Source organism: Peromyscus leucopus, chromosome 8b, assembly GCF_004664715.2.
Source record: "Peromyscus leucopus breed LL Stock chromosome 8b, UCI_PerLeu_2.1, whole genome shotgun sequence".
NCBI lineage: Eukaryota > Metazoa > Chordata > Mammalia > Rodentia > Cricetidae > Peromyscus > Peromyscus leucopus.
In genome coordinates this window covers 95,541,625-95,609,759 of record NC_051086.1, presented here as the reverse complement: position 1 = coordinate 95,609,759, position 68,135 = coordinate 95,541,625, and the positions used below count along the sequence as shown (strand labels likewise).

Here is a 68,135-nt window from a genome sequence, read left to right as displayed (position 1 = left end):
ACACAGTCTTAACCATGCCAGCAGACGTCCCCAGGCATCCTTCAGTCTTGTCCTGGAAAAGAACCCACTGGGCTCTAATCCTGCCATTAATTAGTTTGCTGAGTGATATCTGGCAGACTGTCCCTCCATTTCTCCTGTTCCTGTCCCCACTGTACCACACCATGAACAGGTGTCTGAAGTAAGAGCATGGATGAGAGAACCACCTGGAATCCCATCTGGTCGGAGCCAGAGGTGCCTTCCTCTGGACCTTTTCCTTGGTCAGTGGAGGAGGAGGGAGACACTGTGACTTCAGTATCTCGTACCCTTCAGTAAGGCCACACCCTTCTCCTCTACCTCTGTGCAGGGGGTTCCCAGAATCCCCTCTCATACCCTGCCTACTTCCCAGATTTCTCCACATCCGCCCGCACATCTCAGCCCTGTACAGTAGCAGGGAAACTCTCAGAGAGAGAGCCCAGCGCTCCTGATGAGCAATAATTTGTTTTATGACAGAAAAGGAAATTGTCTTCAGTTTCACAAGAGCAAAACGAATTCGTTTGAAGTAGTTTGCCCTGAGGCAAGCAGGAGAGGGTTTCTCTCTGGAGATTGCTTTCCTTCTCCTTCTCTCCCCCCCTCCCCTTCTAATTACTGAAGCTTCCAAGCGGCTGGCATGAATTGATGCCAGGCTGTCAGATGCCAACTGCCTTGGGATCTGGCCTTTTGGGTGTGGATGAGGGGATGGAGCCACGGGAACAAGGTGGGGTGGCTCTCGGTTCAGCCTCTGCTGTGCCTGAAGCCCAACCTGGCACCACCAGGGAGGGAGAGGGAGGCATCATGCCAGGGCCCAGAAGAGCAGCTGGCTCCAGAGCCTTGGGGGACCCAAATGTTTGGATACCCTGAAGGGGCCTGCTGAAGTCTGAGCTTTCCTATGTGGACTGTCCATACCAAATGGTTGGTCCTTCTTCTCCACCCTCTGAGGCAGCAGCCTGGGAGCCTCTGGGCAAGAGACTGGGTCATGGCCACTGACTGGTGTCAAGAGTCAAGGATGGAACTCGGGTGAAACTCAAGTGGCTGTTTAGCAGGCATGAAGTGGTGGGGTGGATCCCCAACTGGACATGATGATGCACGCTTAGAATCCCAGCAATTGGGAAGTGGAGGATGAAGGATCAGGAGTTCAAGGCTAGCCTTAGCCTATTTTAAATTTTAAATTCAAGGCAGTCTGGGCTACTAAGTGAGATCCTGTCTCAGGTTTAAGAAAAAGAAAAAAGAAGAAGAAGAGGAGGAGGAGGAGGAGGAGGAGGAGGAGGAGCCAGGCTCGAGGGCATGTGCACTCAGCATAACAGTAATCCTAGTATTCAGGAGGCAGAGACAGGTGGATTTCTGAGCTCTACATAATAAGATCCAGGACAGCCAGAGCACATAAAGAAACTCTCTCAAAACATCAAAAGAAGGAGGAAGAGAGGAAAGAAGGAAGGAGGGAAGGAGGGAGGGAGGGAGGGAGGGAGGGAGGGAAGGAAGGAAGGAAGGAAGGAAGGAAGGAAGGAAGGAAGGAAGGAAGGAAGGAAGGAAGGAAGGAAGGAAGGAACTCAAAGATGCATTTGAAGGGCTGGGGTTATAGCTCAGTGCTCAGTGGTAGATACTTGCCTAGCATGTGCAAGGCCCTGGGTTCAATCCTTAGTACTGAAAAAAATCATTTGGAGGTAGGCAGGATGGAAAGGACCCATTCATAGAATAAATATCTGTGCACTAATTAAGAAGTCCAGAGTTGCTGAGCATGGTGGCGCACACCTTTGATCCCAGCACTTGGGAGGCAGATCTCTGAGTTCAAGGCCAGCCCAGTCTAGAGACCAAGTTCTAGGACAGCCAGAGCTACACTGAGAAACCCTGTCTCGAAAAAATAAATAAATAAGTACATAAATAAAAGCAGAAGTGCATGAATGCGTAAATAAATAAACAAACAAACAAACAAATGAAGTCCAGGGCTGTCTGGGCATGATAGCACATGCTTTAACCCAGCACTCGAGAGGCAGAGGCTGACAGATCTATGAGTTCAAGGTCAGCCTGTTCTACATAAAGAGGTTCAGGCCTGCCAGGGTTGAATAAAAATAAAAAGAAAGGAGCTGGAGAGATGACTCAGCAGTTAAAAGCACTGGCTGTTCTTCCAGAGGACCGGGGTTCAATTCCCAGCACCCACATGGAAGCTTACAACTGTCTGTAACTCCAGTTCCAGGGGATCTGATACCTTCACACCAATGCACATAAAATAAAGTTAAATGAATGATATTTAAAAAAATAAAAAGGAAAGGAAAAAGAAGTCCAAGGACTGGAGAGATGACTTGGTGGTTAAGAGCACTGGCTGCTCTTCCAAAAGACCTGGATTCCATTCCCAGCACCCACATGGTGGCTTCTAACCCTCTGTAACTCTGGTCCTAAGGAATCGGATGTCCTCTCCTAGCATCCTTGGTCATTGTGCAGACCAACATGCCAGTAAAACACTGGTACACATAAAATAAAATTTAAAAAAAATACAGAAGTCCAGCGCTGGGCACATAGCTCAGTGGCAATGCATTCATCCTCGGGTACATTATGTACCAAGCCTGAGTCTCTCTCTCTCTCTCTCTCTCTCTCTCTCTCTCTCTCTCTCTCTCTCTCTCTCTCTATCTATCTATCTATCTATCTGTTTCACACACCACACCACACCATGGTGGTGCACACATCTATAATCTCAACACTCAGAAGTCTAGATGCTGAGTTCCAGGGCGGCCTGGGGTGTTTAGATAGAACATGTCTCAAAAATTAATTAATTAAATTTTAAAAAAAGTTCAATGGCTCAGAAAGTCGAGAGCACTGTCTTCTACCCTCTCTTCCTTCTTTCCTTCCTCGCATCCATCCTTTAGTCATCCACTCAATATCTTAGAGAGCACAGCCCCTGCTCAGAGCCTGTGAGCAGAGCCATGAGCACATGATGCTGTCTGCTCACAGATCCTCTCCTGGAGAACACAGTGCTGGCCGCAGGGACGGGGCTGTGCCCAGCGCATGCCTGCAACAGAGAAAGCATTTAATAAGATTTGTGGCATGAGTGACTAAATGCCCTTTTGAATCAGAGATGACACCACAACCCTTGGGCTGATGGGAGAAAAGAACCACTTGTTTAACCCTTTCCTGGCGTGTCCCCTATCTTCTCTCTACCCTCAGTGGCTCTCAGCCAGAGTCTGGCTAGAGGGTGTAAAGGACAGGTGAATGTGGCAGCGTGGGCAGGTACCAGGCTCTAAGACTGCCAACCTGGCACCACCACTTGGCGAAGGGCACCTTCTTAAAACAACAAAGCCATGTCTCTAATTCAGTACTTCCTGTCTGTCTTGATAACATCACTTGTCGTGGGAGCCCACAGGTAGGTCCAGGGGTTGAGCAGACCTCTGGAACTTCGGGGACTGAGTAGCCAGGTAAGGGTGCTCTCCACAATAAGTTTCTAGCTGTGCCCAAAGGCACTGGGCAGAGGTAAGGTCTAATGCTCCAGGGAACAAGATGAGAGACCTGAGTTCCTTTGACATTGCCCCACAGGGAATCCCTAGATGGTTTCTAGTTGTCCCAGGTCCTTAGATCCTTCTCTGTGTGACTCTCAGGTTTCCTGAGACTGAAGAATAGGCCTGACACTGACTAGGAACCATCAACCTCATTTCCCAGTATGGCTGGGAAGTTCTTTGATAAGTCTAACTTCAGTATGCTTTACCAGCTTGTGAGAAGTCGCTTGGACTTTTGGGGTACTTTATTACCCAATTCTCATCTAGCTCCAATTCCTGACTCAATTCTGTATGTTAAGCCTCTTCTTATACTTTTAAGATACTGGGGACCCATCAAATCAGCTCTACAACAGTGTGAATATGTCCATCACGGTAGACATTAAGATGGCTGCCCCGTGGGTGGTAGGACCCGGGCAGACTCCAGACAGGCCCCCACCCCGGCCAGAGGGGCAGCCTGTGCCACCCCCAGAGCTCCAGGTAATAACCTAGGGGCCACGCCAGGCTCGCCAGCACCTGAGCCACCGGCAGCAGATAATGACGGGGGAGCTGGGCAGGCAGAGCCAACCCCTCAATCAGGAAGCAAATTAAAAAGGGGAGGAATCTCCCAGACAGACCACAACAATGAGGCCGGCCCCCTTTGCAGGCCATTGCCCGCTCTCCCCTCCCTGGCCCATTCTGCCTGCCATCTCTTGATACCCAACTCCTCTTTAATTGATCTTGCATAGGATCCAGCTCAGGGGGCTCTGAGTGGACCCTGGTTGCAAGTTAGCGGCTCTGCCTTGCTGTTGAGGATGGCGGCCTCTGATGAAGCCTTGTGTGCCAGACTGGCTTGGGAGAGGGCACCACATAGGATGAAAGATTATGGGTGGCCGAAGCGTAAAGATTCATAGAGAGACCGCCAATCTCTGGTTTGGCTGTCTCTTATACTCTATAAAGGAAGCCATTAAATCCAAAGCAACTCATAGCCATTACTTACGGACCCAATATCAGCCATTGAGACACCAAGGGAGAGCCAATGGCTAGCAGAAAAAAAAAAAAAAAAAAAACTCCAGTCCCTCAAGCTCACTTCTGTCCGATCAGCCATCAGACAGCTCGGAGACTAAGAGAAGACTTCACAGAAGGAGGGGGATGGACATGAGTTGAGTTTCAAAGGCTCTACATAGGTTCATCCAACAGAGATCTGGAGGAAAAATGGGGAAGAGCATTTCACACAAGGGGCAATGTAGAGAATGGAAGCGTGTGGTCTGTAAACGTGGAGCCTGTGTGCCCTGTGGCTGGGCACTGGACAGTCAGAGGGAATATGGCTGGAAAAACAGCCTGGAGGCAGATGGGGGAATGGTACTTAAATTCCAGGCCAGAGAGCATGGGTTTTCTCTAGTAGGTAGTGGGGGGATACTGAATGGTTTTGAGCTGCAGCATGACCTGAGCGGGCTGAGGCAACATTAGGAGAAGAGTTTTAACTTATCCAGAGGGGGGAAGTGAATTTATTTCTGCTTCTGCCTTTTTCTGTGGCTGCTGCCCAGCCAGCCTTTATCCCAGATCCCATTCCCTCCATTTTTGGTTGGAATCAGACTGACAACATGGAAACTTTCAACCTCCTTCAATTCTCAACCAACCCTTTCTGCCCCTGATCGCCTCTGGCTCCTTCCGCCTCCATCAGGTGATACTATCCCGCTAAAGGAGATAGGGGAGCTATTTGTCCACGCTCATGATAGATCTCTGGGGTTCAGACCCCCTGCCGTGTCCCCAGACTTCTGCCTTAACTGCCACCCTCTCTAACTGAGGGGCTTTTAGAAGCTCGGGTGGCAAAGAGGCCTTTCTCTTTCTCTTGGCCATGGCTTCTGCACTCCCTTCACTAAGGAAGGCCCTGGAAGCAGACCTGTGTGGTATGAAGAGATAGTTCTTGCCCCCAAGGAGCTGCAACCAGCCGGGGAGATAAGACAACAGCCCCGTGGAAACAGAGCATGAGGCAATTCAGCTAGGGAAATTCCAGGAGCAGGCCACTGATGTTTGGATAAGAGCAGATTCCTAGAGAAGCAGACTCCCGAGCCTGGAGCTTGGAGGATGGTCGACTTTCCCCAGGCCGGGACGGGTGCCAGTGGTAGACACAGCCTGAGCCACAGAGCGAGGACCACTGGGTGGGTGTATGGGAGAGCACCAGGGGATCCAGCCAGCTGGGGCCGTGGGTTTTTCGAGGAAGCGAAGACTACAGAGGTTTTAAGGTCAAACCTTAGAGTCCGTGGAGTCACAGCAGAGCAGAGCACTGGCTGGGTTTGTTCGCAGGAAGGGAGTGGCATCTTAGGATGATGAATCTGTTTTTGGTCTGCAGGACAGCTTAGGTGGTAGGCAAGGAGGTTATGGAAAACCCATAGGAGGGGTTAGGGAGGTAGCCCGGTGGCTGAGTGCCTGATCAGACCTGATGTTCTGTCCTCAGCATGGCGGGGACAGACAGACAGGCAGGCAGGCAGGCAGGCAGGCAGAGATGACATAGGCAACCAAGAACCCCATCAGGCAACTAAAGTTCCTCTGGCAGCAAGTTGGCACGTTCCTAGAATTTTCCCAGGACAGTGCCCAGTTCTTCTTCATTTGTTCATTTAATAAATAATTAAGAAATACAAAATGCCAGGCACTGGTTGGCTTTCTTCACCTCTAGCCGTCTGAGACCAGGTGAGAAGACAAAGGCTTTCCCCCACACACACCTGGGGGACTTCAGCACACACCCCACTACCCCCCCCCCCCAGCTAATCCAGCAGCTCCTCCTTAGGAGCTGACCTGTGGAGGAAGCTCAGAGACAAGCGGGCAGTAGGGAGTTTTGGGGGCAGGAGGCAGTCAGAGGGCGGGCGGGCAAGCAGAAGGGACAGCAGGATGCAGGAAGACCCTGTAGACTGTAGGTCATGGGGCCTGGAGAGCAAGGAGAGAGGGGGGTGTTACAGATAGGCCTCTGGGCTGATGGCAGGGGGGTGAAGGGAGGGAGGGGGAGAGGAGCGATAAATTAGAGATCTGGAGAAGGAAGCAGAGTCTTAGCAGGTGGGGTGGAGGGAGGGGGACAGGAGGCAAGCTCAGAGGAAATGGGCCCAGGCTCTGGAGACAAGAGTCTGGGTGTCTGAGCTGCCTAGGAGCCACCTGGAAGGTGTAGGCAGCGGCAACATCAAACTTGAGTTGGAGGGTTGGCTCGGCTCGGGGAGCGAGCTGGGGCTGGGGCTGGGGCTGGGGCTGGCTCCAGTGGGAACTGAAAGCCAGCTCCAGGGACCCGACTAGACCCTTAACCATGCTGGTCTTCTAGCTGCTTCTCGTTCTTCCCTTAAGACCAGGATGGGACTGAGGGTAAGGGCTGACTCCGGGGTATTATCAATGCCTCACTCTACCGCTCTGAGCCCCCTGGAGCCTATCCTACCTCCTCCCATTGGTGGTGGGAAGACACATTATTAGGAGGGGAGGATGGAAGTGGGAAGGGAGAGGTCCCCTGGCAATCAGGGTCCCCTCCCCACCAGGCAGGCTGGCTTCACACCTCTGCTTCTGGTCCACTGGCCCTGGGGGAAGATAAACAGGCCCTGCAGGTCCACATCCAGAGCTGCGGCCTTGTCCTCTCTCAAATTCCCCCAGCCCCAGATTCTCCAGTCTTCTGGACTGGACCTGCTACCTAAGCATATGGAACCGATTGAAAGAATTTGTATGCTCACCTTATAATTTATGCAAATCAACTCTGTAATTAACTATAATTTGGAGGCATCCTTTGGTATTTCAGACATTTATCCATGAGGAAATGCCCTGGTGATAATACTCCTGTATTAACATTATTTACTCCACCTGTGTGGTCTCCTGAGCGCCGTCCCCCCCTCACTGGGATTTTCTGGGCTGGAAGGTGGGGAGGGACAGGGAAGCCCCTCCTTGGAGCCAGCTTGGGTCTTGCCGCACAGTCCCCTCTGTGCTGGCCCTGTCCTTTTCATTTTGTAAAAGACTGAAGGTGTGGCTTTGCCTCCTGAGTCCCCCCATCACTTTCTTCTCTCCTGCTTGATGGGTGGCTTTCTGCCACCTCGGTTTTCTCATCTCTGAAATGGGGAGAGGAAGAACCTGTTGGGGCCTTTACTCGATAATTACTGAAAAGCTAATGGAAAGACTGGGAATCCCCAGTCTGGAGACTGCTGGGAGGAGATGGAGGAGGAGTTAGGGTGAGGGTTCCCTGGCTCACCTGTGGGAGGGAGGTAGCAAGCTAGCTTTGGGATACTGGGGGTTCTGGGGTGGGTGCACTGAAGCACCTGTCTTCAATGTTGAGGAGTGTGTGTGTGTGTGTGTGTGTGTGTGTGTGTGTGTGTGTGTGTACCCTGCATGCCTATCCCCCGTGGTTGGGAATGGGACATGTCCTATGGTAATGCTCCCCTGTGTGGGTCAGAACGACCAGCTTCAGAGACCTTCAGGAGGACAGCCTTAGGTATCGCCCCCATTCGGCTTCCTGTCTCCCTGCTCCAGGCCATACTCCAGTCAGCCAGTGGGGCATTCTAAATTAGGCTCCTCTAAACATCTGCATTCACCTCTGGGCCCTTGCTCCCTTTCCAGCCTCAGTCTCTTTGTTTTCCTGTGGATCAGGGCCCACTGTCTGTAAAAGTCCATGGAGGGCGTCAGTCTTACTTAGGGGACCCTTTGTCTATCCCAAGCCACCCAGTCAGTCTATGGGGCCTCTGTCCCCATGTGAGAATGAGAGGTTCCAGGCTCAAACAGTTCTCCATTGGCTCCTCCTAGGGTCTCCAAGTTGGGATTTGAACAAAACACTGCAGGGTGGGGGTGGGGGTAGGAGAACAGGCTCCTAGAGGTAAGCAAGACTTGTTGGAGTAACCAGGACTCTCTGGCTAGGAGCTTTTCGGGAAAGCCTGGCTTGGAGCCGTGTGTGTGTGTGTGTGTGTGTGTGTGTGTGTGTGTGTGTGTGTGTGTGTGTTTCGGGTCTTAAGAAAATGGAACTCCTTTTCTTTCCCACCAAGTCCAAGTCAATGGAAGAAAAACCTCAAAAGCCAGGGAGGCAGGGGGAGGGGGGAAGGGGGGGAGAGGCTGGAATTCCGAGAGGCCCAGCACCACCAGTGTCCTCCCCAGCTCATGTCCTGTGCTCATTCCCTCCATCCCACAGGAACCACGGGGCTCCTCTCCCACTGCCCACCCTGGACCCTGGAGGAGGAAGTCCTGTGCAGCACTCTGCCCCCACCCCCCCAGCTGCCTCTTCAAGCTGCAGCCCTCCGTTCCTGGCAGCCCCGACAGACTCAGATCTCACTCACTACCGCTCCCCCCATGAGAATCAGGCCACTGCTTCCTGGATTATCCTAAAAGCTTCTGAGGCCGGGAGGACTTGGCAGCATCTGCCAGTGCTCCCACCTCCCTCCTGGCTCTGACTGTCGCCTCCTTTATAAAGCCTGGCTCTCCTGTCACCCCACCTGCCCCTCACTGCTGCTGCCAGCTCTGGGCTCCATGGACTGGTAAGAAAGGCTGTTCCCTATCTAGCATAGGGGACCTCTGCGAAGAAGACCAGGTCTCCACTCTAAAGAGACCATAGAGTCGGGTCTGGAAAGCTTGATGCTTCCTCAGCTGAAGAAAGGGGGTAAAAGGGAGATCTGTAGGGGGAGGGTGGACCCAAGAGGATACCTGGGAGGTTTTCAGAATGGGTTGGGCTGAGATCTGGGCAAAGATGTGGGGCAGGGATTCAAGACTGGGGACTCCAATTTGAAAGAAAGTTATAAGTATATGTGAATAGGCATGCAGGGTACACACACACACACACACACACACACACACACACACACACACACAGTGTTCTAAGAGGTGCTCATCCTTTAGACTAAAAACAGAAGATAGAGGCTAGTGATATTTGGATTTAGCCAAGAATCAGTACTCAGCACACTCCCTGACCCTACTAGACTCCCGATGTCTGTTAAATAAGTGAGGGGTACATAAAACAATTTGACCCATATCTAGACTGTGCCTGGTTTTCAAAGAAGAATCTGGGAGAGTTGACAGAGACAGGAGGAAAGTGCTGGTGTCCCAGGTCACCAGCTTGGGGAGACATGTGTGGAGCTGGGAGTGAGGGACTAGGAACCCAGGAGGTAGGTAGGGTCTAGCCTGCTCTGCCTCTGACTTTGAGCTACAAGTCTCCCTGTTGAGGGCTTCAATTTTCCTGTCAGTACTCGGATCAGACCATTTTTACTGTTTGAACAATTTTGTTGTTGTCTTTTGAGATAAGGTTTCATGTAGCGCAGGCTGGCCTTAAACTTACTCTATAGCTAAGGACGACCTTGGATTCCTGAGCCCCTGCCTCCACTTCCCCGGAGTTGGGATTCCAGGTGTTCATCACCACATCCAGTTTTCTTAGGCTCTGGGGACTGAAGCCAGGGCCTCATTCATGCTAAGTAAGTGCTCTGCCACCTGAGCCCCATCTCCAGCCCCGCATGGGGTAATCTCTACAGGCAATATGGGAGTCTGGGAAGGAACACCTGTGTGGAATGTGATTTGTTCAGTAATTCAAGGTAGATCAATCCACCCTATCATACACGAGATGTCAGTGGCTTGGACCCAGGGATCTGCTAAGGATGCTGTTCCCTTCACCTTAGGGACCTAGGGAGCAACTCCCAGAGCCATCACATCCGTCATAGTGAAGCCAGACAGAAGAGCAGGTAGAATGTGGGTTTTGGAGCCTTACCTATCTGGACTCAGTTTCCTCTTTTATCTGTTAATATCGCTCTAATCTTGGGCAGGTCACTTAGCTTCTTTGATCCCTAACTTCCTCATCTGTACAATGGGAATGATAATAATAATTACTTCGTTGCATGCTCATGAGAATTAGAGGTATTTGTGGGAAGTGAGTACCTGGACTACACATAGTAGGTGCTCAATAAAGAAATGCTGCTTCTGATGAACATCCCGACCAAGGAGGCTGCGTGGCACAAAAAGTATCACTTACTATAAAAGAAGTTTGAGATAAGGGCTGGCAGAGACTTGGGAACATCTGTCTAAGACTGAGAGAATGAAAGGAAGGAATAGAATCGGACCACATTCTGAGCACACCTTGGTTTGTGTGAAGGGCAGTTCGATACGGAGTCAGGATGAGTGCACGGGCTGTGGTGACCTTGGCAATCGAGTCAGTATTGGATCACAGCTCTCATTTGGTAGGAAAACATCGAGCAAGTAGGAAATGGAACTAGTTGGAAGCAGAGGAATGAGGTCCAGGTTGTCTGAAAGAAAGAGAGCTAGGCAGGACAGAGAGGTGGAATGGCGGAGCGGTCCAGGGGTGACTTCCCCACAGCTGAAGTTCAGGCTGAGAAGCCCCGCGGGCAGATGCAGGGTCTCTGCTCCAGGATGGGGCGGTGTAAAGGGGAAACCGAGGTGGGGTTTCTGCCGTTCTTTTCCTAGTTGCTTTCCAAGAAAAGATGAACAGCGCTGGGAAAATAAGGCAGACAGACACCTGTAAATAGACGTGGGGATTCAGGCTGACCTCAGCTTAGCTCATGCCTGCCCGGCTGGAAGAACAGTAGAGCGGTGGTTCTCAGCCTTCCTAATGCTTCCATCCTTTAATACAGCTCCTCATGGTGTGGTGACCCCCAACCATAAAATTATTTCGTTGCTACTTCGTAACTGTAATTTTGCCACTGGTATGAGCCATACTGTAAATATCTGATAATCGGGATATCTGATGTGCAACCCCCAAAGGGGTCGAGACCCACAGCTGTGGGGACTGGAATATCAGGGTCTGATCAGCATTGCGCCAGGAAGTCTTGCTCCATATTCACCCAAGTCAGGCTCTGAACCCCCCACATTATGAACCCCTAACTGGGCTCTAGAGGTAACTAAGGACTGAGAATAAAAACCCCCGCTAGTCAGGATTTGGAGGTTGGTTGAGTGGACCAACCGTGTTGATAAGAAGTGTGAATCTGGACACAAAGAGCCAAAGGAATTCTTAAGAATTTTTGTTATGTAATCCTAAGGGCAGGGAAGAGGGAAGAACAGTAGGTCCCAGATGATCACCAGTCTCTCCCTAATATGTCTTCCGCTTCCAAACGCCCATCCTTCAGCCTGCCAGGTGGGCTGAGGAACTGAGGCATAGAACAACCTAATCCTTGAGGGCCTGTGTAAAAGACGTAGCGCTGGGGCCAGAATTTAGGTTTGTGAACTTCGAGTCCAAAGATCTTTCTGAATGTGCTTGAATCTGCACGTGTTTCTGGGAACAAATTTATTGTAAAAATGTTTAAGGGTTTATTCTGTTTCTAGCAGGGGCTTCGAGGAATTTGCTCTTTTAGGTACGATTTATTTAAAGCCTCAGGAAACCCTCAGAGCTTGTACCCACGTTGTCCAGGTGAAGGACTCCAGTTTTAGAAAATACAAAGGTATTCAAATAGGTAAAGCGCTGACCGCTGGGGACACGCATTGCCGGTGAGAAGGCGGATGGATTCAGTTAAGCTGGATGCTTCAGTGTGTCTCAAAAGGGAACAGAGGGCAGATAAACTAATCGGAGTGAAATGAGGACTGAAAACCGGGCACTAGTTAACACCCGTGATCCTAGAATTTGGGAGGTTGAGGCAGGAAGATCGGTGCATAGCCAGGGCCAGCGAGAGCAATCGAGTGATTTCCCAGTCAGCCTGGGCTACAGAGTGAGAGCCAGCTTCAAAAAGCGAAGAAAGAAAAAGAAAGAGTCCGTAGTGGCGAGATTAAATCAGTTAAATTACAGAAGTCTCGGAAATGGATTGTAAAGAGTGCGGAAGGAAAGCCAGCCGCGATAAGGAAAGAAACAACTTCTGAAAATCGCTCAGAAATTCCGTGTCAAAAAGGGTCACCTAGGGAGGTCAACCTGCGGGATTGAGAGGCAGCGGGAAAGACACGGGAGCTACTTCTATTCAGGCCACCAGGGCAGAGAGTTGGGGGGACTCTGGAACCCACCTGAGTTCGAGGTAGGGATTTCAGAATTTCCACCAATTCGGATCTTGAGAATTTTGTTTAGGCGAGGCGCCGTGGATGCCCTGAAAATGTGGCTTTGCGTACGTGCGTTTCTTTCCTCCAAGGAATCCAAGACCTTTCTCTAAACTTAGATACTCGGCTGAGACTCGGAAAGAGCCCGTGGTAAAAAGACACGCTCAGTCCGTTGCTGAACTGTTCCTTCCCAGGGCCATTCAGGTGCCTGCCCAACCCTCGGATCCAAATGCGCGGCAGCAACCCCGCGTAAGGGCTGAGCAACCCGGACCGGGAGGAAGGCGGCGGGTTTACGCGGTGGACTTCGATGTCGCTAGGCTGGTCGCCTGAGGGACAGTGGAGAGGGCACACTGAAAGGATCTCGGGACCAGTGAGACCGGAGATTGGGGAAGACATTGAGGGGATGGTGATCACCCAGAAAGTCCAGTGACCAGATAGAGGGGAGGATCTCAGGAAAACGGGAGGGAAAGCACGGCGCACTGTGGAGGCAGAGGGAGGGCAGCGGCGTAGCCAAAATACACTTCTCGTGGCCTAGGCCTGGGGGTGGGCCGGGCAGAAACTTGGTCTTTAAGATTCCTTTTCTCCTCAGTTCTAGCACTGCGAGGCCAGGACGCGTGTGTCAAAAGCACTGGTAGCCACACGCGCCCTAAGGTAGGCTCGATAGCTCTGCCAGGACCCTTGGTCCTTCCTCCCATCCCGGGTCTGAACCGCGTCCCCCGCCGGACCGAACCAGCTGCGGGCTAGATTTCCGCGGGATCGCACGCGTCTTTGAACAGGGGAAAAACTCTCAACTCAGGCCCCTAACTCGGGGAGTGGTGGGGACCTGGGAGGAGCGAGGGAGAGGAAGGGAAATGGCCTGGTGAGCCATCCTTCTCGCCCGCCCCCTCCTCGCACTGGGCTGGGCCTCGCCTCCAGCCGAGCCAGCAAGAGCCAGCAAGGGTTAAAGGCGGCGGCAGGTGAGGTGGGCGGGGCCGCGGGTTCGGGGGGGGAAAAAGGAGCGCAGGGGAGAGGATGAAGGCACAGAGCGCGGTGAGTCACGGGCGGAGCTGGCCTCGCTTGCTCGCTTACTCGCTCACCGGCGCCCGCCCGCCCTCCACCCTCCCGCCGGCTCTCACCGCCTCCACCGCCGCCGATCGCCGGGTCTGGTCGCGGCCCCAGCTTGCCCTCGGCTCCCGTCCCACGTCGCTGAGAACCGGCCAGCGCGCAGGGCTCATGAGCGCCCGTCTGTAGCGCGCCAGCAGCCTGCGGTGCCCGGAGCCCGAGCGCAACCGCCAGGTAGGAGCCGGGGTCCGCTGGGCCAGGGGCGCGCGCGCGGCGGACATCCGAGGGGAAAGGTGCTCCGAACACATGGCAGGCAGCCTGCGTTGGCCTCATGGGGAGGGTGGTCTTAAAGGATCCGAGGGGCTGAGAGCCCAGGCGGAGGAAAAACCGGGAGGACGGGAGGGACTGGAGGGACCAAGGGAGTTTGGGAACTGGGGAAACTCGAGCAACTGGGACAACCGGAGGACTGGAACATTGAAAACGATGTTTGAACGGAAGTCCCCACCGCCTGGGCACTGGGAATCGGGAAAGGCAGACGATCCAATGGAACTTAAAGACGTCTCTACCCTCTTTCTCGAACTGGGGAGTCGGCGTGCTCGCTCTGCTTTCTGTTAGGGCAACCTTGATTGCAGGCCACTGCACTCTAGGCCTGGGCTCAAGCTCTCGGTCCAGAGAGGCCCCTCCGCAGCCTGGGTCATTTTAGCCTTCCCATCCCCCCAGACCCTGGGGCAGTTCCCAGGCGCCAAAAGCTATTAGGGTCCCAGGCCTCACTGCTCCAGCCCAACCCCTTCTGGGCTACCCCGCCCCGGCCTAAGGCTCCGTTCCTGCTGCTTCATCCTGTTCCTTTCTTGTGGTAAGGCTGCCAGAGCCTCAGTAGGCACCCGGGTCCTCCTCTTCCCTGCCTCTCCCAGACTACCAATGCTACCACCTTGGTCCCAGAGGCCCGAGATTGGTACGGTCAGCTGAGCCCTGCTAGGGGAAGGCCCTACCTAAATCATTGACCTCCTCCACGTCAGCCCACACACAGGCAGGATTCCAAGGCTCTGGGGAGAGATGGAGAGAAGACTGGGACCTTCAGGTCATAGATTTGTGGTGGAGAAAGCGGTGGAGGTTTTAAGGTTTCTTTATTTTATTTTATTTAAAAAAAACAAAAAACAAAAAACAAAAAAAAAAACAGGGTCTCATTTCTGAGCCCAGGCTACACTCAGAAGCCTTCTGTCTCAGCCTCCTGATGCTGGGATTATTTATTAGATGGTCCCCAGCATGCTTAGCAGCTTCTCTCTTCCTTCTTTTTCTTTTATCTCCCTCTCCCTCACCCCTTCCCGGGCTGGCCTGGGACTCTGCGTTCGTCTGTTTCATTTTCCTGAGTGCGTAGATTGAAGGTTTGCATCACCACACCCAGGCCAGATCTGTAGGTTTCTGCTGGGGCCTTGGGTTTCTAATGTTTTGAGAAAGAGAACTGATTCACAGAGGTACTGCACAGTGGAGGCATGTTGACTGAACGAGTCAATAAACATTTTATTCTAGTCATTGCTTCAAGTTTTGCTTTCTTAAGTAAGCGCAGGCTCAGAACAGTAGCCCTCAACACTTGGCTGGACATTAGAGTCTTCTAAGAGAGGGGCTTTTTCCAGTGCTTGCCTGCCCTTGAGTTCTGGGATGAGGGATGCCCGTCTCGTCCAAACTCTGGTGCTGCCTTCCGTAAGGGAAGAGCGGTTATATTTTTGTGACTTTCTAACAAGCTCTTCTCTGGGCGACCCCTTTCTCTGGTAATCCCTCCCAGATTCATATGGGGGGAAAGGAGTGGGTGTTGGGTGAGGGAGTGGGTTTGGTGGGCAGAGTCGATCAAGCTAGGCAGGGAGCCGGGGAGTGAGTGTATGGAGAGATTAAATGCTGTTCCACATCGCCACAGCAGGTCTGTGATTGGCTTTGCCAAAACGCTCAGGACCTGTTCTGTTCTCAAGCAGCCAGAAGCATATGCCCGTCCTCTCGGTGTCCAGAGTTAGACTTGGGCTAAGACGAATCTAGATCATCCATTTAGGTTGGCAGCAGGTCTGCAGGGGGAAATCCCAGGCACTATGTAGAGATGGTTCGGGCAGCATTGGGACCAAGCCAACTCCTGGAAGAGCTGAGTCCTAAGGGCGGGGTCACTTAGAGGAAAGGCCATTCTGTGCCCTGACCTGGACTTTCACATTTCTCCTTCCTAGCATTCCCAAGCTCTAACTGATCTGCAGTCTCCACGCAGAGGCACGCCCCTCTTTTCCTGTTAGGGGTTCGGAAGGAGCGCTTTGCTGGGAAGGGGTCTGGGTTAGGAGGGAAAGTTTGCAGGTCACCTTCCTTACATCTCATTTTTGCCTCCCCTAGGTCCCACCTGAGGTGCCCTTGACCGTCCCTGCCCTCACCCCACCCCGGATCCCGGCAATGCTAACCGCTGTCTGTGGCTCTCTGGGCAGCCAGCACACCGACGCGCCTCACGCATCACCACCGCGCCTCGACCTGCAGCCTCTCCAGACATACCAGGGTCACACGAGCCCCGAGGTCGGGGACTACCCCTCTCCGCTGCAGCCTGGAGAGCTGCAGAGCCTCCCGCTGGGCCCGGAGGTAGACTTCTCACAGGGCTATGAGTTGCCAGGGGCCTCCTCGCGGGTAACCTGCGAGGACCTGGAAAGCGACAGTCCCTTGGCTCCGGGACCCTTTTCCAAGCTCCTGCAGCCGGACATGTCACATCATTACGAATCGTGGTTCCGGCCGACTCACCCAGGCACGGAGGATGGCTCGTGGTGGGACCTACATCCCGGCACCAGCTGGATGGACCTCCCCCATACTCAAGGAGCGCTGACCTCACCTGGCCACCCGGGGGCGCTTCAGCCCGGGTTGGGAGGATACGTCGGAGACCACCAGCTCTGTGCTCCGCCGCCCCACCCGCACCCGCACCACCTCCTGCCAGCCGCGGGTGGGCAGCATCTCCTAGGGCCACCCGACGGGGCTAAGGCCTTGGAAGCGGCGGCGCCAGAGTCCCAAGGGCTGGATTCCAGTCTGGATGCGGCGGCCCGACCCAAAGGCTCCCGGCGGTCTGTGCCCCGCAGCTCAGGGCAGACCGTGTGTCGCTGCCCCAACTGCCTGGAGGCGGAGCGACTGGGGGCTCCGTGCGGGCCCGATGGGGGCAAGAAGAAGCATTTGCACAACTGCCACATCCCCGGCTGCGGGAAAGCCTACGCCAAGACGTCGCATCTGAAGGCGCACCTGCGGTGGCACAGCGGCGACCGTCCCTTCGTGTGCAACTGGCTTTTCTGTGGCAAGCGCTTCACGCGCTCCGACGAGCTGCAGCGCCACCTTCAGACCCACACCGGGACCAAGAAGTTCCCCTGTGCCGTCTGCAGCCGAGTCTTCATGCGCAGCGACCACCTGGCCAAGCACATGAAAACCCACGAGGGCGCCAAAGAGGAGGCGGCGGCGGCCCAGGGCGAGGCCAAGGCCGGTGGCGCGGTGGAGCCGCCCGGGGGCAAAGGCAAACGAGAGGCCGAAGGCAGCTCGGCGTCCTCCAACTGATCCCCGGGGATGTCGCATCCCTGCCGATCTTTTTAGGGGGGCAGCCTGAGTAAGAGGGGAAGGTGGTTATTTATTGACGGTGAGGGGACGGGGAGAGGGGCGCTAGGGATTTTTTTAGTTTCTGGGGCTAGATGGGAGGCTATTTGAAGGTTTAGGCTGCCCGGAGCTAAACGTGCCCCTCGCTTCTTTTCTTTCTCACTCTTTCACCCTCCCCCGAGTTGCTGAAGGGTTAGGATGGATCACCCCTACCGTGTGGAGGGGTTTGATTAGTAGAAATGGCACGTCCCAGGAGCTGAGGGGAAGGGAGACTGGCTCGGGGCGTTGGGGGTGGCTGTCTGGACATGTCTTTCGCTCCTGGGAACCCGGACATAAAAGCGCCTCGGAGCCGCCCTAAGGCCTAGGCCCCTTTCATCCCCCTTCGAGTGCTTCTCCCTCTAAAATTTCCGGAGAGAGAGCGGAGATGAGGTGGGGGAGCCTGGGGTGGTTCCCCTTAAGGGGCTGTCTCTCTAGCTCGGAGGGTTGTTACTATAGAATGAACTCCCTTCCAAGAACTCCTTATAATAAACCCTTCCAGATTCGTCTACGAGAGCCAGGGAGGGCACAGCTTCGCAGCCGGAGCTGTGAGCCGGAGGTCAGAGTTACATCGGGGAGAGGAATTCAGCAGAGAGGTCCTCTTACAAAACGGAAGACGTTTGGCATGGTGGGGGGGGGGGGTAAGGGATGGAAGAACGAACCCCTTCTTCCCTTTTCAATCTAATTCAACCCTTAACTCTTAGACCTTTTAAAAGAAATCAAATTCAGTCGCCTACTAGGTAGTTTTCAGAAGTCAACCACCAGCATCAGCTCCGGAGTTGACGTGGACCCCCCCACCTCCCCCCCACAGGTCCCCACCCTTTTCTTTCCCGTTAGGGATGGAAGGGAGAGGGGTCCTTCCACGGTTCGGGGTTGTCCTAGCAGAGGACAGTGGAAGACCCTGCCCCTGTCTGGACTCCCCCGCCCCTCTCTTTTTAGCTTGACCCTTCCATGTCCCCTCCACGCTGTAGAGCCCCCCCCTCACCCCCGTGGGAAATCTTCCACACGAGTGGGTCTCTACCGGAGGGATTCTAGGAAACTGTTTCTTTGTTCCCCTTCTTAGAGGCTAGAAATACATTTGGGTTTTGATCACAGGGTGGGGAGGGTAGACCTCTGCCTGGCAGACCTCTGCCTGGCAGACCGCAGGACCCTGAGGCTGGGGGCACTCTCAGGTTTGAGGTAGAGGCCTGGAGTGCCTCCGACCTCTCTCTTGCTCGTTTCTCTCCACCCAGAACCCTCTGCAGGGAATAGCTGTGTGTTAATTTTTAAGTTATAAGCAAAGGGTATTTTATTTAAGAATTAGGGCGTGAGTGTGTATATGTGTGTTGTCTGTGCCTGTCTGTCTGTCTGTATGTGTTTCTCTACTGAGCCTGGGGTCTCTTGAGACCCCATCTTGTTCACCCCGTCCAAGGTCTGGGGCCTAGACCCACAGTATCTCTTTCTCCATTGGGGATGCTGGAGCCCAGTCCAGGGACTGGGAGCTGTATGGGAAGTAGGGGCTGGGATCTGGGTAGGAATATGTGTCTGTGTAGAAAGGGCCCCTCCTCCAAAGGGACAGGGTGACTCCCTGTGGGACTTGGGGGCCTGAAGTAGTTTAAGAATAAGGTTCTTTCTGTACCCCCTCTTTTCCCCACCTCCTGCTCACCTAGCCAGAGGTCCCCTTTCTTAACCAAGAGGGCCGAGGGAAGAGCAGAGCTACCATGCCTCCAGGCTGCCTGGCTAGGTACAGAGGGGGAGAAAGAAGGGCACCGTGGGAGGGGTGTGGGGTGCTTTCTCCTCCACCCATCGAAACCAGCCACCCTTCTCCCTGTGCGACCAAGACGACTTTTTCCAGTGACCATTCTTAGGGGAACTCCTACATGGGTGTGTGTGGGGGGACGTGCGTGCTCCCCATCATAGATGCCCTGAACCCTAAGATCTGCGGGGAGGGGGGAGGGGCTTTGGATAGTTTTTTTGTCTGCCCTGCCCTTTACCAATCTAGGTGTCTCAGCTGCCTGCCCTTCTAGGCAGCCCTCCCTAGAGGAAAATGTAGGAATTTTTTTTTTCTTCAACTGCTGTGAACCCACTTGGGGGGAGGGAAGGAGGAGGCAGAAACAGCCTGTGTTTTTTTTATGCAACAATAAAGTCATCAACCAACCACATTCTTGCTTTATTTGTCGTCCAGCTCAGCCTCCTCTTTTTGACTCTGTCCCTCCACAGTGACTGGGTAGGGGGATCCTCGGGCAAGCATCACCTCTATTCAGTTGGTTGGGTCAGAGCTTGGATCTGATCCTATCTTGAAGGGGCTAAGGAGAAAAAGACTGCTCCTGAATCAATAGCCTCTGGTATTCACCTCATAAGATGTCCTCCCCCCCTGAGATCCCCTCCCCTGAGATCCCTTCCCCTGGCTGGCCACTTGGCTCTCTCTCCCCACCCCCATGGGAGCATGCATGTCAGCCGGTCCCTCTGGCTGGGAGTGAGATGGGGGGTGACTGACAGCGATTTCTTCACCCAGGATGATCCCTATCAGAGACAAGGCGATGAAAGGCAGCCATGGTATCTGATGGGCGCCTGCCCAGCTGGAAAGGCTGAGGGAAAGGTTGCTTCTACTACTCAAAGCGAGAATCCTGCCAGGGTTACGCAACCGCCGTGTGCAGAGACGCACCCTCACGGGACTCACTGGCTTCAGAGAGACCAGAAATGCCCACCCATAGTTGGCACCTAATTCGTGTTAAGTGAGTGAAAGCCTTATGGAGGTGATAGGGGGGTCAGCTTTTGTTTTGGTTTCCTGTCTCTGAAGGACACGGTTGGTCACGGTGTCCTTTCACCGTCCCAACTTTTTACTCATTTTTTTCCCTGCAAATGTATTGTTTTCTTCTCATGCGATTCTTAGCCCTAACTACAACCCCTAACATTTCTCCAGCCGAATCTGGTTCTCAGATTGGCCCATCCTATCAAATGTCTGAGAGATTTTGGGGCCTCCGTGTTTAAAAGAACATTGGAAGGGGGCATCGGGATGATTTAGGGTCTGAGGTTGGGGGGCACAGCACACCTCTTTCCATCTGTTACTGGATTTAACAGCACAGAGCCTTTGTTTACCTGTGGCTTCCTGCCTGAGGCACTCCTGCGGGGTACCTCTTTTGTCTTCCTGGTTCTGGGGGGAATTAGACCCCAGAAACCTGGTGAGTCCCTCCTCTCCATAACTGCCTCCAGGGACAGGAGGGCAGCTGTAGGGCCGGCTTGGCTTGTCTGGGCAGGGCCAGGGCCCTGCCTGCCTCCTTGCAACTCCTCCAGCTGACCTGCATTCTTAGCAGGGGCCTTTGGTGGGGCTCTGATGCATGCTTGATCCTCTGCAATGCTGCCTGGCTGGCCTGGGTCCCCCGAAGGAAGCCAGGGTCACCTATGACCCCTCAGAAGTGGCGCCCGAGCAGGATTGTAATGGAGAGGCTGAGAGGGAGGAAAATCATCCCGTCTGGACTGACCCTCTGTACGACCTCTCTGAGTCTTCTCAGCGGAGAAGTGAAGTTGAATACCTCTAGGGCAGGTGAACGAAGTCAAAAGTGGAAACGTGACAGCAAGCAGGCCCGGAACGCAGCCTCCACCTCTTCCTGCTCTTCCGGCTGCCTCCTTCTCCTTCGGCCTGTCCCGCCCCCCAGCGGACATCTGGGGAAGTGCAGAAGAGGAACCCGCTTTCCCCGTGGGGCGCCTAGAATGCTGCGGGCAGGTACAGCCTTGAGGTTTGAGGTGGCCCCATGTCCCATGGCAACCTCGTACCCCTCCTCCAAGACGCACCGAAGCAGCTTTTATATCCCCAGGAATCCTTTACTGCCTTATGGGTATTACCAGAAATGTAAATTTAAAAATTATCTTAGGAACAAAGCCAAAGAACTGTCAGACTAGACAACAAAAAGAAATGATTTCTTTTAAAAAAAAATTTTTTTTAATGTGGCTTTTAATCCTAGCATTTGGCCAGGCGGATCTCTGCGAGTTCAAGGCTAGCCTGATCTACAAAGTGAGTCCCAGGACAGCTATAAAGAGAAACCCTGTCTTAATAATAACAACAACAACAATTTAATGTGTACGATGTTTTGTCTGTGAATATGTGTATACACCACATGAATGCAGTGCCCTTTGAGACTAGAAGAAGGCGTCAGATCCCTGGAACTGACTGGAACTACAGATGATTGTGGTATCTGAAGATTTGAAAAAACCTCAGCTGCATCCTGGTTTGAATTCCAAAGATATAATCCTAGTGAGGCAGAATGGGAAGCCAGGAGCCATGAATAATTTAAGTTACTTAGCTATATTGTTTGTTTTATTTTTCTAAAGTTTTATTTTTATTTAGTAATTATGTGTATAGTGTGCACTTGACTGCAGGTACCCACTGAGGCCAGAAGAGGGCGTTGGATCCCCTGGAGACTGATGTGAACTACCTGGTCTAGGTGCTAGGAACCAACTTTGGTTTCTCTTTGCAAGAGCAGCAAGTTCTCTTAACCAATGAGCTGTCTCTCCAGCTCTTGAGAAATATTTCTAGTGCAGTGGTTGGTGGTGCACACCTTTTAATCTCAACACTCAGGAGCCAGACGCAGGTGGATCTCCCAGTTCTAGGCCAGCCTGGTCTACAGAGTGAGTTCAGGAGGGCCAGGACTACACAGAGAAACCTTGTGTGTGTGTGGTGGGAGGGGTGGGAGGCTGGAGAGATGGCTCAGAGGTTAAAAGCACTGGCTGCTCTTTCAGAGGCCCTGAGTTCGATTCCCAGCAACCACACGGTGGTACACAACCATCCATAATGAGATTTGATACCCTCTTCTGGAATAAAGGTGTACATGCAGATAGAGCACTCATATACATAAAATAAATAAATAAATCTTAAAAAAAAGACAAGAAAGACCAAAGTGGGAGAGATTTCTATATACTACCACCAAAATATTCAAAAAAAGGAAATCAGAAAACAATGCCTTTTACCCACACAAACAACAACAACAACAACAGTACAAAGGAATCAAAGAGGGGAAATCTGTACACTGAAAGACAAATTTGTTTTGACTCAGAGACTTCTGCCCAGGATGGCATTGAACTCCCTCTGTAACCAAGGATACCCATGAACTTCTGATCCTCCTGCCTCCTGGAATTGCAGGTGTTCTCCACCACACCCAGTTTATGCAATGCCTAGGACTGCATAAACTTACATGCTAAGGCAAATGCTCTATCACCTGAGCTCCATTCCCAGCCCCAGATATGAAAAATTGATTAAAGAAATTAAAGAATGCACACACACACACACACACACACACTTCTGTGTTTTTTTGTATTGCAAGAATTAAGGTTGTTGAGGTATGTAACTCCTAGAAGTAATTCCCAGAGGTCATAGGAGCATAAATGTATGAGATGTATTTTCTTCAGAGCTGCCTACAGAGATGATTCATAGAGGAAAAAGGAACTGAAAACCCAAAACATTTGAGTTCAGAATCTAGCTCCACACCACTGTACGTCCCTCTTAGTCCAAATTTCTCCTTTGCTATTTCATTTTCTTAGCATGTAGAAGGATTTGGAATAGAAATTTCTAAATTTCCTTTCAAAGTTATCTTTCTATAACCTTAAGCACATATGTGGCAGCAGAGAACTTGGGTTTCTGGAGACAGGAGGCTTTGTGTGTGTCTCCTTGTGACATGGGGGGACATGGGGGCAAGGGAGACAAGGGTTCAAACAATAAAGTGACTGCCATATGAACATGAAGGCCTGAGTTCTGTCCCCAGAAGCACAGGCACTTACGATCCCAGCCCCGAGAAGGTGGAAACAGGAGACTCCCTGGGCTTGCCGGCCAGACGGTGGAGCAGAATCAACAAGATTAAAGTTTAATGAGAGGTCCTGTCTCAAAAAATAAGATGGAGAGCCACTGAGAGAAACACCCAGTTTTGACCTCTAGTCTGCACTGGCATGCACATACATGTGCACTTGCACACGTGGATACACACAAATCATCTCCCAAAGTCACACTATAAAATATATTAAAAGACAACACCACCAAGGTGGACTGCCCCTAAGATATGACAGCCAAGACTGAAAATGAAAGGAGAGAAGGTTCAGCAGTGAAGAGTGAATACTGGCCGGGCGGTGGTGGTGCACGCCTTTAATCCCAGCACTCGGGAGGCAGAGGCAGGTGGATCTCTGTGAGTTCAAGGCCAGTCTGGTCTACAGAGAGAGTTCCAGGACAGCTAGGGCTGTTGCACAGAGAAACCATCTCAACAACAACAACAACAACAACAACAACAACAAAAAGTGAATACTGATCTTGTAGAAGACCTGAGTGTGGTTTTCACAACTCCTGCCAGGTGGCTCACAACCACCTGTAATTCCAGCTTCAAGGGATGGAACACTCTCTTCTGGCATCCTCGGGCATTTACCCTCCCGTACATGTAATACGCGCACGCGCGCGCGCGCGCGCACGCACACACACACACACACACACACACACACACACACACAATTACAAAATTTAAAATTTTAATTTATGTGTATGGATGTTTTGCCAGTGTGTGTGTGTGCACCACACATGTGCCTGTTGTCCGTGGAGGCCAGAAGGCATTAGATTCCCCAGAAGCGGAATTACAGATGGCTATGAGCCACTGTGTGGGTGCTGGGAATCAAACCCAGATCCTCTGCAAGAGCAGCCAGTGCCCTTCAGCGCTAAGCTATCTCTCTAGCCCCTGAAAATAATTTTTAAAATAAACAGTACTTAACCTAAGCTATCCCTATGCCTCCTGTGTTGTGCTGTGCAGTTTCCCTAGGATTGAGTCTTTGTAATTCTAGTCGGGATTCAGGCCACTAAAGTTCTTCCTTAATCTCCAGAACCCCCAGCAGCGTTGGCTATTTTATGAATAATCTATTTTCACACAGGCTTCTTTTCTCCTTCAGCTCCACCTCCTAAAGTGACTCTCTTCGATAAGCCTCAACTGGAAGTCCAGGACACCCAGGCAGGGTTTGGAAGGCCAGCTACTTGGTTCTGAGAAGTAGTGCTAGCTAGCGCGCACCCTGGTGGGAAACGGTGGGATTGCAGGTGTTCTGTTCCGGCCCCGCCCCCGGGGACAAAGGCCTTCCAGGTCACCTGGGAATCTGGGTCCAGAGAAAGAGATCTGGCCTGAAACAGAGGAGGTGGGGCCCAGAACCGAGTCTGAGGGTCTTGGAGGCAGAGAGGGTGAGAGGTGGAGGTACTGAGGACTTGGAAGTGGTTGGACGGAAGGGGAGCGCGAATGTGGACATGCGCAGGAGCGCGGGATTCTTGGGGCCGGCGTTAGTGCCTAGAAACTACCTTACAGCCTGAAAGGGCTGAGACTCCAAGGCGGACGCTCTGCGTTGTCTGCTGACTCTTAAGCCAAGTGCACATTTAGTGCATACCGCGCTCTGAGTGTGCGCCCAGTGCCGTTGTCCCGGAGCGTCTGGCATGGACTCTGTCTTCTCTGAGTGCACACGTGGGAGGGAGCGTCCTAGGCCCCACAGGTGGCCAGGATTATGGAGAGGTGTCACTGGAGGGACCTGATCATCCCCACCTCTTCGCAGATGGCCTCCTCGAGCCCGGATACCCCTTGTTCCTGCGACTGCTTTGTCTCTGTGCCCCCGGCCTCAGCCATCCCGGCTGTGATCTTTGCAAAGAACTCGGACCGCCCCCGAGATGAGGTGCAGGAGGTGGTGTTTATTCCAGCAGGCACTCACACCCCTGGGAGCCGGCTCCAGGTGGGTTAGGACTTAAAAGGAATAGGAAGGTTTGGACATTGTTCCCAGACCTTCGTTTTCTTGCACCTCAGATGTTGGCAGATGCTGTGAAAAGAGTAAGGACTTCAAGTCCACCTGGACCTTGAGTCTCGTTAGCCTCTGCTGACTCAGTTTACGCATGCGTGACCTGAGAACAAGCCCTTTCTTAAGGCCATTATATAAAGTGGCTAACAAAGTGCCAGAGCAACGCAGGTTCTGGATCTTTTTTTTTCCCCCGTGAATTCTTCTTTTCTCTTCTTTACCTCCAGTGCACCTACATCGAGGTGGAACAGGTGTGGAAGACACATGCTGTGATTCTGAGCCGCCCTGCCTGGCTGTGGGGGGCTGAGATGGGAGCCAATGAACATGGTGTCTGCATTGGCAATGAAGCAGTGTGGACCAAAGAGCCTGTTGGGGAGGGGGAAGCCCTCCTGGGTATGGATCTACTCAGGTACAGACCCGCTCTTCATGCCCCCCCCCTCCGCCCCTAACACTCAGGTTCATTGGCCTTGCCTCTCTCTTGGCCTTGTCCTGTGGCCTCTCTAAGAAGGCTGCTGTTCACCTTCTACCTTCTCCTTCTCCTCCTTCTCCTTCTCCTTCCTCCTCCTCCTCCTCTTTCTCCTCCTCCTCCTTTGATTTGTCAAGACAGGGTTTCTGTGTGTAGCCCTGGCTGTCCTGGAACTTTGTAGACCAGTCTGGCCTTGAACTCAAAGGATCCCTCTGCCTCTGCTTCCTAAGTGCTGGGATTAAAGTCGTGGGCCACTAAGCCTGATAAAGAGCGGCCCAGAGCGGTTTAATTTTTTTTTTCAGTACTATTTTTGTTAACTGAAATCTCCCATAGAATTCTGGTTTATAGAAACTAATAAAGGTGGGGCAGCTCTGACTGAGAAGAAATTCAGGCACTTCTTCCTTGGAAACAGTGTTCCAGACCTTTCCATGGAACTCTCAGTTCAAAGCTTGGAAACTACTGGCGTATGGCTTTTTCTTTTTTTTTTTTCTTGCTTGTTGTTTTATTTTGTGTTTTGAGACAGCTTCTCATTGTGTATCCCTGATTGGCCTAGAATTCACTATGTAGACCAGGCTGTCCTTGAACTCAGAGAAATCCACCTGTCTCTGCTTCCCAAGTGCTGGGGTTAAAGGTGTTTACCACCACATCTGGCTGGTTTTTCATTTTGCCTTGGAATGTTTCTCTGTTTTGAGATAAGGAATCTTGTAGTATGTAGCTGAGTGTGGAGTTGAACTTCTGATCCTCCTGCCTCCACCTCTGTTGGGCTCACAGGTCTGGGCCGCATACCATCATTGCTGCTGGGTTCACTGTGTAACATGGGCTTTCGTCAAACCTGTCTGGATCACTTCTGTCCTCTGACCTCTCTGCTAGGCTGGCTCTGGAACGGAGCGGCACTGCCCAGGAGGCCGTGCACGTGATCGCAGGCTTGCTGGAACGCTACGGGCAGGGGGGCAGCTGCCGGGAGGATCCTGTGCCCTTCTGCTATCACAACACCTTCCTGCTGGCTGACCGCACAGAGGCCTGGGTGCTGGAGACAGCTGGGAGGCTGTGGGCTGCTCAGCGGATCCAGGGTAGGAGTCTAGTGTGGAGCCTGCCTCCGAGAGGGAACCTAGACGTCCCCAGGTACTGCCCTCCACTTCTGGAGGCTCCCACTTTCGTTCCCCCGACAGCCTTGGGCATTGGGACACCCCAGAAAACTGGAAATGAACCCACTTAGGAACTTCCTCCTTCCCCTGGCCAGATACTCCCCTGCTTCTGCCTGCCCTTTCCTCTGGAAAGCCTTCCTGGGAGGTCATATGCCAGCGACTACCACTTTCCCATCCTGTTCATCCCTATGACATAGCTCTGATTGATTTGTCTGTCTCCTCCTCACCGGAGGCCCCTTCAGGGCAGGTTGAGTTTTTTAAAACCGTAATCTAAGCTCCTCACCCAGGCCTGGCATATGGTGGGTGCTCCGCGATAGAGGAATAAGTTCCTCTTCTTCCGCAGGGGGTGCCCGGAACATTTCTAACCAGCTGAGCATCGGCGCCGACATCTCAGCAGAGCACCCCGAGCTCCGAAGCCACGCCAAGGCCCAGGGGTGGTGGACCGGACAGGGCCCCTTTAACTTTGCAGAGGTCTTCTCCTTGGCCCAGCAGCCTGTGCGGATGGAAGCTGCCAAGGCCCGCTTCCGGGCTGGGTGTGAGCTGCTGCAGCAACAGCAAGGTCTGTGAGTGGTGGGCGAGAGGGCGGCCACGGCACCCTGGCCTGGGGTCTCTCTCACGCTCTCGTTTGCTGGGTCCCCACCACTTCCTCCTTTGCAGGAAGTATCACGGCAGAGGGGATGATGGGCATCCTCAGGAACAGGGAGAGCGGCATTTGCATGGACTCCGGGGGCTTCCGCACCACGGCCAGCATGGTGTCGGTCCTGCCCCAGGACCCCACAAAGCCCTGTGTCCACTTCCTCACTGCTACGCCAGACCCGTCCAGGTGAGGGCGAAGAGGACATACTGGCCGGGGGACATGGCCGCACCTGTCCCCCGCTACTACTTCAACCTGTCTTGTCAGGTCGGTATTCAAGCCCTTCATCTTTGAAGTCGGGGTGGCCCAGGCCCCCCAGGTGCTGTCTCCCACTTTTGGAGCCCAGGACCCTGTTCGGATCCTCCCCCGATTCCAGACTCGGGTGGATCGTCGACACTTACTCTATCGTGGACACCAGGCAGCCCTGGAGCTGATGGAGGATAAGCAGGTAGGAAATACCTTTACCTTCTTGATATTCCAGGGCCTGGGGCTAGAGGAGACTGCAGAGTCTGGGGGCGGGTGGGGCCTTCAGCTAGCCTTGGGTTTCTCCTGCCTGGAGGAGAGGGTCCACATTCCTCGCCTCTGCCTTGCCTGGCAGGATCAGAGGAAACAGATCCGGCAGAAGCAGCAGATCCTGGAGCAGGAAGGCCTGGAGGTTCTCCGAGGACTCCTTACTGGTGACCAGACCCTCCCTCCCCAGGGGCTGGGCAGCCTCTTCCAGGCCTTTGTGGAGAAGGAGCACCAGGCCTACGCTTAAGCATGTAGCACCTCTATGCCCACTGGGTGCAGGAGCTCTGGGCGGCTGCCGTGAGCTGTGGTGGTGGTGGTGGTGGTTACAGGCATCCCTTCACACTCCTCATCCAGGGCCTGGATGGCTGGTACAGCCTTTGGCTTAATAAATGTTTTATTTCCTTATTCAGTGAACTGGATCTCAGGTCTTTTGGGGAGAGCCGAGCCAGGGCAAAGGGCAGCTCCCAGCAGGCTGGTTGCTAGAGCTGTGGTGCCAAGCCATAAACCCTAATGATGGGTGCAGTGGGACCTAACTCGTGTGTCTTTGCATGAAGACCCAAGATCATGCCTCATGAGAGCTGGCTGCCATCTAGGGACAATCAGGATCCCAAGGTTTAGTCCTTAGCTTGACTGAATGGTGGCATGTCTTTGATCCAATTACTCAGAAGGCAGAGGCAAGTGGATCTCTGTGAGTCCCGGGCTAGCCTGGTCTAAATAGTGAGTTCCAGGACAGCCAGGATTACACAGCAGATCACTATCTTAAAAACAAAACAATAAGCCAAGTCAAGTGGTGGTGGCGCACACCTTTAATCCCAGCACTTGGGAGGCAGAGCCAGGCAGATCTCTGTGAGGCTAGTCTGGTCTACAGAATGAGATCCAGGGCAGGCACCAAAACTACACAGAGAAACCCTGTCTCAAAAACAAAACAAAACAAACAAAAAGAAACCAAAACAATAACATGGTGGAGCTATCTCACCATGAGACAGCATCCTTTGTGAGGTGGTCCCCACTTGTTGCTGAGGCCCAGCAAGACAGCTGGGGACTCAGAGAGATGCCAGCCCTTTGGGCCATTCCTGAAAAGTTAAGCTGCTTTGGGGGATTGTGTTTTTGACTTCTGGTTTTGATTTCTTTCCTTGACTTACCCCATGGGACACGAAAAGCATTCCAAAGCCCAAAGATATTTTATTGGGGGGTGGGGCCCCTGCCCCAAGTGAGGGGCTGTGCACTACTTCGTGTTCCTTTTGGCTGTAGTTTTTGTCATGCTGGGGGCTGCCGTCGGAGAGGTCTTGGAGGCTGTGGCTGCTGGAGCCCCCTTCCTTGCCGGGACAGAGCTTTTCTGGCTCTTGGGAACTGGTTTCTTGGTAGAAGAGGAGGTCTGGGAAGAGGAGGTCTGGGTGGAGGAGGTGGCCCGAGGGGCCGCCTCTTTCCCAGGCTGCGTGGCGACCTCAGGGCTGCAGTCCCCAGCCATGGGCACTGCAGGCAGCTGGGGCAGGTCAGTGAGGACAGGCCGGATCTCCATCCTGGACAAGTGCTCTGCCAGGACCGCCTGCTGCCTTCGCTCTTGATGCTGCTGCAGTTCCTGGTCCAGGTCCTTGAAGAATCCTGGGGGAGGAGAGGGAGAGCCCTGGGCTTGGCAGGAGGGCCTGGGACCAGGGATGTCTCTGGTAAACCTATTGGCATCCCTAGTAGAATACATATTGGGCTGGGGCTGGGAAGAGATGGGTCCCCCGCATCCTCTCATTAGATCCTGCTGATTCCAGACTGAGGTGGGTCACTGACACTCACTCTGTCAGGAGTGGCAGGTGGCCCTGAGGCTGATGGAAAGTGATCATGTAACCCCAGGGACCGAGCCAGGCTGGGAAGATGTCACCTTCCACCGTCCTGGCTGGCACTCTGGAAACATGAAGGGCCTGGAGTGGAGGAGACCACAGAGCCGGAGAGAAGGTCCCAGCAGAGCTAGCTGCCTAGGACAGTGACAGTGTCATCCCCGTCTCCTAGGGCAGTGCGAGCCGGGGCAAGCTATAAGGTGTGGACAGTAATCACTTTGCTCTGTGCAGAACGGGCCCTTCAGCTCCGGAAATTCCTCCTCATCATCCAAGGATTCCTCATCATCATCATCCTCTGAGGTCCAGCGCTCCAATATAGGCTGCTTGTCTAGGTCCAAGAGCAGCGGCAGGGCCCCTATCACCATCTTCCTGTAAGGCAGGGCAGCAGAGGTTACCCCTGAGGGCATCCCTGGTGTGGAACCTGGGAGGATACGGTGGCATAGACTTCAGTGCCCATACCTGGGTGGGTATGACTCCGAGACTAGGAGATGGGCCTGGGGTCAGCCCAAAGAGCAAAAGGCTGGCTCCTGTGAGGTGCTGGATGTGGGACTGGGACAGACTCAGTCTAGGGGGCAGAGGGCACGATGGATGAACCAATCTGGGTTGCAGGCAGAGAGTGACTTCCTCCCCTCCTCACCTGTAGCCATTTTGGTTGGTGCAGGCGTTTCCACACAGGTTGAGGATGAGAAGGCTCTGGGGGAGCTCATCTGTGCAGTAGAAAGAATGAGTGAGGGTCTCGTGCTTGCTCTGCCCTCCCTCCCGGGGGGGGGGGGGGAAGCAAGATCACAAGGAGCTTGGAGCCAAGAGGAGGGAGGACACCACATGGGACCCACTGCCTGAGCCAGGGCACGGTGTTCCTACCTAGCTTTAGCACGTCTATCAGGTTGTCAGAAAGGTCCAGAAACTGGAGGTACTGGAGGTCAAGGAGGTTTTCCACCTGCCTGATTTGGTTTCCTGCCAGAGACAGGAAGCTGCCGGGGGAAGAGGGAGGGATGAGATAAGACACAGGACTGCTGGAGGAGGGAGAGGAGGGGGAAGGAGGGGGAGGAGGGCACCAGGTCCCCAGGCTCCCCTGTGTAGGCAGCTGGCTAAGTGGGGACACAAAGCCTGTGGGGTGAGGAGAGCAGAGCTAGACTTCTCATCTGACAAAGAGCCAGGCTTCGAGAGCCCCAAGACAGTTCTAGGGGCGCAGCCAGTTTCTCACCACCCGCTCCTTACCCCTTTGCTGTTTTGGTGCCACATACCGCAGAGAGGTGATGCATGCCAAGTTCTCAATTCGCTGGATCTTATTCTGTGGGAAGAAACCAGGTGGGGAAACCAAGTTTAAGTCAGCCGGGTGGGAGTCTGTTTAAGGGACGAAGCCCTGAGACCATGTCTGTTCTCAGCTGCAGCCTCTGCACGTTGAGAATGAGCACTCAACCTGACTGTGGCTGGCTGCCGTTACCTCGGGAAGACGATTTGTTTTCTCTGGTCAGTGGTTCATGTGTGAACTTGGAGCTAGTCCAATGAGCAGAACCAAAGGGCTGCAGACTCAAAAGAAAAAACCAAGGGGCCAGTAGCAAAATGGAAATGGCCTCATTGATGGCGTGTGTGTGTGTGTGTGTGTGTGTGTGTGTGTGTGTGTGAACACACATGCCAAGGATGTGTGTGGAGGCCAGGGAACAGCCTGACCGAGAGTTCTCTCCTACTGCGTGGGTCCTAGGAGTGAACTCAGGTCACCAGGCTCGGCAGCAAGCACTTTCGCCCACGGAGGCATCTTGCCAGCCCTATGTTTTTATCTTATTATTTATTCATTTTTATTTTAGTTTTTGAGACACAGTCATACTAAGTAGCCTTGGCTGGCCTGGAAATCATAGACCAGGCTGACCTCCAACTCACTGAGATCTGCCTGCCTCTGCTTCCCCAAGTGATGGGACCAAAAGCGTGCACCACCACACTTGGATATCTCTCTCTCTCTCTCTCTCTCTCTCTCTATATATATATATATATATATATATATATATATATATATATATGATTTATTTATTATGTATACAGTGTTCTGCTTGCATGTATGCCTGCAGGCCAGAAGAAGGCACCAGATATCATTATAGATGGTTGTGAGCCACCATGTGGTTGCTGGGAATTGAACTCAGGACCTCTGGAAGAGCAGCCAGTGCTCTTAAGCGCTGAGTCATCTCTCTAGTCCCTTGGATCTATTTTTAAGACAGGGTTTTGTGTAGGGTAGGCTGCCTGGAACTTCCTCCGTAGCCCAAGCTGACCTCAATGTGATCCTTCAGCTTCAGCCTCTTGGGTACTCAAGAGACTGGCATATGCCACTGTGCCCAACTAGAATGGTGGAATGGCGACTCAAGAGCATGTTCAGGAGTTCTTGGCAGGACTGGGGTAGGAAATGAGTCTTTTTGTTTGTTTTTTTCAAGACAGGGTTTCTCTGTGTAGCCATGACTGTCTTGTCTTGTAACTTGCTTTGTAGACCAGGCTGGCCTCGAACTCAGAGATCTGCCTGCCTCTGCCTTCCAAGTGCTGGGATTAAAGGCCAGCCTGGGCTACAAAGTGAGTTCCAGAACAGGCCCAAAACTACACAGAGAAACCCTGTCTTGAAAAACAAAAAATAAACAAACAAAAAGGCATATGCCACCACGGCCGGCCAGGAATCAGTCTTTCAGTTCAGGAGGATTCCTGACTCATTTGGGAGTGTTCTGCTTACCTAAACACCAGAAATGCAAAAAAGATGAACCGTTTAGCACTTTTCAGGTTAGACAGACTAGGTTCACAACAGGGAGGGGACAGGAGGCATGGGGGCAAGATTTACCGACTGCAGGTAGAGGCTGTGAATATTCCGGAGGCACTCTAAATTCCTGATAGAAGTAATCCCTTCCCGATCTAGGCGCACAGTCTCCAGTTCATCCAGTGTACAAAAGCTGGAGAGAGTAAGCAAAATGGGTAGATAGGGCCCCCTGCATCTGTGGCCTCTTGGTGGCCAATGGGAGGGAGCGGGGAGAAGAAGACATGTCTCAAGGAAAAGAAGGGGACTGAATGGTTTTGATGAGACGTCGAGAACAGCTGCTTGACCCAGGTAGTGGTGTCTAGGTCATGAGACTGGCTAGTCTCAGACACATGGTTCTCTTGGTGGAACTGAGAAAGAGCAGAGTGGAAGCTGACAAGGGCCCTCTGGATAACTGGTGGGTGGCTGCCACGGTCCCTGGAGATTCAGGACAAGAGAAGCCTTCCTTGATCAGTTTGGATGGTGGAGGCAGGGTGGGGATAGATGCAGAAATACTCTCATTTCTTCTGGAAGAATCTTCCTCACTCCCTTTTGAGTCACCCACGGAGGGGAAATCACTTGTTCCATTCATACCTTCAGTATTTCCAAATTTACGGAGGATCCTCCAGGCAAATGACATAGGTCCTTGCCCATCATTATCAGGGAGCCAGGCAAACATCTGTGCCAAGTGGATGCCAAAGGCAGGTACAAGAAATGAAAGTGTTTACATGGGCTATGTACCAACTCCAGAGTGGAGGAATCAAGAGCAGCTTCCTAGAGGAGGTGACCAGTGGGCAGGCCATGGGCAAGGGATCGGGCAGGGCCTTTCAAGCAGAGCATGCATGTGCTAATCTAGTCTGTCTTGAACTTGAATGTGCCTGTGAATCCTTTGGGTACCGGAAGATGCAGATTCTAATTCAGTCGGTCTGAGATGGGTATCTTTTTTTCTTTCTCTTAAAGCCAGGGCTTCATGTAGTAGCCCAGGGTGGCCTCAGACTCACTATGTAGCTGCGAAGGATGGTCTTGAACTTCTGATCTTCCTGCCTCTACCTCTTGAGCGCTGAGATGACACCAAGGCCAGTTTTACGTGGTGCTCAGCACTCTGTCAGGCGAGCTACATCCCCAGCGGAAAGTCTCTGTTTCTAACAAGCTCTTGGGTGGTGTCAGGCTGCTCTCACTTTTGAGCAACAAGGGGCAAGAATGCAGTGTGAGAAATTGCACACTTTTAGAGTGTGGAAAGATTTTTGGTTCGCGCTGTTTGGATTTTGTTCTGGATGTAATGGGTTGCTGAGGAAGTTTCTACCAGGGAGTAATTAGATTTATAGTGTATAAAGATCACCTGGGCAACAAGAGTGTGGGGAGGCCAGACTGAGGACTGAACAGAGAATTTTTGAGTTTGCTACAGCATTCTCTAAGGCAGGTGAGGATGACGAGAAAAGAACCATCTTTAAGAAGTAAAAAGCATACAGAGAAACCCTGTCTCAAAAAAAAAAAAAAAAAAAAAAAAAAAAAAAAAAAAAAAAAAAAAAAAGGAAGGAAAACCAAGTGGGAAGTACTACTGATTGGAGTGTGGAGTAACTAAAGAGACAAACACGATTTACAAAATCATACAGCTCAGCAAACCGAACATCTGTGCTTTCCTTTCCCACTCACATCTTTTCTGACAGGTCTTCATCCTCAGGGAAGGTCAGGTTCCTCTTGGTGATCAGGGCTTCGGTAATGCAGACTTCGCCTTCCTCTGTACCCTGGGCAGCGTTCTTAGCTGTGAAAAGACAAGCCTCTTTTCGTTTGCCTTCATTCTTGGGAGACCTGACCTGACTGTCGTCCAACTGTTCTACACACCAACTCACCTTCCTGCTCGCCTCCTGGCATGACCTAAAACAAAAAGCGGCTGATTGAGGCAGGAGACAGACGAAGGGGAGCAGAGAAGCTTAGAGCCGGCCGGTTGGGATGACTGCGCCCAGCTTGGGGAGAAGACTGGAGGGAAGACGGAGGAGGAGGCAAGGACAGGGATGGCTGGTTCAGAGTCAGTTGCTGGGGGTGCGGTGGAAGCCGGAGTAAATCAGAGCGAAGGATCTGGAGTTACAAGTGTGTGGCGTGGCTTTACTGGTCGCAAACTGGAGACTGGAAGGGTGAGAAGAACGGTCCCTCGCAGGCACGCGTCGTTGCTAGGAGACTGGACGCCAGCTCCGCCGGACGGGCAGGCGTGGGGGCGGGCACCACAGGCCCGACTCTACGCATGCGGGTAGCGGCTCCATCCGGTGGCTCTCCTACTGGTTCCGGCCCTGGGCTTTCCTTGCTGCCCCACAATCCCTAGCTCCTTCCGCCTCCGCGCCGCGCTCGTGGGGACTTCCTGTAGCGATGGCTGCGGCGGTGGCGGGGAGGCTCCGAGGAGGTCTCCCGCCCCGGGCGGGTAAGGAGAGGCCCCGGGCCTCGCGGCGCACAGGCCGGCGCTCTCTGGCCCCCGCCCCCTCCCTTCCCTCTGACCTTTCCCGTAGCCTGGCAGCTCTCGGTGACCCTGCCGCTAGCCGGTCTCCGATTTGAGCGGGTCCAGTGCCCTGTGACATCCCCTCCATCCCCGCACACACCCAGGCAAGGACAGCAACGGCGTCACGGACGACAGTGTTTATTTCTGCTTTGGAATTTTCTAACTCCTCGCTCGGTTCTTGTCCCCGACCCTGGAGCGTCCTTGCTGGGGTTTTAATATATTGTTTCTTAAGGTCAGCGTAAACTCAGCCTCCGCGGGTCTTCTCTCGTTATAAAGCAGGTTCCTCAGTGAAATCTTTTGCTTGTACCCTGTTTATTGACACCCCCGCTCGGGCAATTCTCAGTCTAGTTTTACGTTTGCCCCGGTGCCTGTCTTCGACTGTGAAACCCCGATGGAGGGTCGCACTGTGTCCATTCATCTTCGCTAGTCGGTGGCGTTAGGCATTCAGTGAGTAGACTTGACACCGTACCGTAGTCCAGGGATTGTGGTTCTTGTTTTACACTCACTGCTGGTTTACATCTTACAGCAAACGCACCTTGGGAAGAAGGCATTATTAACCCCTCGTTACAGATAAGCACACTGAAGTTTGGACCAGTTCAGTGCTAGGGCAAAAAATAACACTAATAATATGCAGAGCAGGGCTTAAAACCCAGTTCCATCTCATTCCCAAGGCACTCTTAACAGGTCTTGTGGCTAGTAGCCATAAAACGTCTCACCCTGGTAATCCTCCATAGTCTCCAAGAGTCTTCTAGCTGATCCTTTTCCAGCCGTACCTGGAAACTACAGTGTTGGTCTTTTTGTTGGGGATGAAAGAGTCACTCTGGCTCAGGGCTTCGGAGTGTTTCTTTGGTTTTTGAGAGAACCTTTCAAGCTTTTCTTGTCGTCAGAATGTGCCATTGGGCACACAAAGGTCAGAGGACAACTTGCATGAATCTTTTCTCCACTATGGGGGGCCCCAGGGGATTGAGCCCAAGTCATCAGGCTTGGCAGTAAGTGCATTTACTGTAGTGGACGAATCATCTCCCAGACCCTCCATTTTGCTTTTTGAGTCAGGGTCTCACTGCTGATGTTGGCCTTGAGCTCCTAATCCTCCTGCCTCTATTTCCTAGGAGCTTGGATTACTGGCGTTCACCCCCGATGTCTGACAGGAAGAAAGACTTGTTTGGGAGGGTCGTGAGGGTGGTGCAATGTGTCTCTCCTCTTGCTTCAAGTCCTAGGAGCAGACCTCAGGCTCGGGGGGTGAAGCCATGCATTTTACCAGAAGGGCTTCTTAAACACAACTAGCTGGACTGTGCTCCAGAATTGCAGATTTCGAAGGTCTAGGGCAGGCATGAGAGTGTGTATTTCTAGCAAATTCCCAGATGAAGCTGATGTTGGCTTGATCCAGGGGCTTGTCCTTCAAGAACTGCGCTAAGACCGAGGATTGACATTTACAGTAGAGCTGGTCACAGTGTCGACTTTTTTTTTTTTTTTTCTTATTGCTTGCTGGGGAAGGGACCTAGGGCTTGGCACCTACACCAGTTCTGCATCTCCCAGCTGCAGTCCCAGCCCCTGATGACTGTTTTATGAGCAGAGTTTTACTGGAGCATAGTCTCATCTGTTTATGTATTATTTGTGACCTTACTGGTTTTGGTTGGTTGGTTGTTTTTTTTGTACATCTTATTTATTTATCTTGGGACTGGGTCTGACTATATATCCCAGCTGGCCTGGAACTCACAGAAAATCCACCTGCTTCTGCCCTCTAAGCCTTAGTAGTAAAGATGTGCACTGCCTTGCCCAACTTGTTTCCTCTTCCTTCCTTCCTTTCCCTTCCCTTTCTTCTTTCTTTTTTTTTTTTTTTTTTTTTTTTTTTTTTTTTTTTTTGGTTTTTTGAGACAGGGTTTTTCTGTGTAGCTTTGCACCTTTCCCGGAACTCGCTCTGTAGACCAGGCTGGCCTCGAACCCACAGAGATCTGCCTGCCTCTGCCTCCCGAGTGCTGGGATTAAAGGAGTGCACTACTGTCACCTAATTTAAAAATATATAATCTTTTAGACGGCTAGCACTGCACCTAAGAAAGACTTTGAAGGCTGGGTCTGTAGTCCACTTGGTAGACTTGCCTAGCACGCACAGAAGCCCTGCATTTAATCCGCAAGCACACTTAAACCATACACACACACACACACCACACACACACACACTGGCAAACACCTGTAATCCTGAACACAGCACTTGGGGAGTGGGCGGACCAGAAGGTGATCTTCAGTTACTCTGTGAGTTCAAGGCATCCTGGGCTATGAGAGACCCTGTCTAAAAACCAGCAAAAAGCAGCAGCAGTAACAAACCTGGAGAAATGAGAGTCGTAAGGGATTGAGCCACTGATAGCCACTAGAAGGAGAGGAGACTTGTTGTGCCGTATCTAGTTCTGTGAGCCGTGTCTGTGTGGGAGTGGGGTGTTCTTTGTCCACCGCAGACAAGCTGGGTCCTCCATGGGGCTATGTCTTACCGTGCTGCCGTCTCCTCCTCCAGCTTGGCTGCCCACCCTCCAGACTGTGCGCCACGGCTCCAAGGCTGTGACCCGCCACCGTCGCGTCATGCACTTCGAGCGGCAGAAGCTGATGGCTCTAACTGAGTATATTCCTCCTAAGCCTGCCGTCAACCCTCGATGCCTGCCACCTCCTCCCAAACCCCCCAAGGAGGTAAGGAGACTTGCTTATGTTACTTGGTGGGAGGCTGCTGAAGTTGGACTCCAAGCTATGTAGTTACTTACATCAATAGTTCACTTTCCCACTTGGAGGCGTGTGTGTGTGTGTGTGTGTGTGTGTGTGTGTGTGTGTGTGTGTGTGAATGTGGGTACACACTTGCCGCTGCTCATGTGTGGAGGTCAGAGGGCAGCTTTTTAGGAGTCCGTTCCCTCTTCCACTGTGTAGTCTGGTTTCTACCATGCTACATAAACCACACTGCCCACAAGCTTCTGGTCAGACAAGTCCTCCTGTCTCTGCCTCCACATCTTGCTGCTGGAGTGCTGTGACTGCAGACGTATCAGCCACATCAGGCTTTTTCTGTGGGTTCTGGGGACTGAACTCAGATCGCCAGGCTTACACAGCAGGCACTCCAAGCCATCTCACCCAGCCCTGCTTCTTTATCATAAAATGTGCACTGGGTTCTGCATGACGTGGGCTCTGAATCACCTGGGCTGCCGGTCTGCATTTTCTTTATTTATCTGTCTCCAAAAACATATGTGAAAACTCTACAAGGTTCGGGGGGTGGGGGGTTGGGGGGGGGGTTCACTCCTGCCTTTTTTTTTTTTTTTTTTTTTTTTTTTTTTTGAGATGGGGTAGTCTCAGGACCAAGCTCTTCTCAAACTCCTGAATTCAAGTGATCTCCTGGATGCTGAGATTACAGTGTGAGCTCACACACCTTGCTCTTTCCTGTTTTCAAAGGAGCCAAAGCATCCCTGTTTCTCTAAGGGACGATAGAAGTGTTCTGTCTTTGGAAAAGAACAGGAAGAAGCTAGGTGTGGTGCCCCAAACCTATAATCTTTGGCGTGGTATGGGCACGTAGGAGGTGGAAGCTGGAGGATTGGTTGTTCAGGGCTGTGTAGAGAGTTCAAGGCCAGTTTACACTATAGGACAAGCTGTTTTGAAAGAACAAAAAACCTGGGCAGACTGGCACATACCTGTAATTCCAGCACTCAGGAGGCCCAAGAAAGAAGATTGCTTACGAGTTCAAGGCTAGTGTGGTATATATAGTGAGTTCCAGATCGCCCGGGACTGTAATGAAACCCTGTCTTAAAAAAAAAAAAAATAGTGAGGGGCTGGAGAAATGTCTCAGCAGTTACTTGTTCTTACAGAGGTGGGATCCTCAGCACACACGTAGCAGCTTACAACTGTCCGTGATGCCAGTGCCACGGGATCCAGTGCCCTCTTCTGGCCTCCTAGGGCACTGCATGCATGATGTGCAGACATACATACAGGCAAAATACTCATATACATAAATTTTGAGAAAGAGAAAGTGAAGTCCTGGGGTGGTAAGGTAAAGGTACCCTCACTGCCCAGCCTGGGTCCTAGGAATTGGACTCATTTTGTCCAGGCTTGGCATCAAATGCCTTTACCCACTGAGTCATCTTCCAGCCTCCATCACATATCTAAAATTGGTAAAATAAACTGGGCAATGGTGGCACACTCAATTGATCGTAGCACTTGGGAAGTAGAGGCAGGTGGATCTCTGAGTTTGAGGCCAGCCTGGTCTACAGAGTGAGTTCCAAGACAGCCAGGGCTACACAGAGAAACCCTATTTAGAAAAACATAACAACAAAAAATAATAAAGTTGGTAAAATAATTCACCATTAGTACAGTGTGAGATTGGTAATTGAAGTGATTATGTGTGTGTGGTACTGGGAATTGGACGTGGTTTGTTGCATATACTAGTGTTCTGCTAAGCTCTGTCCTGAGCCTTTATTTTAACTTTTATTTTGAGACTGTCTTACTAAGTTTCAAAATTTAGCCTTAAACTCACTTTTCAGTTCAAGCCTAAACTTTTGATTCTCCTGCCTCAGCCTCCTGAGTAGCTGAGTTAATTTTACAGGCTTGTATTACCCCAGCCTGTAACTGGATAATCTTGGTTAACTGTGATAACACAGGCTGCCTGCCAAGGTGTCTGGAGAAGGGCAGGTGCTCTCAGGTGCTCTGAAGCCTGCAGTCTCCAGTGGAAGTAGAAAGCAAGCTCCCGTCTGTTACACATTCTGGCATCACTGACCACCCCAGTGCCTATTTGGGGAAAGGGAGGGGACCAGGAGACCTTCATGTCTCCTCAGCCATCCTGTCCTGCCACAGGAGTCAGGACTTATCCAGCTCCTGCGTCGGGATATAGCAGCAGTTTTTCGAGATAACAGAATGATAGCTGTCTGCCAGAACGTGGCCATGAGTGCAGAGGACAAGCTTCTCCTGCGGCACCAGTTGCGGAAACACAAGATCTTGATAAAAGTCTTCCCCAACCAGGTAGGGTTGCCCTGGCTCAGGCCTGTCTTCCTCCCATGCCTGCTGAATGGACCCGGCTCTGCTCCTCTTGAGGGCTACTTCCAACTTCTGTTCTGGTCAGCCTAGACACGCTGCCCTAGTCTGGTGCCTAAACTGTGGGTAGGGACTGAGGGACCCTAAGGGTGTACTTTCAGCTTGGTACAGCCTGTGACTAAGGTATGTGGCTTTTCCCTCCTCTCGTCCTCCATTAGCCATTCTTTCCTGCGATCCTAGGTCCTGAAGCCTTTTCTAGAAGATTCAAAATACCAAAACCTGCTACCCCTTTTTATTGGGCACAATCTGCTACTGGTCAGTGAAGAGCCCAAGGTCAAGGAAATGGTTCGGATCTTGAAGAGTGTTCCTTTCCTGCCACTGCTGGGTGAGTGGGCAGTCCTGCCAGTTAGAGCCGGGTGAAGTAGGTGGGTGGCACAGAGCCTCTGGTGGATGAGCCTGAGTCAGCATGGTTACTGGGGACTCACTGTGTCACTCAACACCTGTGCTGTATCTCTGCCACACGTCAGTCTGTACTGAGGAAAGGGAGCATAGGGCGTCTCCCAGTGAGGAGACGGGAGGGGACATCAGGCCTTCTGAGTCTTACCTGTCAGGTAGTGGGTACTGGTGAAGGTATCAGTATCTCTTGGACCAGCAATGTGGCTCAGCAGGGAAAGGTCCTGCTGCCAGAGCTGAGGATCTGAGATCAATTGCCATGACCCACGTAGTGGGAAGAGAGAACTGAGTTCCAGAAGTTGTTTGTGGTATGTGCATGCCCCCCAATAAGTAAATAAAAACATTTAAAAATAATAAAACAAGTATCTCAAATAAAGAGGGCCGAGGGCCAGTGCTGTGACCAGTGTGTTTTGGGGTTCATTCTGTGGAGGAGACTGCCTGTGCCCCCAGAAAATTCCTGTTTCCTAGGAACTTAGATTTATAGTCGTACACACCCCTTACACTCCAGGATTTTCTTTCCCTGGCATTTCATTGCAAAATACACGTAGCATGCGATCCACCGTTTGTACGTCTTTAGTTAGGTGGTGTTAGACAGGTCTGTGGTGCTGGGCAGGCGACACCTCCCTCCGTCCCCGTGATTGTGTATCTGTGTCATTTAGATGGCAGCTGCATTTCTTCACTCCAAGAGCCTGTCGTCAAAGAAGTTCAGGAGCCACTGACTTTAGGGTGTTTGAGATTAGGTGCACATCCTAGGCATGTTTTCAGGGGAAGAGAGGAGAGGGGATTGATGCCCAACGGTGGGAATGGGGTGAGGCACAAGTGTGACCCCGATTTTAGGGCCAACTGGGAGGGGAGAAGGGCACTGGGGAGCAGGTTCTTGGTTGGGATGATGCCTCTCAAGAAGAGGAACATTTGAGGGAACCCAGCTGACCCTCCGTTCTTCTAGGTGGCTGTGTTGATGACACCATTCTCAGCAGGCAGGGCTTGTGGACTATGCCAAGCTGCCCAGCCTGGACCTGCTGCAAGGGGAGCTGGTAGGAGGGCTTACTCGCCTCATGGCCCAGACCCGCTGCCTGCTTCAGCACCAGCCTTCCCAGCTGACCTCCCTGCTGGATCAGTACCTCAGACAGCAGCAGCAGGAGGAGAAGTCTGCCACGTCAGCCGCTGGCCAGTCAGCCACTGGCGAGCCGCGTCCTCCTGACCCCGCTCCAGATTCCTAGCCCACCTGTTTTACCCAGCTCTGCCCAGAATACACTCTGTCCCTGTTGTCTGGCCAAGATCTAAAAAATGTGGAGTGTGGGAGGGGCATGTGTCACTTGGCTCTCATTCACAATGACCTCCTTGGGGACAGGCCTCTTGAAGATACAGAGAAATTCTGTTTCCGAATGAGGCTGTCCGTTGTCTTCAGTTTCACTAGTCACTCTGTCTTTAGCTGTCCCAACCAGGGACCTGATAGGAACAGTCTCCTTCGGCTCTCCAGGCACCAAGCAGAGAGAATGGAGATTATCTTGCCCGGCCTTCTCGTCCACTGCCCCTTACTCTGTGTCTTCCCAGCCACCCTCTCAGTTCCTCTGCGTGCTGTGGTGGACCTTGTGAATGGCACCCGCGGTGTCGCGTGCCAAGCACTATACCAGACACAAATGCCAGCTCCTTTATTCCTGAATGGTGATTCAGGAAAGGGCAGAGTTTGAAGTCCTGCACGAGGCCTTGAACTTGATTCTCTAGCCTCAAATTTCCATAGTAGAACTTTATAAAGTTACCCACGAGTGGGTCCTGAGTGGGCTCAGAGGTAGTGGTCCACCCTAGGGTGTGCTGGGTTGTGGAAGGAATGGGAAAACTTCTTCATTATAAAAATAAAATACATTTTATGGACTCTTGTCTTGTTTTTTAAGATTTATGTATAAAATTGGGCCAGAGAGATGGCTCAGCGGTTAAGAGCACAGGCTGCTCTTCCAGAGGTCCTGAGTTCCATTCCCAGCAACCACATGGTGGCTCACAACCATCTATAATGAGATCTGATGCCCTCTTCTGGCATGAAATCGATAGAGCACTCATGTACATTTAACAACAACAAAAAAGATTTATGTGTAAAACTATGCCTGCATTTACATCTGTGTACCACGTTTGTGCCTCATACCCACAGAGGTCAGAAGAGGCCATCAGACCTCCTGGAACTAGAGTTGGTTGTGGTGGTGAGCCACCATGTGGGTGGGAAATTGAACCTGAGTCCTCCAGAAGAGCAACAAGTGCTTGCAGTCGAGTCTCAGCCCTGGACTCTTGATCTTACTGTGACTCTCTGGCTTATCTCAAGTCATCTCTAAATTCTCACTTTCCTTCCTAAAAAATCCTCTTCTCTGGTCACCTGCCCTTACAGATACCATGTCTTGCATGCCTTTCCTTAGGAAGGCTGTGGCAGGTAGCACAAAAGATCTAGGGGAACTAGAATTCATTTAATATGGCTCTGGGGGCTGTCTCAGGAGGCCTTCCCTGGTCTTAGAGATCAGCGCCTCGAACAAGGAAGATGCTTAGCCTGTGGCCTGTGTTGTCCTTGGTTGGAACACATCTTAGGTGGATGGGGTTGAATGAGGAGTGGTTCCTCAGCATTCCTTCCCAGACTTGGAGCAAGGCCACACGTCTTTAGTCCTGGACAGACACTGGTGTTGAGGATCTGCCGCAGCTGTCCTCTGGCCTGGGCCGGGACCAACTTCTTACGGTGCCCAGCTCTGCGGATGCCCAGGGATGCTCAATCATTTAAAAGGCCCTTGAGGCTCTGGATGTCAGAGCAGCTGCCCGGTGCTTCCAGATGCCTGCCTGGTCCTGCCCACAGCATCCCTCCCTCCTGGAAGGCTCTGTCTATGCCGGGGTTACGAAGGGAGCCCAGACAGCAGGTATCCCTGAGGTGTGTAAGACCTTGAATCTGACAAGGTTGGGCAGACAAGTGCCCACATCATTTCTGAGGCCGTACGAGGGTTCATAGCCACAGCCTGCTGGTGCCGCCGTGTCTCGGGCACCAAACCTGTCACTTGGTGTACATCCATCTGGATGAATTGTAGGTACTTCTCAAGAGTCAATTCTTAATTACTTCAGCCAGTGAGCACAGTGCTCCAGCAGTGGGCGAAGGTGTCGGGGGTCAGGGGAGGGACCCTAAGTTGGCTTTCCTTTCTAACAGCCCCAGGTGACTGCCCCAGAGCCACTCCCACCCCAAAGCCTCACTGGCATTTCCTGACCCCACAGCCGACCTGATAGGGCGTCGCTCGCTCTCTTCGGGTGGATAGCCTCTGTGGGGCTTCAGCTGTCCCTCTTCCCTTGAGTGCCCTGCTGACTCTGCTTCTGGCAGTCTGTCATGTCCCAGAGTATGCAGGGGTGGTGGGAGGTGGGAGGGTGTCTCTGTCCCTTCCCAGTCAACTTGATAGCTTCGCTAGTCAAAATGTGCCATCTATTTCAGGTGTAAACCGAGAGGCAGGATGAATAAGGAAATGGCCTTGAGTGCTCACCGGGGTCAAGGCCACGCTGCCCAGAATAAATCCTTTACCTCCAATGGCTTGAAGCCAGGAGTTTTCCTGTCCTCTGATCCGTGTGGAGCTATGCCCAGTGGGGACTGTGCCCCTCACTTCCAAGTCACCAAGTCATTTGGTACCACTCCGTCCGTCCGTCCTTAGTCCTCCCGGGAGCAGGGGGGCAGAGCTGAGCGGCAGCCCGGAGCTTGGCGGGAGGAGGCGACGGGGGAGGGGCAGGTGGGGAGATCCGGCTGGAGGGGAGGCTCCGACGTCTCCTTCCTTCCTGGTTCCTGCAGCAGCTGCTGCCGCTGCTCAGCTCTGTGAAGAGGTAGCCGGTGACTCGGGGACAGTGACTCAGAGGCGGATTGGTGTACGGACCAAGAAGCACTGGCGTCCATGGACCCTGGGGTAAGGGGGCCTTGCTGGCACCACCTGACATTCCTGGGAGGGTTTCCTCTCCTCTGCAGCTGGTGGGTCAGCTCCTCCAGGAAAGAGGCTGAGAATGGTGGTGGTTAGCAGACACTCACCTGGCTCGTCTCGACTCTCCTTCCTACGGGTAGACACCTCCCACCTCTGCGGGGGGCCAGCATTGAATGGCCCGAGTCCAGGGGCCCCGACAAGGCCGTAGACATACCCAAACACCAGAAGAGTTTGGAAACTTTGAATGGCTGAATGCAGGAGTTTCCCCTTGGGTCAGCCTCTTGCAGCCTGGGTCCTTCTGCTGTGACCTCCTGGCCACACTGACACTGTCACTTCCCTGTCCCTTCTGGGCCTCAACTCCTCAGGTGCTTGTTAGCGGCATAAGCTGTGAGCCGCTTCCCCAGACACAGGGCAACATCACCCCTCCAGTCCCCTCCCCCTTCTCATACACACATAGAGCCTCATGCATTATTGATCTCCTGGCAGAGCCAGGATGGCCAGAGCCAGTGCCAAAGGCGCCTGTGGGTACTGCTGCGGGACCTGGACATGTTCCTGGCCACCTCTTCTCCCACCCACAGTGTCTCAGCCAGCCAGTGTCCTGCTCCTTCTGGGTGGGAGGGAGGTGCTTCTCAGGAGCACAGAGGACATTGTTGAAATGGGTAAAAAGAAATCCAAGGTGGGTATCCTCCGGGCATGTGGAAATAGGACTGTCTCAAACCTCAGTTTCCCCATGCAGAAAATGGGAGCACAAGAAGTGGCCGCTAAGAGGCGGGTTAGTAGAAGTTGGAGGGGTGGTCTGCAGGGCAATTGTGGCAGAGGAGTTGCCAAGCCATGGAGATCCGCAAAGAGATCCCAGAGGAAAAGGCAGCTGGGCTGAGGAGTCCTTGGCCGCCCAGACTCTGGGCCCTTTCATCTCTTCTTGGACCCTCTTCTTCCCTGCCCAGCCTCAAGAAAACAACATTTCCTGGATCCCTGGGGTGTATGCCCCAGGTGGAGCCACAGGCTGCCTGCTAGCTTACCCCTCCTAGTAGTGGCCACAGTGGGGTTGAGTTGGGTGATACTGCCTAGGCTCCTGGTGGTGTCAGGGCATGCTGAGGGTGCGGGGATGGCGTGTGAGTGCAGGGTGTGTATCTTAGTGCAGGAGAGACCAAAGGTGGGAACATGACAGCAGGGGAGTACTCATGGGCCTTTCTTGTGTTTCAAGGGCTCCCACAGGACAAAGTGACACTCTTCCCTGTCCACCCTGCTCTACCCTCCTCATCAGGAAGTACCCTCTCCTCCCTCATGGACTTCCAAGAACGGGACACTCCCTCCCTGGCTGAGAGTACTCAATCGTCAAAGCCCAGTAGTACCCAGCAGGTCTGAGCAGAAAAGCAGTGACGGGTGGGCCTAGCTTGGGACCCTGGGGGATGGACTGAGGTCGTGGGCTCACCAGCTGCTGCCCTCCATCTACGCTGGATTTCAGGCCTCCGAGCTGTGGGAGGTGGTGGAGGAGCCTCGGGGCAGACTGGGAGCAGAGGACACCATGCCCGAGAGACAGGAAGGACACCTGCTCAAGAAGAGGAAGTGGCCTCTTAAGGGCTGGCACAAGGTAGGATGTCAGGGCAAGGGAGGAGCTCCATGTGGGAGACTGCGAGACAGCCCTGGCATTCATGTGTGGTGAAGGAGAAGAAAAAACGTGTGTTTGTCTGCTCTCTCCCTACCCCATGCTCTTGGCTGCCCGGTCCTGTCCCTCCCATACAGAGGTACTTTGTGCTCGAGGATGGGATCCTCCACTATGCCACGACTCGACAAGATGTAAGTCAGGTTCCGGGTTTGGGGTGTGGAGGAGCCTGCCCCAGAATGTTCTGAGCAGGTGGGGGGAGTCTTGAGTTAACCAGAGCAGGGTCGACTCTCACTCAGTTCCACTTTCAGGAACCTCTTGGCTTTTTGCAGCCTTAGGCTCCACATCTGCAGATTCAACACACACACACACACACACACACACACACACACACACACACACACTTTGAAAGTATACCTGTACTGAACACATAGAGGTTTTCTTCTCACTATGATTCCCTAGAGTTACCATTCCCACAGCAGGTACATAATGGCATTAGGTCTTAGATGTCACCCAGAGATGGCTGACGGGCACAGAGATGGGTATAGGTTGTGTGTAGAAACTGTCCATTTGGTTTCCTTTGTGGCTCCTAGAACCCAAAATACCATGAGACAATTGCTTCCCTGGGCCCAACCTCCTTCCTGCTGACTTGGGGTGGGGAACACTCAGCCTCCTGTGCACTTATCTGGATGATGCCCATTGCAAACCAAGCGCCCCAAAAGTGAGGGCTTTGTCCCCCTGTCCTTGTCGTCCTCTTGTGCTGGGAGCAGGAAACAAGGCTGAGCTCCCAGGTTCCCTCCAAGGGGTCTTCTTTCTCCTACCATGTAGTGTTGGGGGGGGGTGGCATTTTTTTTTCTTGCTTGCTGACTTCTCAGACCTGTAAGAAGATGGACATGCAGATGAGGTGATGAGCAAGCCCCTTTATATGTGATTTGAGGTGTGTGGCCCTTGAGTCTACAGTGGCCTCTAGGAGGTGGTGACCTTGCGCTTCCGGGACCCTCAAACCAGTCCCCTGTCTCCCACCAACCCTCCACTCCAGATCGCCAAGGGGAAGCTCCATGGCTCCATCGATGTCCGGCTGTCAGTCATGTCCATCAACAAAAAGGCCCAGCGCATTGACCTTGACACTGAAGACAACATCTACCACCTAAAGGTGACATCCGTGGGAACAAAGTATTCTGGGCACTAGCCTGGCAGAAGTGTCAGGGCACAAATGTAGGAGCTGAGGGTTCTTCTCTGAGTCTGACAAGATGAAAGTTTCCACTGTCTGAAACAGCCAGGAGTGGGCCCACTCTCACGGTTGACTGTTACGGGAAGATACAGAGCTCGGAGCTCAGATGCTTGGGGCGTCAGACTGTCTGTCAGAAATAGGGCTTTTTGTTTGTTTGTTTGTTTGTTTTTTGTTTTTTGAGACAGAGTTTCTCTGTGTAGATTTGTGCCTTTCCTGGATCTCGCTCTGTAGACCAGGCTGGCCTTGAACTCACAAAGATCCTCCTGCCTCTGCCTCCCGAGTGCTGGGATTAAAGGCGTGCGCCGCCGCCACCGCCACCCGGCTGCAATAGGTTTTTGTACAAACTGGGTGCTCTAGGAAATTCCCTGCTTGCCTAGAGATCAGAGACCTGACGTTTTGCTCCTGGAAAGCAACCCTTCCCTTCTTATCTGTCTCGATCGTTTCTACAGATCAAATCCCAGGACCTGTTCCAGAGCTGGGTGGCCCAGCTCCGAGCCCATCGCTTGGCCCAGCGTCTGGACATGCCCGGTGCCACTCACCGAAAGGTAAGATGGGCCCTGGAGTGAGGGCGGGGGATGTGAAGATTTAGGAATGGAGGCTGTGGGGAACTGAGACCCAGAGAGCTGGGCACCATCCTTCCTGACCCTTGGCTTACCCCCACAGGTTCCTGGTACCCAGACGCTAACAGCAGGTAGTGCCTCAGCCTTACCTGGGGTTGGCCCTCGAGAGAAAGTGTCATCCTGGCTGAGGGACAGTGATGGGCTAGACCGCTGCTCTCATGGTGAGGGTCCCTGGCCCAGAGCCTCTGTGGTACGGCCCATGTTCTTACATCTGGGCAGGGAACACCAAGGAAAAATGTTACCTCCATCACCTTCTCAGATGACCCCCTCTGCTGGGGGAGACACCCTTTGCCTCTAAGATGATCAAATCTTAGTGCCCTGAGGAGCCCCAACTTACAGAAGAGAGTAGGTTCATCATGCAGGAACAGAGACTCCTGCCTGGGACCAATGTGGTAAAATTCTAGAATTGTGTTCCTGCAGTAGGAGACCACACAGTGACCCAGAGAGAGCAGTGTGTGTAAATCAGGAGAGACAGATAGTAGGACACCCAGCCTGGGCACAGGCAGAAGAGGTGAGGGGTAGTCTGTGAACAGGGTGGGGTGGGCTACCGGCCTCCCAGAAAATCAGAAGCGGCTACACCACAGGACTGGAAATGCTCTGGGCTCCTGAACAGAGAGGAGACAGTGTCAGGCTCTCCCTGGCTGCCAGCTTTATCTTTGGATGTCAAGAAACTGAGGGGACAGACTGGAAACCTTGGTACCTCCAGGAGAGCAATGACCCTCCTTCCTTCTCCCCAGCGCTCTCGGAATGCCAGGGTAAGCTCCAGGAGTTACACAGACTCCTTCAGAGCCTGGAGTCCCTACACCGAATCCCCTCGGCCCCTGTGATCCCCACACACCAGGTAAGGTCAAGGGAGGAGGCAGGGACTGCTCAGGGCCCCTCATCCCCACCCCTTCGTGGGGCCGGCCTGCCTGCCTGCCTCCAGCTGCCTCCAGGCTGTCTCTTTGCTCCTTTTATCTGGGTCACTGCCAGCATGCCACACCCATGTGCTTGGGCGATCTGTGCTCTCCTCCATGGCTTTTCCCAACCCGGTGGGTGAAATTACTCTTCCTCAACTTGCCAGGCCTCGGTGACAACTGAGAGACCCAAGAAGGGGAAACGGACCAGTCGCATGTGGTGCACACAGGGCTTTGCCAAGGATGACACCATTGGACGGGTGAGCTGGGGTGCCAGCCCATGCAGGGATGCCGTGCCCTGGAGGAAGCGGTCCCTTCACCCCTCCTGTTCGCCGACAGGTTGGTCGTCTCCATGGCTCTGTTCCCAACCTGTCTCGGTACCTGGAGTCTCGGGACTCTTCTGGCCACCGTGGGCTGCCACCTCCAGACTATGCCCACCTGCAGCGCAGTTTCTGGGCCCTGGCCCAGAAGGGTAAGTACAGGCTAGGCGGTGGTCAGGCGTGGGTCAAGAGGTCGGGAGAGGAAGAAGGGTCTGACCGTCTGGCCTGCCCCTGGCAGTCCACAGCTCCCTCAGCAGCGTCCTGGTTGCCCTCACCACAGAACGGGATCGACTGAGAGACCTGCATCAGGGCTCAGAGCTGTCGAGGATGGCGGTGAGCCTCCGGGACACGGCATCTGATCAGAGGGAGGGCCCGAGACTGAGGACTGCGGGTCCCATGGGCAAATCTGTGCCAGGGCTCAGGGTTGACAGAAGCCGTCCCTGAGTGGGTGAGGGTGGCAGGTCGGGGAGGATTTCACCTTCCCACACCTAGTCCCTCACCCTCTGCCTCAGGTCTCTGAGGCCCCAGATGGTCAGAGACGCCTCCACTCACTATCCATCTCCTCAGACACCACAGCAGACTCCTTCAGTTCCCTCAATCCGGAGGAGGTGAGGATCTAGGATGGACAGTGGGTGCTTGCTGACTTCCCGGGGCTTTCTCTTCAGGGGTGAGGGCCAGGGGCAGGGCACAGGGTTGATGTGGAGTCTAGAAGTAGGTGGCGGGAGGGTAAGCGGGGCTCCGGCTTGCTCTTCTCTCACTTAGCATCACAGCTCTCTTGGCGAGTTCTGCAGACGGCTTGTACCTCATGTCTTGTTCTGTTTGCCGTACCGAGGCTGGAACCTGGGGCCTTGCGCATGCGAGGCAAGCAGGCTACCCTGAGCCACACGTCCAGCCTCTGAGAACTTTTGCTTTTGCTTCAGAGCCCATGAGGCATTGGTTCCTACCCCTCCACCAGGCCTGCCCAGCCTTTGACATTCCAGTGTGGCATTGTCGTGTACAAAATTCACACTCAAGGACCACATCACCGAGTTAACAACCACAACAACAAATATTTTTTTATGATGTTTTAAGTCAGTTCATGACTTGGTATTGGGCTGCGTTCATAGCCACTCTTGGCTGCATTCAGTCATGGACAGCCCGTGGACCACAGGTTGGACATGTCTGCATCATGAAACGAAAGCCCAGAGGATCTAACCGATGGGCCCGTGGTCCCGCAGTCTTAACCAGGCTGAATTAGAGTCTGCGTGTGATGCCACTGCATGCCAGCTGTGTGTTCTGGGTCCTGGTCTTCTAGTCTTCATGGTGGGGACACAGCTGTACCTGTCCATGGCGGTGTGTGTGTGTGGGGGGTGCGCAGCAGTGATCCTGACTTAGTGAGCCAGTACAGGAAAAGGGTTTGGAGCCAGGCTCTGCTGGTGCCCACCACCTCTTCCAAGTCCAGATTTTCCCCTGTCCCTCAACCTTTCTCTTCCCCTCTGCTCCTCCTCCCGCTTGGCAGGAGTCTGGTGGGGGGAGGTGGGGTGGCTTGCCTCTCCAGGAACTCACTCCAGTGGCCTCTGAGGTCTCACGTCCATCTGGCCCCCACAGCAAGAAGCTCTGTACATGAAAGGCCGAGAGCTGACCCCCCAGCTGTCCCAGAGCAGTGTGTTGTCCCTCGCTGACTCCCACACCGAGTTCTTCGATGCCTGTGAGGTTCTCCTTTCCGCTAGCTCTTCTGAGAACGAGGTGAGGGAGGAGGAGGAAGCCGGCAGCAGGAGGGAGGGACCGGGGAAGATGGGCTTGGGTTCCAGAGATTCCTGTGTCCTTCCCCCCCACCTTGGCAGCTATCTATCTGAGAGAGAGCATACCCATGGTATGACTCTTCTGAAACTGCTTCCCCTGCTTGACATACCTCACCTTACTGTGGTCTCTGACGTCGTCTTCCCACGGCCCCATTCCAGCTTTCCTGCTCCTTTGACCCTGTCCCCCAAGACCCTGGACCTCAGCACCCCTCAGCTTCCCTTTCGAGTTCCCCAAGCTCTTTCCTACAAGTCAAGCACCAGTCGGGACAGGACGATATCTTAGGACCAAAAGTCCTCCTCGCCCAGCCTTGTCTCTCTCCATCGAGGGCTAGCTGGTCATGATCTTGCCAGGTCCCGGGCACTGCCATTCCGTCTACCCCACCTATCCACTCTCCCTGATCAGGGCTCTGAGGAAGAGGAGTCATGTGCCAGTGAGATCACCACCAGCCTGTCTGAGGAGGTGTTGGACCTCAGGGGAGCCGACTGCTATCAAAAAGGTACCAATGGGATGAGCGGGGAGTGGGACAAGGGTGAAGCGGGGTCCCGTGTAGAGATGCTGTTTGCTCATGGCCCGGGTCCGAGTGTAGAGATGCTGTTTGCTCATGGCCCGGGTCCGAGTGTAGAGATGCTGTTTGCTCATGACCCGGGTCCCAGTGTAGAGATGCTGTTTGCTCATGGTCCGGGTCCGAGTGTAGAGATGCTGTTTGCTCATGGCCTGGGTCCGAGTGTAGAGATGCTGTTTGCTCATGGCCCGGGTCCGAGTGTAGAGATGCTGTTTGCTCATGGTCCGGGTCCCATGTAGAGATGCTGTTTGCTCATGGCCCGGGTTCGAGTGTAGACATGCTGTTTGCTCATGGCCTGGGTCCGAGTGTAGAGATGCTGTTTGCTCATGGCCTGGGTCCGAGTGTAGAGATGCTGTTTGCTCATGGCCCGGGTCCGAGTGTAGAGATGCTGTTTGCCCATGGTCCGGGTCCCATGTAGAGGCAGTCCTTTGTGTCTGGTGGGCTTTGGGTAATGATTCCAGAATTGACCTTGGAACCATGAGCTGGGGATTATTTGGAGGACAGTTCTGGGAGGTTGACCAGGCTTGGGAATGGTGCTGACTTTCATTCCAGTAGGCTGGGAGGGCTTAATAGGGTATGACATGTCCCTTAAGAGGGACAGTTCTGCTTGAGTCCTTCATTAGCAGAGGAGCTTTGGCCTGCCATTTTACTTTCTACAGCCGTTTCCTTTCCTTTCTTCCTTTTTCTCTCTTCATTTTCTGGTTTGTTGAGACAGGGTTTCTCTGTGTAGTCCAGGCTGTCCTAGAACTCAATCTGTAGACCAGGATGGCTTCGAACTCAAGAGATTTGCCTGCCTCTGCCTCCTGAGTGCTAGGATTAAAGGTATGGGCTGCCGGGCAGTGGTGGTGCACGCCTTTAATCCCAGCACTCGGGAGGGAGAGGCAGGTGGATCTCTGTGAGTTCGAGGCCAGCCTGGGCTACAGAGTGAGTTCCAGGAAAGGCGCAAAGCTACACAGAGAAACCCTGTCTCAAAAAACAAAAAAAAAAAAAACAAAAAAAACAAAAACAAAAAAAACAAAAAAAGGCATGGGCCACCACTGCCCAGCTTATTTCTTCTTCTATAAAACTGGCTGAGGACAGGAGGTGTAGCTTGGTTGGTAGTGTTTGCCTCGTGCACAAAGCCCTGGGTTCAGTCCCCAGCACTGCATAAACCGAGAGCAGTGGCACTGGCCTGTCATCTGAGCACTGGGGAGGTGGAGGCAGGAGGATCAGATCAAGATTATCCTCAGCTACATACTGAGCTCCAACCCAATGAGACCCTGTCCCTGTACAAAATAGTGGGGGGACAGTGGATGATCTGCATCCCAGCATCTGTTTGTCCATCAGGGCACAGAGGCCAGGATGAGACTCAGGCCCAACTTCTGAGCACTTGTGCATGGCGGTGGAACTGTCCTGCCTGGGTGGCTCTTAGCTCTGCTGCCCCTCCAAATCCCCAGGAGCCCACAAGCAGTCAGATCCTCAGTCACCTCCCCTAGTGGGCAACGCTGGGATGCCTGAGGAGGTTAGGAGGTAGTCCTGTGCAGCGGGCCTGGCACATCTGGACCACCAGTGTCCAGAGGGAGACTGAAGTGACTGCATTGGCCCAGGGGGGTGTGTCCCAGGGATCGCTGTAGGGCCCCCTCGCCGCCGCTGCCTGCCGCCGCCAGCGGACCCGGAACTGACGTGAGCCTGTGGAACATCCTCCGCAACAACATCGGCAAAGACCTGTCCAAGGTGTCCATGCCCGTGCAGCTCAACGAGCCGCTCAACACACTGCAGAGGCTCTGTGAGGAGCTGGAATACAGCAGCCTCCTGGACCAGGCCAGCCGCATGGCTGACCCCTGCGAGCGCATGGTACCCACCCAGGGTCACTCGTTCCTCCCCAGGGTTCTGTCTGTCTTTCCCATCCTGGCTGGGTGGGTCCCTACTGCTGAAGCACCGCCTCAAAACCCCGGACTTAGCTTGCGATGGGCTGCGGTCTCCTTCCTGGGGTCCCCCGGCACCCGGGGCACTCACTCTCCGTGGCCTTCCCACAGGTGTACATTGCAGCCTTTGCCGTGTCTGCCTACTCCTCCACGTACCACCGGGCGGGATGCAAGCCCTTCAACCCGGTCCTGGGGGAGACCTACGAGTGTGAGCGGCCTGACCGGGGCTTCCGGTTTATCAGCGAGCAGGTGTGAGCCCCGAGGTGGGAGGGCTGTTTCCACGGCTGGGGCAGGGGAAGGCCTGGGTTTGGGGACCAGAAGGTGGGCCAGGGGATGGGGGAGAAGAGGAAGCGGTGGCCCTGGGCCAGGCACATGCTAATGGGGCAGAGCTCTGTTCTGCATATGGGAGGCAGAGCGAAACAACTCGAGAGGGGCGCGGAAAGCCACAGCCCACGGTGTTCTGTGCGGGGCATCGCTGCTAGCTAGGTCTGGAAGGGTGGGTTAGAGAAAGTCCAGGTAAAGAGCTGAAAGACTGGTTTGTTTCATGTGTGTAGGATAGGGTGTTCAGCAAAGTTACAGCCGGCTGAAGGCAGGACAGGCTAAACCCTGTGCTTTGTAGGTGAAGGTGAGGTGCACTCTGGGGTTTTATTTGCTTCTAAATCTGAAGGCAGGGGAGGCATGGGGAGCACAGAGAAGTGGTGTGCTCACCGTGGCACTCCGTAAAGAGCACTCAGGCCGTGGTGGGCAACAGTTGGCAGGAGCCATTATCAAGCCATTACGTCTTCTGCCTGAGAGCCGAGGACAACGGGCACTTAGCCTGTGGCATGCTGAATCCAAGAGCTGTGTATGTGCCACCATTGACAGAACTCAGCAGCCGGGAGGATGGAGAAGAGCGTGGCGAGCGACCGTGTGCCAGGCACTATGGCACGTGATGGGGTGGAGGGCTGCCTGCCCCAAGGAGCTGCCGGCCTTGTGTGGGCAGCAGACTGGAGGGAGTGGAGAGGGGTCCCTTGCAGTGCTGGGAAATGAGGCTGGTGAGGAGATTCAGTGCCTGGGAGCTGATGCCACCCAGCAGGAGAGAAGGTGGGCGGGAAGAAAGGAGCTAGCAGCCCCCGGGTGGGACTTCCTCAGGGAAATGTCCTGTCTTAAAGGAAATGTCCTTCAAGGCCTGTAGACCGGGGCTGGGAAAAGGGGACAGATCAGTGGGGTCCCAGCTTAGAGGGCAGGAAAAATCAGGATCCCCTGTGGGGTGTGTTACTAGGACCTGGGGGTGCCAGTGACTTCTCGAGTGAAGGACAGAAAGGACAGGGTAGAGATGAAATTATACAGAAAGCTGCAGGTTTACCCAGCTTGCAGCCTGTTGGCTGAGAATGCAGCCTGACACATTTGTAGATGACATGATATTGCCACATCCAAAGGTTGGAAAGGCTGGGTGTGGTGGCACATGCCTTTAATCCCAGTACTGGGGAGGTAATGGCAGAAGGAACTCTGTGAGTTTGAGACCAGTCTGGTCTACATAGTGAATTCTAGGACAGCCAGAACTATAGAGACCCTGTCTCAAAAAAAGGAAAAAAGCTGGGCGGTGGTGGCGCATGCCTTTAATCCCAGCACTCGGGTGTCAGAGGCAAGTGGATCTCTGTGAGTTCGAAGCCAGCCTGGTCTCCAAAGCAAGCTCCAGGAAAGACGCAAAGCTACACAGAGAAACCCTGTCTCAAAAAAACAAAACAAAACAAAACAAAAAAAAAACAAAAACAAAAAAAAAAAGGAAAAAAAGTGGAAATCCCCAATAAGAGTGAAAGTTTAAAAAAAAATAAAGCCTGGTTGGGAGACAGAGACAAGGGGATCTCTGAGTTCCAGGCCAGCCTGGCCTACAGACTACAGAGCAAGTTCTGGGACAGTTAGGGTGACACAGAGAAACCTTGTCTCAAAAAAAAAAAAAAAAAAAAAAGGGCCAGTGTGATGGCTCAGCATGTAAGCATGCTTGCCACTAAGGCTGATGACCTGAGTTTAAGCCCATGATTTTACTTGGTGGAAAGAGAGAACCAATTCCTGCAAATTGTCCTCTGACCTCCACATACATGCTGCCGTGGTACACATGCTCCCATGCACCTACACACATAAAATAAACACACACGTATGTAGATATGTATGCATATATATTAAATTTTATGTGTGTGGGTGTTTTGCCTGCATGTATGTCTATATAGTATTTACATACATGGTGCTGTAAAGGACAAAAGAGGACATCAGGTCCCCTGAAACTGGAGTAACAGATGTGTGTGAGCTGCCATATGGGTTCTGGAAATGGAACTTGGATTTATTTGCTTGCATAGGAAGACCCCTGGGAAAGCAGCCAATGCTCTAACTGCTGTGCAAACTCTCCAGCACCACCCCATTTACATTTTTAAATAGTGTATGTATATAAAAAATGTATGTTTATATGTGTGTGTGTGTGTGAGCATGTGAATGCAGTACCCTGGGAGGCCAGGAGGAGGTGCTGGATTTCTTTGGAGCTGTAGCTACAGGATGTTTTGGGAGCTGCCCAGTATATGCTCTTAACTGTTGATCCATCTTTCTACCTCTGAGTGTGTGTGTGTGCGTGTGCGTGTGTGTGTGTGTGTGTGTGTGTGTGTGTGTGTGTGTATGTGTGTGTGTGTGTGTGTGTGTGTGTGTTTTAAACTAGGGACTGGAGAGATGGCTCGGGAGTTAAGAGCTCTCACTGTTCTTGTAGAGGACCCAGGCTCAGTTTCTAACACCACAATGTGGCTCACAACCCTACTATAACTCCAGTTCCAGGAGATCTGATGCCCTCTTCTGTTCTTTAGAGGCGTATGGTGCCTATACCTACATACAGACCAACATACATCTACATAAATTTGTTGTCGTTGTTTGTTTATCGAGACAGGGTTTCTTTATGTAACCTTGGCTGTCCTGGAACTCGCCCTGTAGACTGGGTTGGCCTCGAACTCACAGAGATCTGCCTGCCTCTGCCCCACTGAGTGCTGGGATTAAAGGTGTGTGGTACCACTGCCCAGCCCAGTTAAAAAAAATTTTTTTTTTTTGGTTTTTTGAGACAGGGTTTCTCTATGTAGTTTTGGAGCCTGTCCTGGATCTCGCTCTGTAGACCAGGCTGGCCTCGAACTCACAAAGATCTGCCTGTCTCTGCCTCCTGAGTGCTGGGATTAAAGGCATGTGCCACCACCGCCTGGCAGTTAAATTTTTAAGAAAAAAAATTTAATTCAAAACTAGAAAAAAATGCAGACTATTTTCAAGAAATGTAATCACAAGGGAAAGAGGAGAAAAGGGTGGTCACCAGAGGGACCTGAGGGGCTGAGACAATTTCTTCGTCTGTTTAGTTTTTGTTGGTGTTGTTTTGCTTTGTTTTTTTTGAGACACGGTCTTACTGTGTAACCCTGGCTGGTCTTGAACTTGCTAAGTAGACTTGCCTCTGCCTCCTGAGATCAGGGCTTAAAGAGGGTGAAAATTTTATGTAGCAGAATAGTGTGTACAACAGGAAGGATCCTCCCATTCTGACCTATAGAGGGGGCTTCTGTACTCATGTCCTGCCAGAAATGATGGGCACAGATACCAGCAGAGACTGAATATCTAGCAGGGGGAAGCTTAAAACACACTCATGGAGTGTGTACTCCCAGGGGCCTCCCTTCACTCAGTATAAAGCCTTATTCATATTGTCGAGTGTGACAATAGTATATTCCTTTATTAATGAATATCCCTTTGTGTGGAGGGACAACCATTGGCTTATGTCCTTTTTGATTGACATTTGAATTGTTTCCTGTTTGGGGTATTATGAATAAAAGTGCTATGAATGTTTATGTGGGACATAAAAGGAAGGCCTGCTGCTTAGGATGGGAGGAACAGGAAATCCTTCTGTTCATAGAGAAAGGGCCACACAGAAGGAAAGACTGGAGAGAAGTGGTGTGGGAGGGCTGGGGAGCCATGAAGGAGCTGCTGTTCCGGGCAGGGGAGCCAGCCTGGAAGGGAGGAGGGAGCAGGGAGCAGGGAGCAGGAATGAGGCCAGAGTGGGAGGAGATGCCTTTTCCTGCTCTGTTCTCCCCCGACTACAAGGGCAAAAGGGTATGACAGGGTTGGCTCAGGTTTAGGACCTCAGAGGATTCTGGGTGCTCAAGGCCTAGATTTAGAGCTATGTGGAACTGGCTGTCCCCTCTATGGGTTGTGTGTCCAGGTGAGGTCAAAGCCAGGGGCACACAGAGTGGCTGTGCTGCCCGTTTTTAAAAAGATTTATTCATCTTATTATGTGTGTGTTTGCCTGTGTGCGCCTGTGCACGTTTATAAAATGCCAGTGGAGGCCACCAGAGGGCGTCAGAGCTCCTGGAACTTGGAGTTACAGGCTGTTGTGAGCCTCCATGTGGGTGCTGAGAACCAAAACTAGGTTCTCTGAAAGAACAGCCAGTGCTCTTAACTACTGAGATGTCTTCCCAGTCCCCAAGATTTATTTGTTATTTTTATTTATGGTGTCTGTGTCTGTGTGTGCTCCAGGTGGCAGGTAGCACGAAGGCCAGAAGAGAGGTTAGAATCCCTTGGAGCTAGAGTTACAGGCGGTTGTGAACTTTTTTTTTGTTGTTTTGTTTTGGTTTGGTTTGGTTTTTCGAGACAGGGTTTCTCTGTGTAGCTTTGCACCTTTCCTGGAACTCACTTGGTAGCCTAGGCTAGCCTTGAACTCACAGAGATCCTTCTGGCTCTGCCTCCCGAGTGCTGGGATTAAAGGCGTGCGCCACCACCGCCTGGCAGTTGTGAACTATGGATGTGAGTTCTGGGAACTGGGTTCAGGTCCTCTGCAAGAGCAGCTGGTGCTTTTAACTGCTGAGCCAACTCCTCAACCCCTCATGTCAAAAAATGTCTACTCTGTTTATTTACGTGTGTGTGTGTGTGTGTGTGTGTGTGTGTGTGTGTGTGTATGAGCACATGTGCACAGCACAGATCTGGGGGTCAGGGGACAGCTTGTGAAGTCTGTTCTCTCCTTCCACCATGTAGAATCCAGAGAACTCAGGGTGTCAGGGTGAAGAGCACGTTTACCCACCTCGCCATGCGCACTGATGTTTCTGGCTGGTGGTGGGAGCAAGCGGCTGAGGGTGCTGGGTGAGAGGATAGAAGTGCTGGTCAGAAGGGAGGGAAGCCAGGATGGTGTCTGCAGACCACAAGAAAGCAGACTAGTGAGAAATCTTGGCTGCAGCTAGCGACAGAATGACAGGCAGCTGGGAGGCACGGAGGCGAGGCTGCGGGAATGTCCGAGTTGAAGGTCGCAGATGTGGAGACATTCCAAGTCAGGATAAGGCCGAGAGTTCCCAAGAGGGTGGAGTAGAGCCAGCAGGATGTGAGCAGCTGTCTGGGGAGGAGGCGGATGGAGAGGGTCCTTGGGGAGGGCTGGATTTCAGGGCAGAGGTCGGAGGCCCTGTTTGGTGTGTTGCAGGGAATGTCTGGCCAAAGGTGCTTAAGGCTCCATCACCAGGGTCAGTCGGTGGCCAGCAAGGCAGATGAACGGGGGGGGGGGGGGGGGGGGGGGGGGGCGGGCGGGGAATAATGGACTTGGATGGTGCCTGGAGATTGCAAGAACAAATGACTTGGAAATAACTGATTCAAGCTGTACAGTGGTGGCGCAGGCCTTTAATCTCGGCACTGGGGAGGCAGGTCAACCTGGTCTACAGAGAGTTCCAGGACGGCAGGGAGGTTACACAGAGAAACCCTGTCTCAAAAACAAAAGCAAACAAACAAAAAAAGAATTAACTGATTCCCCTGAAACTAGGTAGGAATCGGAGAATCGGGGTCGGGGGAGGTTTAGGAGAAGGCCCCAAGCCCCTCAGGGGCAGTGTTAAGGACTTCTTTGCTTATCAAGGTCTCCCATCATCCCCCGATCTCCGCATGTCACGCAGAATCTGAGAACTTCATCTTCTGGCAAGGTAAGCGGTGTGGGGCTGGATGGGCACAAAGGTCATGGGCAGCAGGGTGGGGGTGGCTGGAACACTCTGGATCACTCTGGCCTTGTCTCTGCTTCCCTGCCCGCCCCCCAAGACATGAAGTGGAAGAACAAATTCTGGGGCAAATCCCTGGAGATCGTGCCTGTGGGGACAGTCAACGTCAGCCTGCCCAGGTGAGTACTGTAACTCCCAGTGGCCAGGCCTGCCCATGGGCCTTCTCCTGGCTGCCAGTGGGGCCCCGGCTGGATAGAAGGCTCTAGTCTAGCCTGAAGCTGCTGGAGGTGACAGCAGGCTGTGTTTGTACATTTTACACCTACATTTGCTTCAGTTACTGTAAAGAAGGTGAGACACCCGAGAACCGGGGTGGGGGCCTAACGAGGTCATCTGACTAAGTGTCTTTCACAACTTTTTGATCATCACTCGCATTAAGAAATGCACTTGAGACCTCAAACCAACATGCATGTGAGGCACCCCCACCCCCCCAGACACACACACAGAAATCTAAATGGATGCTGGGACTAATGGATCACAAACCATGTTTGAAGACCCTCATCTCAGCTGGGTGTGGCGGTGCATGCCTTTAATCCCAGCCCTTGGGAAGCAGAGACAGCCCTGTCTACAGAGTGAGTTCCAGGACAGCAAGAGCTACACAGAGAAATCCTGTCTACAAAAAACAAAAACAAGCTAACAAACCAGAAAAGAAAAAAAGAAAACCTTCATCCAAGTTCATCTTGCAGATGGGCATCAGAAGCTGAGAAGGAAAGGGGCCTTTTACTTAGAGTGGCAGGGTCTTGGTGCGATGGTGCACACTGATTTTAGTCCCAGCGCTTGAAAGGCTGAAGCAAGTGGATATCTGTGGGGTCAAGGCAGCCTGGGCTGCACAGTGAGATCCTGTCTCAAAAAAAACAGAACTAGCCGGGCAGTGGTGGCCCATGCTTTTAATCCCAGCACTCAAGAGGCAGAGCCAGGCAGATCGCTGTGAGCTGGAGGCTAGCCTGGGCTACAGACTGAGTTTCAGAAAAGGATCTAAAGCTACACAGAGAAACCCTGTCTCGAAAACAAAAACACCCAGAGCTAAAGTGTGTCAGTGACCCTTTCGTAGTCTCTCATTTCCGTGACTTAGGCACTCAGGAACTTTGTTGTGGGATCCAGACATGCTCAGTGGGGCGTCCTGTGATGGCAACTCCACTTGACGAACAAGAGTCGTGCCTCGCAGAGCTGGTGCCGGGGCTCGGTGGTACCCCTTTCAGACAGGAGCTTTTGCATCCACAGCCCGCTTGTTTCCCAGGGCTGGCTGGCTGCTGCCCTCATGTGCCCTGTCTCTCTCAGGTTTGGGGACCACTTTGAGTGGAACAAGGTGACGTCCTGTATTCACAACATCCTGAGTGGCCAGCGCTGGATTGAGCACTACGGAGAGGTGCTTATCCGAAACACACAGGACAGTTCCTGCCACTGCAAGATCACCTTCTGCAAGGTAGGCGTGTCCCCCTGCGCGCGTCCCCCCCCACCCCACCCGCCTCTCCACCCTGGGGGGAGCGGGGAGCCCCTCACCCAGGCCCTGCCTTCTCCGCCCTAGGCCAAGTACTGGAGTTCCAACATCCACGAGGTACAAGGTGCGGTGCTCAGCCGGAGTGGTCGCGTCCTCCACCGCCTCTTCGGGAAGTGGCATGAGGGGCTGTACCGTGGCCCCCCACCGGGTGGGCAGTGCATTTGGAAACCCAGTAAGTGGGGTATCCAGGGAGGGTTGGGGAGGGTGAGGATGGCTGCGACCCAGTCCACCTGCCCCAGCCCCTTGCCTCCCCCAGATTCGATGCCCCCAGACCATGAGCGAAACTTCGGCTTCACTCAGTTCGCCTTGGAGCTGAATGAGCTGACCGCAGAGCTGAAGCGGACACTGCCTTCCACCGACACACGGCTGCGGCCTGACCAGAGGTCAGTGCCGGGCCGACCTCCCCAGGAACTCCTTAAAATGGGGACGGGGCAGGGGCCTCAGCTTTGGGGACCCCCCTGGCTAGCCAGCGCGCTGACTGACGCCCGGATCATCAGGTATCTGGAGGAGGGGAACATACAGGCCGCTGAGGCCCAGAAGAGGAGGATAGAGCAGCTGCAGCGGGACAGGAGGAGGGTGATGGAGGAGAACAACATAGTGCACCAGGCGCGCTTCTTCAGGTGCTTCAGCCCGCCCGCCCGCCCGCCCGCCCGCCCCTCTGCGTCCCCCTGCTGCCCGGGTCCCCCTGCAGCCCGGCCGGCCGGCTCCTCACTACCCGCTTCGGCTTTGACTAGGGTGATTGTGGGAGGCATGGGACCTGCCTGCCTTCTACCGTCCTAACCCACACCTACTGCTGCTCTCCCCGCAGGCGGCAGACGGACGGCAGCGGCAAGGAGTGGTGGGTGACCAACCATACATACTGGAGGCTGCGCGCTGAGCCAGGCTATGGGAACCTGGATGGCGCTGTGCTCTGGTAGCCCTGGCCTCGGGGCAGGAGACTCTGGGTCCTTACTCCTGCCCCCACTCCTACCGTGGACATCTGGGTGAGGTCAGGCTCCCGCTCACTGCCCTTGAGGGCAAAGGGGCCGCCCAGCCTCCCACCCTCTCCCCTCTGCTGGCCAGAGGGGCTGTCTCTCAGCACACTCCCATTCCACCATTGGGGTGGAAGTGGGAATCTGCTTCCCAGTCTTGTTACCCCAGCAGCTGGCATGTCAGACCCGCTCGCTCAGCCACCCTCCTCATCTGGGAGTGTTTCGGGGAGATGCCAGGTTCCTCAGATTTGCTCCCCGTTTTAGTGCCTTCCTAGGACACAGGGGGCCCCCTTGATGCTACCCAGACTTTCTGTGCCCAGAGCGCTGGCCATGCTGCAAGGTGGAGTGAAGGAGAGGAGATGCCCTTCTTCCCCTCTGTCCTCTCTTCAGCATCTTCCCTCTGCCCTGACCCGTCCCTTGTCCTGCATCCCCTTCTCCAAAACTGCCAAGCACCTGCTGCTCCCAGCGCCTCCAGCCCAGGCCCACGACTGGTCCCTTCAGGCTCAGCTCAGCACATGCCCCAGAGTGGACGAGCCTCTCCAAGAGGTGTGGAGCAGGCTGAGGTGCCTGGCCTCAGACTCACCAGGAAGGAGGGAGCCAGTGTGAGTTTGTGTAGGTGTGTGTGTGTGTGTGTGTGTGTGTGTGTGTGTGTGTCCTGCTCGCCGGCGAGCCGGATTCCTAATGTAGCCAGGACACCCCCGCTGCTGGTGTCTGCCACTGTTGCTGCTCATTTTCTCAGTTTGCCTGAGTCAGGTGAATTGCTAGAACATTCCAAGCTCCAATAAAGACTGTCCTACTCTTTGGCCTGTGTCACTGATTGAAAAATAGAGTTCTGGGGAAGGCTCCTAGGCACTGCTGTGTGTTGACTCCTGTCGCTCCAAAAGGTCCGTTTCCAAAGGAGTAGGGATGTAGCGCAGGGGTAGAGCACTTGCCTAGCGTGCGGAAGGTCAATCCTGGGTTCAGTCCTCAGCACTGACCAGGGACTGGGGAAGAGCTTGACGAAAGTTAACTTATTTGGGCTACCAAGATGGCTCAGAGAGTGAAGACGTGTTGCCTTGCCTCTGATAACCTGAGTCAGATCCCTGGAGCCCATGCAAAGGTGGAGCAAGCTGACTCCATAAAGTTGTCCTCTATCATACATGTGCCATGGCGTGCACACACACGTGCAAACACACACACACACACACACACACACACACACACACACACACACAATGTTCCTTGTTCCTGGAACTGTGCTCTTATTTGGAAGCAGGGACTTGGCAGATTCAACTGGTTCCTTGTGAGAACAAGGGAAGCTGGGCACGGTTGGGCACAGGGAAGGGCGCTATGGCAAACGGGTCATCTGGGAGCATGCCCTCTGGGAGGTGGGCAAACTGGCTGGACGCCCCCACAGCCAGGAAGGTCTAGAATGCTGTAAGCCAGCAGAAGCAGAAGACGGCTCTGAGCCCCTGAGAAGGAGCGGGCCCTGCTGACATACCGGCTTTCAGACCTCTGGCCTCAGCTGTGTGTTTTGTTTGGCTGGTTTTTGTATGTGCATGGTCATGTGTGGGGGGTGTCTGTATGGTGTGGATGTGCACACGTGTATTTTCATGTGGAGATCAGAGGACAGCCTCGAGTGTCCTTTCTCTGGCACCTTCCATCTTTTCGTTTGTTTGAGACAGGGTCTCTCGCTGGCCTGGGATGTCACTAAGAAGGGTGTAGGCTAGCTGGCTGGTGAAGTCCACGACATTCCGGTATCCATCTTCCATCTTGTCAGTGAGATGACAACATGCATTTTCTCTTCTTTTTAAAAATAATTTATTTAACTTTATTTTATGTGCATTGGTGTGAAGGTGTCAGATCCCCTAGAATTGGAGTTACAGACAGTTGTGAGCTGCCACATGGGTGCTGGGAAATGAACCCGGGTCCTCTGGAAGAGAAGCCAGTGCTTTTTCTTTGGTTTTTCGAGACAGGGTTTCTCTGTGTAGCTTTGCACCTTTCCTGGATCTCGCTCTGTAGCCCAGGCTGGCCTCGAACTCACAGAGATCCGCCTGCCTCTGCCTCCTGAGTGCTGGGATTAAAGGCATGGGCCGCCGCCGCTGCTGCCGCCGCCGCCGCCACCACCACCACCGCCGCCCAGCAACATGCATTTTCATAGGGTTCTGGGAATCCAAACTCAGGTCCTTGGCACTTGAGAAGCGAGCAATTTAGTTACTGACCTATCTGTCTCTGTCGTCTGTCTGTCTCTGTCTGTCGTCTGTCTCCTTTCTCTGGGTGTGTCTCCAGTTTGTGTTATTGAGACCGAGTGTTTATACTATACCCCGGCTCCCTGGACCACCTATGTAGCCCAGCCTGGTCTTGAACGCTCAGTGTCCAGCAACCCCTTTGCCTCAGCCCCCTGCACTGCCATTACCTGAGCCACCACACCCAGCTGCAGGCTGATGTTTCAGAAGGAGCATGTTTCATGCTTTTAAAATGCCCTCACCCACTGGGCGGTGGTGGCACATGCCTTTAATCCCAGCACTGGGTAGGCAGAGGCAGGCAGATCATTGTGAGTTCAAGGCCAGCCTGGTCTACAGAGTGAGATTCAGGACAGCCAGAGCTACACAGAGAAACTCTGTCTTGAAAATAACCAAAAAAAAAGCCCCCGTCACCTCCTGGTTCCCAGAAGGCGCTGTTTGGCTGAAACAGAGGTCTCGGTCCACATTCGGACCCTCCCTTCTCCCTCGGGGCTTCTTTGAGGAATTCTGGGAATCAGCTTGGCCTCTCACTTTCTCCTTCCTCTCTTCCACCCCCACTCCACTGTAACAAGAGCCCCCAAGTCCTCCTCTGCGTAGGTAAGTGTCCCAAGAGGAAGTTCCCGGGGGGCCAAGATCAGGAAACCCTGAACTGTGGCGACTTCTGATCACAGGCTTTTTCTCTTCTTCTCTGGGCTCAAGGAAGAGTGGAATTTGCGTTTCTAAGGGCTTTTGGTGGTAGTGGAGGATTTTGTTTGGATCTGTTTTAAGAGATGTTCTACTGTTGCCAAGGCTGGCCTGAAACTATGTAGCCCAGGCTAGTCTCGAACTCAGAGCACCCTCCTACCTCAGCCTACCAAATATTGGTATCACAAGCAAAGCCGCTATGGCTGGCTTTTGACTGTGTGGCGGTCATTTGCTCAGTTCTGTTTTGCTGTTGTCCAATTAGACAGTTCTGCTGTATGGCCTGGCCTTGAACTTGTGATCCTCCTGCCTCACATCTCCAGTTTATTTATGGAGACTATTAACATGAGCACACTTGACCTAGCACCATATGCCAGAAATAACTTCAACCCATCCCCCAAGCCAGCTGAAGCCTACATACATCAGGACCTTTTTATAACTGCAAGCACCCCACCCCCTCACTGTCCCTGCAGAGCAGCAAGAACACCAGGAGGACCAGCCTGGGCTCACCCTCCCCCACACAGCCAAAGGGCTGGAGACTGAGATAGACCCAGCGCTAAATTCCCTGTAGACACGGGGATCAGGCCCTCTATGGCTTTTGTCATCTCCACTGTCCCCTCTCTCAGTCTAACGCAGGTCCCGGGGGGCATAGGGCAAGGAGATAAGATTATGGCCATTTCTGCTGGTTCCTCAAGATCATTCCCTTCCCGAAAGGCTCTTTTCTTTCTTTTTCAGTTGCCTTTGGAGACAGTGTTGCTGTGTACCTCGGGCTGGACTTCAGCTTGCAGTCCTCTGGCCTCCGCCTGCCAAATGCTGACAGGCATGGCAGCCTCAGGATTGAGCTATAGTGGGGCTTCCCCACCCCCTCTTTTGAGACAGGGTTTTGTTCGATAGCCCAGGCTAGCCTTCTCCTCAAGGCAGTCCTACTTTCAGCCTCCAAATGCCGAGCAATAGATGTGTGGAACTACACCACCCCGATCCAGCCAGGGTCTGGTGGGCTGGGAGGCTCAGGCTAGCTCAAGGAAAGTTTGGCTCCTGGATGGGCTCTGTGGACAGTGTCAGGGGCCCAGGACAGCCATTCAGATGGAGGGTGACTGGTCTTTCCTCCAACAGGAAGGAGAGGTGGCCTCCACACTCAGGCTCCTGTCAGTCTGGTCAGGAGGCCCCCTTAACGGCTGGGCCTCAGGGCAGACCTGAAGATTTGACTGGCTGGAAGACATGGCCAGTCGGGGCAAAGAGAACGAACTGTGGACATAACGATCTAAAATCTTGACTCGGCTGGAAGCGAAGCTGTGAGTTAGGTCAGGCCCGGCCCACGGATGGACGACGGGGAAGAGAGGATGACTGGCCATCGGGCCTGGACAAGCCACTGGAGAGGGGGGAAGACAGGTACAGGGGGTCAGCGCCACCTTGGGACTTCCAAACCCACACAGCTTTGCCCGGAGACACGTTTATCATTTTAAATTTAGTTACTGAAGAGATGATGGAGGTACCTCAGTTGCACTTGGGGGGGAAATGCCAAAAGTATCCTAAGTGGAAGGGATGCTTAATTACATAGGTAAATTCCAAATCAGTGGCGCCAAAGCCTTCTGGTGCCAGGACAGGGTCTGGTGCACCCCGGGACCTCAAAATGAAGACTCTGTCTCCTGGAAGAATGGCGGGTGGACTGAGCTATGCGAAGGGTGTGGGTGGGGGAATGAACTGTAAGGGCTGGGACAGGGCTGGAAAGAGAAAGAGCAGAGACAATGCTGTACACACACACACACACACACACACACACACACACACACACACACACACACACAATGCAATTCTCCAAGAATCCTCAAGAGGGCGCCTGGCACTCTAGAAAAGAGCAATTCCGCCACACACTGAGTCCCAAAGTACTCCAAGCTGAGACCAGCACTGCTAAAGGACAGTAACGGAAACTACAGACAGCCCACATTCCTACGAATGCCCAGTCAGACCACTTCTGCCCTGACCCAACCCAGAGCACTCAAGAGTTAGGAAAGCTCTTGGTCTTGTAGGCAGGGGTGACCCCAACCACATCCAGAAGCTGCAGGAGGGTAGTTAGGGTCCCTCAGTGCCAGTAACGGGGCTCTGGGGCGGCTGTGCCAGGGACCTTCCACCCATGGGGCCCTCAGAAGAAGACTTTCCTCTAAGTTAGATGAACAACTTTCCTGAGCCACAGAACCCGTCACATACTGGGATTGGGACCCTAAATTGAACCTTGTACCTTAGTTTTGGACTTTCTTTTGGGAAGGCAGATAAAGCAGGACATAGTTCCGCTCCAAGAGTGCTCCAAGTTAACTAGACTGTTAGGTCACAGTCTCTTGCCCCAGCCACCTTAAAAGGCTACGCTTGGCCACTCATCCCCCCCAATACACCAATGGAAGGGATGAACAATGGAGGCATGGTGGGGGGAGATCTAATCAGTGCACACACTGAGAAACAGAACAAAGTGATCCAGTGACCCCCAAGTTCAACTTCATGAACTGACATGAGCTTTTTTGGGTTAAAACAGAAGAATTGGGGAGCGAGCAAGATGTATGCACAGCTAAGCCTTCCTGGCCAAGGTGGCCTAGCTGTGGATGAGAAGTCCTCATCGCCTGAGGGGACAATCTGATCTTCCGGAGCTAATTACTCTGACTCCAGGTGCTGCGTCCCTATGGCAGTATATAATTGCCCTTCTCAGGGACCTCATGGGGTCGTGCTCTGCCCTTCAGGGCTCTGCTGTTCTCAGAATGGAAGCTGTACTGCAGGTTTGGGATGGTGGTGGGAGACCTTTAGGGCCTTTTGGGGTCTGGAACAAGACAGTGTAAGATGCCTGAGTGTTCTTATCTTTCTGCCTTAGGCCTTGAGGAAGAATGAGGTTAGGTGTGACCTGTTTCTAGAGGACAGTTCCTGAGAGATAAAGGAGTCCACTCCAGAGGTCATCAGATAATCCTGAGGAAAGGTCACAAGAAGACTCCAGACTTTCATTCTTCTAGTTACCTGTGAACCCAAAGAAAGAGGTTTTTTTTTTTTTCTGTGTGTGTGTTTTTTTTTTTTTTTTTTTTTTTTTTTTTTTTTTTTTGTTTTTGTTTTTTCGAGACAGGTTTCTTGTGTGTTTGCGCTTTCTGACTATTGGTAGCCAGTGCTCGAATCACAGAGATCGTGCTCTGCTCTGAGTGGGATTAAGCGTTGCACACCGCGCAGTGTGTGTTTTTGTTTCTGTTTTTTGCAAAAGTTGTTTCAAGGTACTTGTACAAAGAAGATCCCAGCTGTAAAGATGGGAGTTGAAGCAGGACAGAAATGGACCCCTGCACCATCATCACCCTGCCAACTTCATCCACTCTGGGTTGGATGTAGCTGGAGTCTGTAGACCCCCGTGCCAGGTGTCTGCAAGTGACTGGGTAGAGACCCCCCCTCTAGGAACAGCCACTTTCGTTAGACACCTCCCCTAGAAGCACCCGTCTGTTGCAGCCTGCTGCATTGACGAGAGCGTGGGACCTGGGGACCGAAGACTCTGCAAGGGGACCACACCTGACTACGACCACACCTGACTATGGTCTTTGCTTTGCTGGCTCCATGCCTGTGGATGTGGCATTGACCCCCAAGGTCCCTGAGGTTACCGGTCTCTGGGCATGCCGGGAAGGCATGAGGTCCATATACACACACTCAGGACCTGCTGGAAGGGCCACTTATTGGGGTCCCAGAGGAAGGGCACCACTGGCCTGGGCCAGGACCAAGGGAGAGTCACTCCAGGAGGCCCTGAGCCCTGACCTATTCCCTTGCAGAGAGTA

General features: G+C 53.0%; 5 protein-coding genes across 8 annotated transcripts; 4 read left to right on the top strand and 1 right to left on the bottom strand.

The window, feature by feature from the left end:
• The first annotated feature begins 13,467 nt into the window (after window positions 1–13,467).
• Sp6 (Sp6 transcription factor) lies at window positions 13,468–19,232 on the top strand. Its single transcript, XM_037201229.1, has 2 exons — window positions 13,468–13,709; window positions 15,837–19,232. The coding sequence occupies exon 2, from the start codon at window positions 15,894–15,896 to the stop codon at window positions 17,019–17,021; it is 1,128 nt and encodes a 375-aa protein (XP_037057124.1). The 5' UTR covers window positions 13,468–13,709; window positions 15,837–15,893; the 3' UTR covers window positions 17,022–19,232.
• Window positions 19,233–24,148: 4,916 nt separating this feature from the next.
• Scrn2 (secernin 2) lies at window positions 24,149–28,024 on the top strand. 4 transcript variants are annotated; one of them, XM_028869058.2, is made up of 8 exons: window positions 24,149–24,224; window positions 24,630–24,803; window positions 25,091–25,272; window positions 26,200–26,399; window positions 26,818–27,033; window positions 27,132–27,297; window positions 27,376–27,556; window positions 27,707–27,865. In XM_028869058.2, exons 2-8 carry the CDS (start codon window positions 24,630–24,632, stop codon window positions 27,863–27,865), a joined length of 1,278 nt encoding a protein of 425 aa, XP_028724891.1. In that variant the 5' UTR covers window positions 24,149–24,224. The 4 variants fall into 4 exon arrangements, with proteins under 4 accessions (XP_028724891.1, XP_028724892.1, XP_028724893.1 ...); XM_028869059.2 differs by having other exon boundaries at window positions 24,150–24,280; XM_028869057.2 differs by having other exon boundaries at window positions 24,151–24,267; window positions 27,707–28,024.
• Window positions 28,025–28,780: 756 nt separating this feature from the next.
• On the bottom strand, window positions 28,781–34,459 carry Lrrc46 (leucine rich repeat containing 46). Its single transcript, XM_028869061.2, has 8 exons — window positions 34,059–34,459; window positions 33,862–33,970; window positions 32,257–32,365; window positions 30,689–30,735; window positions 30,306–30,415; window positions 30,082–30,151; window positions 29,662–29,813; window positions 28,781–29,220 (listed from the first exon to the last, which is right to left on the bottom strand). The coding sequence occupies exons 1-8, from the start codon at window positions 34,078–34,080 to the stop codon at window positions 28,844–28,846; spliced, it is 996 nt and encodes a 331-aa protein (XP_028724894.1). The 5' UTR covers window positions 34,081–34,459; the 3' UTR covers window positions 28,781–28,843.
• Window positions 34,460–34,513: 54 nt separating this feature from the next.
• Mrpl10 (mitochondrial ribosomal protein L10) lies at window positions 34,514–42,010 on the top strand. The gene is given in 6 exon segments (XM_028869063.2): window positions 34,514–34,621; window positions 37,203–37,372; window positions 39,509–39,673; window positions 39,926–40,070; window positions 41,085–41,120; window positions 41,123–42,010. Coding segments are annotated over 6 exon segments (804 nt in total). The 5' UTR covers window positions 34,514–34,569; the 3' UTR covers window positions 41,359–42,010.
• A 1,869-nt stretch (window positions 42,011–43,879) lies between these two features.
• Window positions 43,880–62,250, top strand: Osbpl7 (oxysterol binding protein like 7). Its single transcript, XM_028869064.2, is given in 24 exon segments — window positions 43,880–44,043; window positions 45,260–45,414; window positions 45,521–45,646; window positions 45,799–45,852; window positions 46,698–46,811; window positions 47,339–47,434; window positions 47,553–47,670; window positions 48,247–48,350; window positions 48,573–48,665; window positions 48,745–48,877; window positions 48,964–49,058; window positions 49,238–49,333; window positions 50,313–50,450; window positions 50,910–51,003; window positions 52,656–52,706; window positions 52,709–52,902; window positions 53,085–53,222; window positions 58,846–58,909; window positions 59,022–59,100; window positions 60,257–60,401; window positions 60,504–60,648; window positions 60,733–60,859; window positions 60,974–61,096; window positions 61,285–62,250. Coding segments are annotated over 23 exon segments (2,511 nt in total). The 5' UTR covers window positions 43,880–44,043; window positions 45,260–45,339; the 3' UTR covers window positions 61,394–62,250.
• Window positions 62,251–68,135: the final 5,885 nt, after the last annotated feature.

Coding starts and splice junctions, on each gene's coding strand:
- Sp6 (XM_037201229.1), top strand. CDS start 15,894: ATGCTAACCGCTGTCTGTGGCTCTCTGGGCAGCCAGCACACCGACGCG.
- Scrn2 (XM_028869057.2), top strand. CDS start 24,630: ATGGCCTCCTCGAGCCCGGATACCCCTTGTTCCTGCGACTGCTTTGTC. Junction 24,804..25,090: donor CCCCTGGGAGCCGGCTCCAG/GTGGGTTAGGAC, acceptor CTTTACCTCCAG/TGCACCTACATCGAGGTGGA. Junction 27,557..27,706: donor AGCTGATGGAGGATAAGCAG/GTAGGAAATACC, acceptor CTTGCCTGGCAG/GATCAGAGGAAACAGATCCG.
- Lrrc46 (XM_028869061.2), bottom strand. CDS start 34,080: ATGCCAGGAGGCGAGCAGGAAG. Junction 32,366..33,861: donor GAAGACCTGTCAGAAAAGAT/GTGAGTGGGAAA, acceptor TACTCTCTCCAG/CTTTTGTACACTGGATGAAC. Junction 29,221..29,661: donor CCCGTTCTGCACAGAGCAAA/GTGATTACTGTC, acceptor CTCCTCCCCCAG/GATTCTTCAAGGACCTGGAC.